We start from the raw sequence: 71431 nt of genomic DNA on the forward strand, positions 1-71431 counted from the left end.
ATTCACGTGCATACACCCACCATGTTACTTAGAGGCGCACACACAAAAATCACATAAAAACCCACATTTTAACACAGACACACATTCACATACACACATTGTCACATGGAGACACACACAGTTTAAGACAGACATACACACACAGTCACATACATGCAGGCACACAATGACCTGGGTGCGCCCACCCCCACTTTAAACTGTGCTTCCTGTAGAATACCACAATATACCCAGGGAGGGGTGGAATCTCCTTCCTTTGAGGTTTTTAAGGTCAGGCTTGACAAAGCCCTGGCTGGGATGATTTAACTGGGAATTGGTCCTGTTTTGAGCAGGGGGTTGGACTAGATGACCTCCTGAGGTCCCTTCCAACCCTGATTTTCTATGAATATAATACTCTATAAACCTTTATCCCTGCTGTCTTCCCTACTTTACTAATCTACATTATTACCTGTTACTGACAAAAATCAGCAAGCCTCAGCTCTAGCCACCAGCAGCAGAAAGCCTATTCACATCCCCTATGCAAAGGTTTGATCTCTTTCAGATGATTGCATTTTCAGTAGTATTTCCAGACCTATGCATTCTGTTCTGGCAATGTATAAAAGAGGTGACATTGAAACACGCCATTTTCTGGAGAGGAAGACCTCACAAGATCCTTGTTATTTTCATCTTCTGAGATGGAATCTGAGTCACACCATGATATTGCAAAATCACCACGGCATTTCTGTGACGGCCCCAAACCATGGTGTTTCTGGCCCGGCCCACAGCTCAGAGTACACGTGTATGAAGCGTTCATATCCTAACGGTAGTTTTATGGGGCACGGAATAGACGGTAAAAAATCAAGCATCTCCTGTGAATTTTGAGGGGGGCTAGATGGCAACCCAGAAAAAAGTCTTGCTCCTCTGGAGCCATTCAGACACTCAGGCTCCAGTCCTGGAGGATGGACGACGGCCCCTGCTTTGGTTTCAGTGGGGCTTCTGCCGGGAGTGACTGTCCCACTGAAATCAGTGTAACCCCAAACAGGTGCTTCGGTCCAAGAAGAAGCTGGAGGATGAGTGCCTACAGCTGTATTGATACCCGGCTTTTCCCACTCACATTTGCCACTGCTGAGGCCTCCAATACAGCTCCACCAGCAGCTGCTGCCATTTTATTCACCACGTCACGGAAACCTGTTCACCCAGATATGCAACATATACATAGTCTGGATCCTGAATAATTTTCTTTGCTCACCATGGACCAAATTCTGTCCTGCTCAACTCCAGGGGCATTGATGAGAGTGCATGGGAGGGAAGATTCTTTTGTCTTAAAAGGGGAACTGGTTTGCAACGGCTCTGATGTAAATACAGTAGATTAGGAAGTTAACTAGTTTCACAGCTGCTTCTATACTAAACTTTCTGCATCCTCCGCTGAGCTGCTGTTTTGTAATTTCCGACACGGGGAGACAGTTTATTGGATCAGATAACCCTGTTTCTTAGCATGACTGTACTCACACATGACTGGTTTCTTCTCTCTTTAGTGGTTAGAACAGCAGTTCTCAACCAGGGGTCCAAGGCTCCCTGGGGGGGCCACAAGCCGGTTTCAGGGGTCCACCAAGCAGGGCCGGCTTTAGACTCACTGGAGCCCAGGGCAGAAAGCAGAAGCCCCGCTACCCCAAGCCCCAACACCCGGGGGTGAAGCCGAAGCCTGAGCAATTTAGCTTCACGGGGTCCCCTGTGGTGTGGGGCCCCAGACAATTCCTTGCTTGCTACCCCCTAATTCCGGCCCTGGCTTTTATACAGGGGCACTGGAACAATTTGTATAATGGGGGCGCTGTGAACCATTGAACCAAACTGTAAACCCTGTATATGATAGAAACCATTTCAAGCCAATGGGTGTGGCTGCACCCCCAGCACCCCTAGTTTCAGCACCTATGCTTTTATATGCAGAAAACCAGTTGTTGTGGCACAGGTGGGCCCTGGAGTTTTTATAGCATGGGTGGGGGTCAGAAGAAAAAGGGCAAGAACACCTGGGTTAGAGTATTATCCCATGCTGGAGAGGAATAACCTAATATTCTAAGCACCAGGGGCATGATCCTGAGAGGTGCTCAGTGCCCTCATTGCCCACTGGAGTTGAGTGCTCAGCACTTCACTGAGTCAGGCCCACAGTTGGGAAGGCAAACATTTTTTTGCACCATAGGTTCAAATCCATTCAGCTTCCCAAGGGAGACAATAAACTGAGTTCCACTCAGTGCCCTGTGTGTGTCTTCATAATGAGTTCCTGTTTGATCTCTGGGTGGACAAGCAATGGGGCTATGCCCTGATGCCTTTAACTAACATTTTCCCTCCTGCTCTCTTGTTCAGCGTTCTGTAAGCTGGTCTCCTCCCCAGAAGTGGGCCCATGTACAGTTAATGATCCTTTTTGAGAAGGGAGATGTATTAATCCCAGGTGCTATTTGGTGACGTAAACTGTGCTGAATCCAGCATTTGTCTCCACACTGATGCCATGTCACACACAGGGCCATAGCATGCCCTCAATCCCTGGTTGTAACCCCCATTGACATCAGTGAAATTCCCCATGTGGCTCAAGAGCAGCACAGAGCTTGTAAAGTGTAGGCCTAAAAATGGACCTGAAACAAAATTCAGTACATGTTAACTCCTCATGCTTAAACAACGTGTTCCACCTTGCATTTAGTCGTGACACCCTGAGTACCTTTCTCAGACCTGAAGAAAAGCTCTGTGTAAGCTCAAAAGCTTGTCTCCCTCACCAACAGACGTTGGTCCAATAGAAGATATTACCTCTCCCACCGTTTCTCTCTAATATCCTGGGGCCAATGTGGCCACAACAGCACCACAAACAGAATTCAGTAGGTGTCTGTATTCTGACTGATAAACTCCCGTGTTTCAGTCTCCTAATTATTCACCCTTCTTACGCCCTCATTCCTGGCTGCTTGCAGGGATCCTGGCCACCCCCAGTCCCACTAGTTCAATGGTACTTCATGTGCATTCGGGTTGGATCACAAACACATCAGCATCTACGAGCCACTTGGGACTGTACAGCCACAGATTGTGCGACCAAGGAGGTATATCCGTAGGAGGAATAGAAAGAAATTGAGCAGGGGAAACTGAGGCTGAAAATTAGAAAAAAAAAAATCCTAAAAACACGATCTATTAGCTTGTTGGGAAAGTGGTGGAACCCCTGCGGCCTGAGTCATTGAGTTGCATGATTGCACAACGCAGACCACAGCATAGGGGCAGAGCTACAGAAGCAATGGTTGTGGACTAGGTAACCTAATTGGTCTTTTCCAGCTCTGATTTCTATGGTTCTATGGTGTTTTATTTATAACATACCTTCTCTTATAACTCTAATTACTGTTATGTATCACTGCCAAGGTGCTAAAATCAAGGCATTTAAAAATACAATGAAATAACCTTTTGCACAAGTTTAATCCCTGTTGTTCCCCCTCCCCACTTCCAGCCTAAATGCATCTTGGTTTGTTTATGAAGGGTTGCTCATGATGCCTAGCACAGTGGGGTCCTGGTCCATGACTAGGGCTCCTGGGCGCTACAGTAATACAAAAAAATTAATAATAATAGTAAGAGCACTGAAGTGTTTGTTCTGGGAGAGCGGAGGAGACATATATAAAGAATTATATGCAAAAATAGGAGGAAGAAAATATGGCCCCATTTTGAGCCTACCAACCTTGCAAACAACCCCCTGAAGGCTTCAGCCCATCTTTCTAAGCACGAATGTGTCTGGCTGGCTGGAAGCTGCCAGCATTCTGTGAATTAACAGTCACATGGCTTTAGCCTGCGAGATACAATTGAGTAAGAACTCAGAGCTGGTAGTGAAGGGGACCAGAGGAACAGATCTCCTCGACTGGTTGTCAGTAATATTATAACCGTGGCAATAATCCTGGCTAAATGGCAATTCATAGCCCATTGAAGTCAATGGAAAGACTTGAAAGAGCCGAAGGCTGGAAATGCCTGCTAGCAGCATGCAGGAGCAAGCAAGATCCTTGTGAGTTTCCCTTCGAGGATGTACAGTCTCTGGATGGAATTTACTTTTCCTTTCCTCGCAGCAGGGAGTCCAGCAGGGTGGCCAGGATGAGCTGGTGCCTATGCTTTATCCGCAGTGCGGGCACCAAAGGGCATATCTCCACAGCCCATAGCAGCGAGCCTCCCAGCCCAGGTTCTGGTTTGGGGGGTTACAGGCTCTGGTTTGGGGGGTTCACGCTAGCGCTCTAAAAATAGCTGTGTAGTCAGCACTTTGAAGGTGCGGTTTGGAAGGTGCAAAATCTATGTAGCTATTTTTAGCAACATAGCACAAGCCTTGTGCACCCAAGTCTGTCAAGCTGGGGTGGGAGGTTCACTGCTGTGGGCTGGGTAGACGGAACTGAAGGGCCAGAAAGGAATAACTGAACAACCCAGTAGTGTGGTTTAGTGGATAGAGCAGAGGACTGGAACTCAGGAGACCTGGCTTCTATTTCTGGCTAGGCTGTGGGCCTTCTGGGTGACTTTAGGTAAATCAGGTCATGTTGTGCCTCAGTTTCCCTATCTGTAAAATGGGCTTAATGTAAAGAGCGTTGAAACCTGATGAAAAACATTGTGTAAGGGTGATGTGTTATTATAGTCTACAACTTCCCAAATGGTAGCGCTTTGCAAATTAAGGAGTATCTGCTTAACTGACAGATTGAGGCCAGAATGAATCTGTAAAAAAAGTACCATAAACAGATCTACGGGAGAACATAGACTGGGCTTGGCCATCCTGCTAGAGGACCTGATTTGTAAAGCCTATATCAGGTTTGCCCTCTTGTATGGTTTGTGATATAGATTGCTTTTCCGCATTTATCTTAAAACAGGCCTGTGAATAGTCTTTGAGTAACCTTACCACAGCTCACTGCAATGCAGTCCTAATTGCTCTCCTGAGCCGGGGGCAGTCAGTTTGTTTTCATGCTAACTTCTGTTGATGCTGAAAAGTGAGATCTGTGGCAGTGTTTAGTACATTTAATTACCTGATTTCAGCTGAATGTCCCAGGTATGCTAACACAGCTGCCATGCTACTGAGTGCTTGATGATGACCTGCTCTGTTCATTCCCTCTGGGGCACCCGGCACTGGTCACTGTCGGAAGACAGGAGACTGGGCTAAATGGACGCTTGGTCTGACCTAGTAGGGCCATTCTTATGCTCTGGGTACAGCCCCATAGAACACACCAGCTCTGCTACAGGTACATATGGAGAGAGTGCACCCAGAATCCTGCTGAATATGCCAGTTTAAGCTGATAGAAAACCCCTGCTGTGATACTCAATGCTATAGGTATTTTCAAGAAGATCACACCTGCCCTGCCGACATATGTTCTTTAGGTAGAATGCACCTGTCATGATGCCGACTGTTCCAGGCACATCCAAGTAGAACGTATCAGCTACTCTGTCAAACACAATACAAAGATATACCAGGTAATGAATGGTCCAGAGAAGGCAGATCTGGCACTTTTATTCACCTTCCTCGGAAGCAGCTGGTGCTGTCCACTGTTGGAGACAGGATGCTGAATTAGGTGGACCTGATCAACTCCAGTCTGGCAATTCCTATGTTCCTAATTATGTGATATGATAACTCGTAATTCACACAACCATCTCTCAGCACACAGCAGTTGTAACATAAATGGTGTTGCTCTAAGGAGGTGAGACTATCTGAGGCAGGAACTGTCTTTCTTTTTGTGTCTTATTCAGTGGTGAGCACATTGTGACTACTAGACAGCAAATAACTATTGTTACTCTACAATTATTATTATGGCTTAAAGAATTACCCAGCCATGTTTCTGACATTTACTCTTTTTCCAGTGCTGAAAATAGCTCGTGGAAGTGGCCTGGGAAATCCCCCTCCCCCAACAGATTTCCCATGCCCGCTGGGAGCTGATCCTGGAGAGTGCTGTAGCTGAAGCAGGGGGCAGTTTTTGATACGACTTAAAGAAAGTCATGCTTTAAGTACATGCTTTAAGTAAGAAAATCATGCTTTAAACACAGATCAATGATTTTTACTCTTAAAGATAAGCCATTGATTTTGAGAATGAACCAAAAGAAAATAAAAATAGCTGCTTAAAACCTCAGAGGCTCCATATACAGAAGTGAATCCTGGCAGGGGATCCGCCTTCAGTGCATAGAGGTGAAAGGTGACGCATACCTTACGTACACACACTCTGTCATCTATGCTATTGAGAGTTTTGTTGATCCAGCCACTCCTCAGTTTCTGTTTGCCATGGTGGTGACATTTTTTTTTTATTGCTGTTTTATTCATTGTCCCAGACAACCTGGAAATAAAAAAGCAACAATCCCAACACATACACCCCACAGCAACATCTGGATGTAGCATGTCCACCCATGCATTAACAACAGGGTTTGAACCAGAACAGGCCAGGATATAGGATAGCATTGTAGTATGTACCCAAGATCACTGATGCTTCAAAAAACTCCCGCATCCCAATCTGGGTCTATGCTGGTTATGTACTATGTATGTATCTTGTGAACCTTGTGAGAGATACCTGTAATCTCTCATAACTCACGCCTGCCCCAGATGTACAGTACCTTCCTTCTTAACTTGTGTAAATTTGATTTTAAACATTAGCTTTAATAAAAATTTTAAATCTGTGCACTTCCTCAAGCATTTCAATACAGAAATACCGATAGTAGTCTCCTGATGGTGTTTTATTTTCTTCCCAGTCTGTAGAGGAAATAGCTAGAGACTAAGGCTTTGTCGTTCAGGTTCCAGTGTAGACAAAAGGTTTGTTGTTCAGAGGTGTGAATCCCCTGCCTCCCGAACATGAACGACAACAGTTTTACTGATGAAAAGCGCTGGTGTGAACAGCGCTGTCGGCAGGAGAACTCTCCTGCTGACAAAGCTACTGCCGCTCGTTGGGGGTGGAAGCATTTTGTCAGTGGGAGAGCTCTCTCCAGCAGGCAAACAGTGGCTACACTGAGTGTCTTTTAGCAGTATGGCTGTAGCGGCGTGGCTGTATAGGTGCATAGTGTAGACATAGCCTAAGAGGGAGAATGGATGTATTGTGTGTGTGATGCAAATATTGAGGGAAAGCAAAGTCAAAGATGCTTGAACTGGATGTAGGAATCACTGGGTGGAATTCCCTGGCCTGTGTTACATAGGACGTTGGCCTAGTTAGTCATAATGGACTCTTCTGGCTTTAAAATCTATTGAACAAGTTTTGCACAGTCAGATCTGTGATAATTCTTCTCTCTTGCAGGAGCGCGTTCCATAGTCTGAGTCCAGTTCATAGAATCATAGAATATCAGGGTTGGAAGAGACCTCAGGAGGTCATCTAGTCCAACCCCCTGCTCAAAGCAGGACCAATCCCCAATTTTTGCCCCAGATCCCTAAATGTCCCCCTCAAGGATTGAACTCACAAACCTGGGTTTAGCAGGCCAATGCTCAAACCACTGAGCTATCCCTCCCCCCTCCTGCGCTTCCTGCACTCATGAGCCACCCCCAACATCTGTGTACAGTTCTGTTGTGTACGTGGAACATGGCTACCATGAGAAGTTGCTCTGAGTATGGAAGATTCAGCAAAGACAACTGGCAATGAGGATGGGAGTGAACATGACCCAGAGTAGCTCTTTCCTTTTTGTCCAATTGACCTTTACTGTAGATGAAGAGAAGCCAATCAAACAAGAAAGAACACAGGTAAAGACCAAGATAGTGCTTGGTGTGGATGTGTCTCCTTCATAACAGGTTGCATCTGAACCCAGCGCAAAATGGCAGATGTCTCCAGGTCACTGCTATAAATTTAAAGGCACAGCACATAAAAAAAATAATAACAGTTATATGGCTATATACACTGAAGAAATAAACACACAATTAGGACTCAAAGAAGCTGTCCCACCATAGATCAGGATTGAGGCACATTGGATGCAGCTGCATAGGGGAAGCTTCCGCACCTGCTTCCTGCACTGTACCTGTGCTGTGGCTATGCTAATAACTTTGTTCTCCAGGGCTGGCAGGCAAGTACTTTTCAACCTCTCCACTGGCTCCCTTGCCTGTTTTGTTAACTGAAGTCAAATCGGCCAGCACTTTTCAACAGGGTGACATAGACTAATTCAAACCAAAAATGTTAGCAATCCTAGGAACGATGCATCAAATTCTTCTCTTGTTTATGCTAATCCACCTGCGCCCAGGGCTTTGCTTTTCTGTGTGTACAAGGCTTGCCGGATCTCTCTCTGGGAGCATTCTCAGAAGAATGAGGGGGGATTTGATAGCTGCTTTCAACTACCTGAAAGGGGGTTTCAAAGAGAATGGATCTAGACCAGTGTTTCCCAAGCTTGGGATGCCACTTGTTCAGGGAAAGCCCCTGGAGGGCCGGGCGGGTTTGTTTACCTGCCGTGTCAGCAGGTTCAGCCGATCGCAGCTCCCATTGGCCGCAGTTTGCCTCTGCAGGCCATTGGAGGCTGAGGGAAGTGGCGTGGGCCAAGGGATGTACCGTCCGCCACCCAGCCCGCCAGGGGCTTTCCCTGAACAAGCGGCATCCCAAGTTTGGGAAACACTGATCTAAACTGTTTTCAGAGGTAGCAGATGACAGAACAAGGAGTAATGGTCTCAAGTTGCAGTGGGGGAGGTTTAGGTTGGATATTAGGAACAACTTTTTCACTAGGAGGGTGGTGAAGCACTGGAATGCGTTACCTAGGGAGGTGGTGGAATCTTCCTTAGAGGTTTTTAAGTCAGGCTTGACAAAGCCCTGGCTGGGATGATTTAGTTGGGGATTGGTCCTGCTTTGAGCAGGGGGTTGGACTAGATGACCTCCTGAGGTCCCTTCCAACCCTGAGATTCTATGATTCTGTGACTGATTCTATTGCATGTCCAGAGATCATCTGTTTGAAAGCGGCCAGGTTCAGTGCTGTAAGTCAGATTCGCCTGCTGCATGGTGACCATTTGTCCCTTCTGTTCTGCACATACTTGGATGGACACATTTTTATTTCTCCGTGGAAACTCTTGGAGGCCCCTTTTATTGCTCTTTAAGCCTCCAAGTTGATTATTAACAGCTCTAGACTACAAACCACACACCATCAGCTTGTTGCAATACAGGTTCTGCTCACTGGAAGGCCACTGTTTATTTTCACTCAAGAGCTTACATTAGCCACCAAGGGTCAGCACTCCAGGGGTAGCAGCCGACCTGAGTCTGTAGAAACAAAGCCCCTTTTCCATGCTGTCCCAAGGGACGGAACACTTTCCCACAACCATTTTTCCAGGCTTGGCCAGACGCCTCCTTAAAACTCATTTCCGCTTCAATGCCTATGAGAAGTGAAAAAATGAAAACAAAAAGGGAAGGGTTCCTGACCTAACCAAAAAGAAAAGGAGTACTTGTGGCACCTTAGAGACTAACCAATTTATTTGAGCATAAGCTTTCGTGAGCTACAGCTCACTTCATCGGATGCATCCGATGAAGTGAGCTGTAGCTCACGAAAGCTTATGCTCAAATAAATTGGTTAGTCTCTAAGGGGCCACAAGTACTCCTTTTCTTTTTGCGAATACAGACTAACACGGCTGTTACTCTGAAACCTGACCTAACCAAGTCACTGCTGCATGACCTTATTGCTGCAGCCCCAGTCAACTCCCCTTCTCTTCCCATCTTCTTTGATCTTGCCCTCACTGGCTGGGTCGTGTCTAACTCCTAGAACACAAGGCCACAGTGGGTCAGACCAATGGTCCATCTAGCCCAGTAGCCTGTCTTCAGACAGTGGCTGGTACCAGGTTCTTCAGAGGGAATAAACAAAACAGGGCAATTTCAAATGATCCATCCCTTACTGTCCTGTCCCACCTTCTGGCAATCAGAGGTTTTGGGACACCCGAAGCATGGGGTTGTGTCCCTGACCAACTTGGCTATTAGCCATTGATGGATCTTGAACATATCTAATTCTTTTTTTAACCCTGTCATAAATATAAAGGGAAGGGTAAACCCCTTTGAAATCTCTCCTGGCCAGGGGAAAGCTCCTCTCACCTGTAAAGGGTTAAGAAGCTAAAGGTAACCTCGCTGGCACCTGACCAAAAGGACCAATGAGGAGACAAGATACTTTCAAAAGCTGGGAGGAGGGAGAGAAACAAAGGGTCTGTGTGTCTGTCTATATTCCGTCTTTGCCGGGGATAGACTAGGAATGGAGTCTTCGAACTTTTAGTAAGTAATCTAGCTAGGTACGTGTTAGATTATGATTTCTTTAAATGGCTGAGAAAAGAACTGTGCTGAATAGAATAACTATTTCTGTCTGTGTATCTTTTTTGTAACTTAAGGTTTTGCCTAGAGGGGTTTTCTATGCTTTGAATCTAATTACCCTATAAGGTATCTACCATCCTGATTTTACAGGGGGGATTTCTTTATTTCTATTTACTTCTATTTTTATTAAAAGTCTTCTTGTAAGAAAACAGAATGCTTTTTCATTGTTCTCAGATCCAAGGGTTTGGGTCTGTGGTCACCTAGGCAAATTGGTGAGGCTTTTTATCCAACATTTCCCAGGAAAGGCGGGGTGCAAGTGTTGGGAGGATTGTTCATTGTTCTTAAGATCCAAGGGTCTGGGTCTGTAGTCACCTAGGCAAATTGGTGAGGCTTTTTACCAAACCTTGTCCAGGAAGTGGGGTGCAAGGTTTTGGGAAGTATTTTGGGGGGAAAGACGCGTCCAAACAGCACTTCCCCAGTAACCAGTATTAGTTTGGTGGTGGTAGCGGCCAATCCAAGGACAAAGGGTGGAATATTTTGTACCTTGGGGAAGTTTTGACCTAAGCTGGTAAAGATAAGCTTAGGAGGTTTTTCATACAGGTCCCCACATCTGTACCCTAGAGTTCAGAGTGGGGGAGGAACCTTGACAAACCCAGTTATACTTTTGTCTGTCACAACATCCCCTCACAACAAGTTCCACAGGATGACTGTGAGCTGTGTGGAGTACTTCTTTATGTTTGTTTTAAACCTGCTGCATATTAATTTCATCAGGTGATCCTTAGTTCTTGTGTTATGTGAAGGGGCAAATAACACTTCCCTATTCACTTTCCCCACACTACTCATGATGTTATACACCTCTACCAAATTCCCTCTTACTTCCTCTTTTCTAAGCTGGAAACTACCAGTCTTTTTAACCTCTCCTCATACAGAAGCTGTTCCAAACTATTAATTTTTGTTGCCCTTCTCTGTACCTTTCCCAATTCTAATATATCTTTTTTGAGACAGGATGACCAGAACTGCATGCAATATTCAAGGTGTAGACATACCACAGATTTATATAATGGCATTATGATATTTTCTCTTATTATCTTTCTCTTTCCTAATGGCTCCTAACATTTTGTTAGCTTTTTTTGACAGCCACTGCACACTGAGCAGATGTGTTCAAAGAACTAGCTATGATGACTCCAAGATCTCTTTCTTGAGTGATAACAGCTAATTTGTACCCCATCATTTTGAATATCTAGTTGCGATTATGTTTTCTAACTTGCATTACTTTGCATTTATCAACATTGAATTTCACCTACCATTTTGTTCCCCAGTCACCCACTTTAGTGACATATCTTTGTAACTCTTTACAGTCGGCTTTGGACTTAACTATCTCGAGTAATTTTTTATCATTTGCAAATTTTGCCACCTGTTTACCCCCTTTTCCAGATATTTTATCATTTATAATCCTATACTGTACATCAAGATCAGCAACCTTTGGCATGCAGCCCATCAGGGAAATCTGCTGATGGGACGGGACGGTTTGTTTATCAGCAGCATCCGCAGGCTCAGCCGATTGCAGCTCCCACTGGCCGTGGTTCACCATTCCAGGCCAATGGGGGCTGCGGGAAGTGGTGCGGGCTGAGGGATATGCTGGCCACTGCTTTCCGCAGCCCCCATTGGCCTGGAACGGTGAACCATGGCCAGTGGGAGCTATGATCAGCAGAACCTGCGGACGCTACAGGTAAACAAACTGTCCTGGCCCACTAGCGGATTTCCCTGATGGGCCACGTGCCAAAGGTTGCCGATCCCTGTTGTAAGTACTTCAGGGCAGGACTACCTGTTTCTTCTGTGCAGTGCCTAGCACACGCTTGGGCATAGCACCAATCATTGTGCTCAGTCAGAAGGCCTGTTTCTGTTCCTACTTCTGACACAGACATTTTGTGCTTTTAGGTGAGCCAATTAATTTCACTGTGGGGCAGATTGTGCTGTTCTTACCATCTCCAACAATGGCCAAAAAGAGCTGAAGGTGCAAGGAACCCTGAAGGAAGTAGTTGTCAAATAACCTGTCCGCATGGAAAATTTCCTCCTGACTCCCAAAATTTAGAGATTGGCCTAAACCCTGAAGCGTAAGGGCTTATCTCCCCACCCAAACTCTTTATTTTTATTATTGACTATAACTCTGGGTTTTCTTGGTATCCATATAAATGTCCATTTTTAAAAATCCTGCTAAGCTCTTAGCCTCAAAACATCATGTGGCAGTGGGTTACACAGGCAAACTGTGCCACTCAGAGGGGGTTTGTGAAGCTTCATTATCCCGTGTAAAGTGCTCTGCGATCTATGGATGATCAATGCTATATAAAGGTAAAGCATTACTAATTATTAATTATTATTATTAGATTGGATAGTAGGTTAGTTTGTATGGTACCATGGTGATCTCTGAACCTGCTCTGGGATCGGAGCACAAAGTAATAGGAGTCAATTCCATTATCCCTGCTCTCTCTGTCTCTTTTCATTCCTAGGGACTGACTTGCTCAAATAAATTATTAATACAACTGCTGCCATGGGGCACTGTCATGAATAACAATGGGCTGCTATTTTTAGCCATCAACCTTGTTATTTTGAGGCTTGGAGCCATAGTCCTTTCTGACTTCTCAGGTGCTCTAGCTGTTGTGTGCTTAGGGTGAGGAAAGATGTTTGTATTTTTCTTAATGTCAGAACAAAATCATAGCCACTAAGGGATTTATAGGTTCCCCTTGCTTCACACCACAACCTTTACGAGGTTCACTGTGACAACAAGGATAGAACTCAGATCCTACTACTCAAAAGCACAGGACCCCACCATTTAAGCCAGAGGAGACTTTCCCTCAGCTAACAGCAGTATAGGGCTTATGATGCTCGATAGAGCAGTTCTGAGTCAACCCACTACGGGGCAGTGGTGCCTAATCAGAATGTATACTAAAAAATCAGTACCCTCCTCTCCCTCACATTGGTGGTAGCAGTTTACACTCTGCACAGATGTAAATAACTTCACATAAGGGCAAAGCAGTGTAGAGCGAAGCCCATAACCTCTCTGATGACATATGTTATAAATACAATACATGATGGCAATTTACGATGAGTCACTACTGTCTTTATTGGTGTTCATGGCTCGTTTTGTAAGCAGATCCACAGGTGCACTGAGAACTGGCTTCTACTGAAACAGATATGCAGTCAGACTCTTCCTGCTCCATCAAACGCTCATATCTTTTCTGTTTATAGTGAAAGAACTTTCCCATCAGTGACCATTTAAGGTAGGATACTCAGTCTATGCTGTCTATTACAGAGAGTGGAGAATACATACCATGCATTACAAAGAGGGGAAAGTTGCTCCAGAACTGATATTTAATGTCATGTCCTGATAACATATATCAACAGCTCCAGATGTCCTCCAGTGATTTGTTATGATAGCTGAATCTGCCCGCCAAATTGCAGATGTATGATTTGTCTGCTCCTGTCCCATTCTAGCCAATGCCTGTCACCTGTGTTTACTGCACACATCAGTTCATTCCAGGGGCTGGGGCTGTTATCTACACATGCATTAGCCAGCATATTCCTGGATATTTCCATCCTGCACCCAGCAAGCTCTTTTCAGGGTCTCCACTATAAAAATATAAGGCTTGATCCTAGTCTCATTCCTGTCGATAGCAAAATGCCTAATAGCTTCGGTGGGATCAGGAGTGGATCCTTAGTCCTTTCTTCTTCTGCTACTGCTGCTTTTCTTCCCCATGGTTACACGGGTGTGCATGGTGCTTTAATGAGAAAATAAAGACATGGGGACAAATCCACAGGTGAACCTGAGCCCTGATTGTTGCACCCCAGCAGGGAGCATAAGTGGCTTTTTACCACCTTTCCATCACCTCTGATTTTGAAGGCTGCCAAGAGCTAATTTTACCCCAAGCACGAATTGGAGCAGCCTCACCCTCAAAGGTGTTCTAACTGGCACCAGCTGGAATGGCCTTCTGGGGCTGTTCTGCTAACCCCAGATCCCTGGAGTGCATTGTGCTTTGGCCATACTTCCTTCTGCCTCCAACATGCTTCCTTGTCAGTGGAGCCAAGGGCAGGTGGTATAGAGTCATCTACAGCTGGGTTTATGCCCTTATCTGAGGGGAATCTCCAGCTTCATTAGGGATGCTTTCTAGCTACTTGACGCCATCGGAAAGACACAAAGGAGCCAGAGCAGGGACCAGAACCTGGTCAATAAGACCTAATTCTCCACTCCCCTGCATGCTGTGTAGCCATTTGCCATGAGTTACCATCCTGACCGGGTAGCATTTTATACCTACTTTGTGGAGTATCAGGTCCAGAGTCACGGCTCCAAACATCTTCCAACCTAGGTTAGACACAGCATGAAATGCTGGAGGGAGACATGACAGAGGGGGAAGCATGGGACATGCAATACGGTTATGTATTTGCGTATTACAAGGGTCATGTTACATTGCACTAGCTTAGAATTTACATTTAGATTTGCCTAGGATGCCAAAGGTTAGCTTGGAGGTGTGTGACATTGGGCCCAAATCCTCCCCTTCAGTTACACAGCCCCATTGAAGTCACTACAACTAAGAGGAGAATTGAGCTCACTCTAAGAGAGCCTGTGGAAAGAGGTACATTTGAAGGACCAGGAGGCTGCTGAGAACATGGGATCAGGCAGGCTATTGCAGGGGGACAGCACAGGAAATAGCGAAATGGTCATGAACAGAAGCAGAATTGGTGGAACTCAGCATCTGAGTGGAGGAATTGCAGGAGAGGCCTGATTCTCCACTCACACCAATTTTACACTAGTGAAGCTGTATTGACTTCAGCTGAGTTATTCCAAGAGTAAAAAAAGAATAGGAGGACTTGTGGCACCTTAGAGACTAACAAATTTATTTGAGCATAAGCTTTCGTGGGCTACAGCCCACTAAATCAGATGCATAGAATGGAACATAGAGTAAGAAGATATATATATACATACAGAGAATATGAAAAGGTGGCTAATTAATTAAGATGAGCTATTATCAGCAGGAGAAAAAAAAAACTTTTGTAGTGATAATCAAGATGGCCCATTTAGACAGTTGACAAGAAGGTGTGAGGATACTTAACGTGGGGAAATAGATTCAATATGTGTAATGACCTAGCCACTCCCAGTCTCTATTCAAACCCAAGTTAATGGGTTTGCATATTTTGCATATTAATTCAAGCTCAGCAGTTTCTCTTTGGAGTCTGTTTTTGAAGCTTTTCTGTTGCAAAATTGCCACCTTTAAATCTGTTACTGAGTGGCCAGAGAGGTTGAAGTGTTCTCCTACCGGTTTTTGAATGTTATGATTCCTGATGTCAGATTTGTGTCCATTTATTCTTTTGCGAAGAGACTGTCTGGTTTGGCCAATGTGCATGGCAGAGGGGCATTGCTGGCACATGATGGCATATATCACATGGTAGATGTGCAGGTGAACAAGCCCCTGATGGCGTGGCTAATGTGAGTAGGTCCTATGATGGTGTCACTTGAATAAATATGTGGACAGAGTTGGCATCGGGCTTTGTTGCAAGGATAGGTTCCTGGGTTAGTGCTTTTGTGGAATTCCTCAATGGCTTCTTTTCCATGGGTCCAGACGATGAAGATGTCATCAATGTAGCACAAGTAGAGTAGGGGCGTTAGGGGATGAGAGCTAAGGAAGCGTTGTTCTAAGTCAGCCATAAAAACAAATAAAAATAAATGGATACAAATCTGACATCAGGAATCATAACATTCAAAAACTGGTAGGAGAACACTTCAACCTCTCTGGCCACTCAGTAACAGATTTAAAGGTGGCAATTTTGCAACAGAAAAGCTTCAAAAACAGACTCCAAAGAGAAACTGCTGAGCTTGAATTAATATGCAAAATATGCAAACCCATTAACTTGGGTTTGAATAGAGACTGGGAGTGGCTAGGTCATTACACATATTGAATCTATTTCCCCATGTTAAGTATCCTCACACCTTCTTGTCAACTGTCTAAATGGGCCATCTTGATTATTACTACAAAAGTTTTTTTTCCTCCTGCTGATAATAGCTCTTCTTAATTAATTAGCTTCTTACTCCACCTTTTCATATTCTCCGTATGTATATATATATATCTTCTTACTCTATGCTCCATTCTATGCATCCCGTGAAGCGGGCTGTAGCTCATGAAAGCTTATGCTCAAATAAATTTATTAGTCTCTAAGGTGCCACAAGTACTCCTGTTCTTTTTGCGGATACAGACTAACACAGCTGCTACTCTGATTCCAAGAGGAGAGGAGAGAGGAATTGGACCCAAGAGATGAGAAGCAAGGAAGGGGCAGAGCTGTACAGTTTCAGTTGCGGAACCAGTAAAAAGGACTACAGGAGTGGGGTGATTATACTTGAGGATTGGGTATCATTCTAATTTAGTAACAATAGCTATTTAGCAGATTTCAGATGTCTAGGTGAAACTGATCCTGATACCTAACCCAGTAAAGAGGAAACAAGACACCTACTTGTTATATACTCTCATTTGGACACACAGACAACGGTTAGCTGTGTTCGATCTGAAGCTGCTTCCCCTAATGGGACTAGATAGGAATGAATGAAGATTTTGATGTAGCATTTTACAGAGCTGATAATATCCTGACTGTTAGCGAGACAAGGAGGATGAGCTAATATCTTTTATTGGACCAACTCCTGTGGTGGAAGTTACAAGCTTTCAAGCTAAGTAGACCTCTTCTTCAGGTCTGGGGAAGCAGAGTATCTGTGCTAAATATTGCAAATAACATGTTGCAATATTTGCAGTGTTGTTGTAGCCTTACTGGTCTCATGATATCAGAGAGACAAGATGAGTGAGTTAACAAGATATTAAAAATAATAAAAGGCATAACTTTACCCACCTTGTCTCTCCACTGTCGTAGATGGGCATTTATTATCATCACAGCTGCCACTACCATTTTGTATTATAGTGGTGCCTAGAAGCCCCAATGAAGTATTGGGGACCCTCTGTGCTCGGTGCAATACACACACAGTGGAAAGATAGTCTTTCTTTCTTTTTTTTTCTTTTGCATCTATTTTTAATTGCAGTGAAACAAGCCTGTTTTTAAAAAAGAGATTCCAATGGGCAGCTTATAAACATAAGTCAGGGAAATTCATTGGGGAAAAACTAGTGGCCTGCTGCTGACAGGTGCTGGGCCTCTGCAATTCCCACTGACATCAGTGCGTAGAATCTCTGAAAATCAGGGCCAAAGTCAGCAGCGTTGCCAACACTTGCTACTTTATTGTGAGCCTTGCTCGTGATAACTCGTGATTTTCTGAAAGCCCTAGCTCCCGGAGTCATGTGAATATGTAAGAATTTCTGTTTCCATTTTAATAATTCGTATGTTTCCATCCCTTGGGGGTTGGGTGGGGTGGAGAAAAGCATGAAAATGTGACCCCCCCAGTTCACACTAAAGGTGAGCAACCTGAAGGCAAATACCACAAACTTTGATTTGTGCTGGAAATGACCCACCTTGATTATCGTGCACATTGTGGGGAGAGTGGTCACTTTGGATAAGCTATTACCAGCAGGAGAGTGAGTTTGTGTGTGTAGTTTTTGAAAAAGGAGGGGGGGGGTTGAGAAAACCTGGATTTGGGCTGGAAATGGCCCAACTTGATTATCATACACATTGTAAGGAGAGTGATCACTTTAGATAAGCTATTACCAGCAGGAGCGTGGGGTGGGAGGAGGTATTGTTTCATGGTCTCTGTGTATATAAAGTCTTCTGCAGTTTCCACAGTATGCATCCGATGAAGTGAGCTGTAGCTCACGAAAGCTCATGCTCAAATAAATTGGTTAGTCTGTAAGGTGCCACAAGTCCTCCTTTTCTTTTTGCGAATACAGACTAACAGGGCTGTTCCTCTGAAACCTTTCCATTTATTATTATTACTAATCTCATGAGTTTGGGGGCCTCACTCCTGGCTTTTGAGTGACAGGGGCTGGGTTAGCAACGTTTCAGTGCCTGATTTGCTGGTTCAGAGAATCCGAACTGATCCAAAAACAGCCAACCCTGATGGACTACATATCCCAGCATGCCCCTGGCCGTAATACACCTCCCAGCATGCAATGTTCTCTCCGACTCAGAGCAGTTCGAAGAAAATACATATCCCAGCATGCCCTAGGGCGGACTAGCGCTCGCACAGCAGAGGCCTCTCACTCGCTCGGGAGAACTCCCCCTCCGGTATACCACGCCCCACAGTTCCACACGCCCTCCCCGGTGATTGGCTGGAGCTGGGATCCAGTCCCATCCTTCCGGTGGGGCTCCTCCCCTCACGCTCGACTATTGGCTGGCGGCGAGCCGGCGCCGTCAGAGGCTGGCCAATGGGAGAAGGCCAGGCTGGGAACCTTTTTGTGACCTTTTCCGTGGCGGGAAAAGGCATCGCGTTTTGGCGCCAGGGGCGGAGCCGGCGGGAGCGCGAGCGCGGCGGGCCCGGCCTGCGCCCCTCCACCCTCTGCTCCGCGGGTTCGCGCCCCTCCCCCCGGCCCCGAGCAGCCTCTGGTCCCGTCCCGCCGCCCCTCGCCCCCGCGCAGCCGGCCCCGAGCGCAGGGAGCCCCGGGCAGGGCGCGCTCCGCGCTCCCCCAGCGCAGGCAGCATGGCGGCCCCCCCGGCGGGGCTGGAGGACGCGGAGCTGCGGGAGGCGCAGCGCGACTACCTCGACTTCCTGGACGACGAGGTGAGGCGGCGGCGGCGGCGGCGGGGGGCCGAAATCCCCGAGCTCCCGGCCCTGCCGCAGAGGGGATGGGGGGGAGGCCGCAGAGGGGTGCTGGGGGGGCCGCAGAGGGGTGCTGGGGGGGAGGGGTGCTGGGGGGAGGGGGAGGCCGCAGAGGGGATGGGGGGGAGGGGTGCTGGGGGGAGGGGGAGGCCGCAGAGGGGTGCTGGGGGGGGAGGAGTGCGGGGGGGAGGCCGCAGAGGGGATGGGGGGGGAGGGGGAGGCCGCAGAGGGGATGGGGGGGAGGGGTGCGGGGGGGGAGGCTGCAGAGGGGATGGGGGGGAGGCCGCAGAGGGGGGATGGGGGGGAGGAGTGCGGGGGGGGGAGGGGGAGGCCGCAGAGGGGATGGGGGGGAGGGGTGCTGGGGGGAGGGGGAGGCCGCAGAGGGGTGCGGGGGGGGGAGGGGAGGGCTGTTCCTGGGTTTCCTGTTTCCTCCTCCAGCCCCACAGGGTGAGCTGTGGGTTCTCAGCTCTCCCCCACCCTGGCCTCTACTGGGTGGAGATCCCCCCCCACCCCCATTACAAACTGCTCCTGTGCTGCCATTCCCAGCTGGAGGAGACATTCTTGTGCTTGCTCTGATTGAGCTAATGTGCTCTAAATAGATTGTAACTCTGGCGGCAGGAGGGTACTAGCCACCTCACGTATGTGCCTGTGCTCTCAGACAGGTACATTCTTTGGGTGGTTAGCCCCTCCTGTGGCTCACACTGGTATGGCTATGCTCTGAGTTTAGTGAGCCAGCTCCATCAGAGCTGGTGTGGGTATGTCTCCACAAGTTGGGAACTGCACCTCCAACTCAAAGTGCAGACGTACCCCAGGGTGGGGAGGGGGATTGAGAGTGCCTCCCTCTATCTGGCCTTTCCCTGTGTCAAGGTTCCTTCCCCACTCTGAACTCTAGGGTACAGATGTGGGGACCTGCATGAAAAACCTCCTAAGCTTATCTTTACCAGCTTAGGTCAAAACTTCCCCAAGGTACAAAATATTCCACCCTTTGTCCTTGGATTGGCCACTACCACCACCAAACTAATACTGGTTACTGGGGAAGAGCTGTTTGGACGAGTCTTTCCCCCCCAAAATACTTCCCAAAACCTTGCACCCCACTTCCTGGACAAGGTTTGGTAAAAAGCCTCACCAATTTGCCTAGGTGACTACAGACCCAGACCCTTGGATATTAAGAACAATGAACAATCCTCCCAACACTTGCACCCCCCCTTTCCTGGGAAATGTTGGATAAAAAGCCTCACCAATTTGCATAGGTGACCACAGACCCAAACCCTTGGATTTGAGAACAATGAAAAAGCATTCAGTTTTCTTACAAGAAGACTTTTAATAAAAATAGAAGTAACTAGAAATAAAGAAATGCCCCCTGTAAAATCAGGATGGTAGATACCTTACAGGGTAATTAGATTCAAAAACATAGAGAACCCCTCTAGGCAAAACCTTAAGTTACAAAAAACATACACAGACAGAAATAGTTATTCTATTCTGCACAGTTCTTTTCTCAGCCATTTAAAGAAATCATAATCTAACACGTACCTAGCTAGATTACTTACTAAAAGTTCTAAGACTACATTCCTGGTCTATCCCAGACAAAGACAGACTATAGACAGACACACAGACCCTTTGTTTCTCTCCCTCCTCCCAGCTTTTGAAAGTATCTTGTCTCCTCATTGGTCATTTTGGTCAGGTGCCAGCGAGGTTACCTTTAGCTTCTTAACCCTTTACAGGTGAGAGGATTTTTCTTCTGGCCAGGAGGGATTTCAAAGGGGTTTACCCTTCCCTTTATATTTATGACATCTGTAAAATCAGGATGGTAAATACCTTACAGGGTAATTAGATTCAAAACATAGAGAATCCCTCTAGGCAAAACCTTAAGTTACAAAAAGACACAAAGACAGGAATATCCATTCCATTCAGCACAGCTATTTTATCAGCCATTTAAACAAAACCAAATCTAATGCATATCTAGCTAGATTAGTTACTAAGTTCTAAGACTCCATTCCTGTTCTGTTCCCGGCAAAAGCATCACACAGACAGACAGAGCCTTTGTTTCTCCCCCCTGCAGCTTTGAAAGTATCTTGTCTCCTCATTGGGCATTTTGGTCAGGTGCCAGCGAGGTTATCCTAGCTTCTTAACCCTTTACAAGTGACAGGGTTTTTCCTCTGGCCAGGAGGGATTTTAAAGGTGTTTACCCTACCCTTCCTATTTATGACACCTTGCAACAAAGAGATTCTGGCATCAATAACAGTTGGGGACTTTCTGAGCCACTAAAGACTCTGGAATCAGATCAAAAGGGCTGCATCTCACTGGCTTAACTTTGTAAAATGGAACCCTTCTCCCATGGCATGTTGCAGGAGGATCAGGGGATTTACCAGAGCAAAGTCCGGGATGTGATCAGTGACAATCAGTATCGTCTGATTGTCAGCATCAATGACCTGCGGAGGAAGAATGAGAAGAGAGCCAACCGGTAAGAGCGGCCTCTGAAGGGACTGGATAAGAGCGGTTAGCAAGATACTTTCCATTCGGCTACTGCATAGCACGCAAGCTTCTGAATGTCCTTAGGTTTTGTGACTGGCATGAGAGGAGAGCCATTACAGTTGTTGCCCTGTTGGCAAACTTTGTAGGCAGGCCAATGGGTTAAGCTATTACTTTCTCTCTTAAGCCCAGTATGCGCTAGAAAAGGTTTGCCTGTGTACTTATACCAGCAAACCATCCTAATGTAGATGCAGCTTACACTGACATCTAAAGTGTTTTTGCCACTATACCTTATAACGGGTCCCTGAGCAACAGAAGATATATCAGCCAAAGCACTTAACCATCTACCATAGGCCATATTAAAATGGTGCCGCCCCCGCCCCCCCCCCCCCAAAAAAAAATACCACGAACAGACTTGCAATACTGGCAAAAGTTTCTTGTGTGGACCTGACCTAAGGTTATGCCTTCACTGCCAAAAAGGGGTGCGTGTGTAGTGTGTTTTTGGTTTTGTTTTTTTTTACTGTGCATTAGCCATCTTGATGTAAAATCACAGGAGATGAGTCACAGGTAGCTTTTATCATGATGTAGTTAGATGATGTCAACGCTATGCTCCCCTCCTGGGTTTGACCTTGGCAAGCAGAAAGCGAATATAAGGGATGGGAACACTTTCAAAAGCACCCAGGTAATTTAGGAATCTAATGGGGTTTAGGGCCAGACTTACACAAATATTTCAGCACCTACAGATAGGCACCTAGTGAGACTTTCAAAACTGCCTCAGTCACTTTGGTTCCTAAATCCCATAGACTTGCGGTGGGGGTTAGGTGCGTAACCTGGTTAGGGACTTAATGTCCATAGCACACTCACTTCTTGACTGAAGTGAATTCTCATGTGAGTGGTGGGGAAATATCTGTTGGTGTTTGCCCAGCTCTGCTATTAACTTGTGAAGGCATTCGGAATTGCCACTGTGTGAAGGAAGGGTCTTCCTGCTGCGGATGTGCTGGCAAGATCCTCTCCTAGCAGCTGAACTGACCAGAGTCCTGCTGCCTTTTGCTACAGGCTCCTGAGCAATGCCTTCGAGGAGCTGGTCGCCTTTCAGCGTGCCTTGAAGGACTTTGTTGCATCCATCGATGCCACGTACGCTAAGCAGTATGAGGAGTTCTACATCGGGCTCGAGGGCAGCTTTGGTTCCAAACATGTGACGCCCCGGACGCTGACATCCTGTTTTCTGGGCTGCGTGGTCTGCGTGGAGGGCATTGTGACAAAATGTGAGTATGGTGTGCGGGGGCTGAGATGTTCCCTCTGAATGCACACGTGGGATTGATAGCTATCTGTAGACGCTAGAGCAGTGGGAACGTCAGGGATGCTCTAGGGTGTAACTAGGAGTCATGGAGTGAAAGGTAGCTGAGAAATTTAGGCTTGTTGTCAGGGAACATGCCCCGAGATCTGTTATTGTGGGATGATCTCCCAGTGGAACAGGTAGAAACCCCACTGCTGAAGCCATGGTGAACAGGAGTGGACTATAAGGTGGATAGAAAGCTGGCTAGATTGTCGGGATCAACGGGTAGTGATCAATGGCTCCATGTCTAGTTGGCAGCAGGTATCAAGCGGAGTTGGTCCTGGGGCTGGTTTTGTTCAAAATCTTCATTAATAATCTGGAGGATGGCATGGACTGCACCCTCAGCAAGTTTGCAGATAACACTAAACTGGGAGGAGTGGTAGATAAGGAGGCTTGGGATAGGATACAGAGGGACCTAGACAAATTAGAGGATTGGGCCAAAAGAAATCTGATGAGGTTCAACAAGGACAAGTGCAGAGTCCTGCACTTAGGGCGGAAGAATCCCATGCACCGCTACAGACTAGGGACCGAATGGTTAGGCAGCAGTTCTGCAGAGAAGGACCTAGGGGTGACAGTGGACGAGAAGCTGGATATGAGTCAACAGTGTACCCTTGTTGCCAAGAAGGCTAATGGCATTTTGGGATGTATAAGTAGGGGCATAGCGAGCAGATCGAGGGACGTGATCGTCCCCCTCTATTCGACATTGGTGAGGCCTCATCTGGAGCACCGTGTCCAGTTTTGGGCCCCACACTACAAGAAGGATGTGGAAAAATTGGAAAGCATCCAGCGGAGGGCAACAAAAATGATTAGGGGACTGGAACACATGAGTTATGAGGAGAGGCTGAGGGAACTGGGATTGTTTAGTCTGCAGAAGAGAAGAATGGGGCGGGGGGGGAGGCGCGGGATCTGATAGGTGCTTTCAACTACCTGAAAGGGGGTTCCAGAGAGGATGGATCTAGACTGTTCTCAGTGGTAGCAGATCTTCCCATCTAGAATTAAACGTACTATTGGGCTAACCAGCTTGCATTGGTTTGCATTGGATGATTTAGTTGGGGATTGGTCCTGCTTTGAGCAGGGGGTTGGACTAGATGACCTCCTGAGGTCCCTTCCAACCCTGATATTCTATGATTCTATGACAGAACAAGGAGTAGTGGTCTCAAGTTGCAGTGGGGGAGGTTTAGGTTGGATATTAGGAACAACTTTTTCACTAAGAGGGTGGTGAAACACTGGAATGCGTTACCTAGGGAGGTGGTAGAATCTCCTTCCTTAGAGGTTTTTAAGGTCAGGCTTGACAAAGCCCTGGCTGGGATGATTTAGTTGGGGATTGGTCCTGCTTTGAGCAGGGGGTTGGACTAGATGACCTCCTGAGGTCCCTTCCAACTGAGATTCTATGAGTGGGGAAGGTCTACAGGGTTTCTTCCCTCCTAACTTTTTCCTCCCACCAAACAAATCTGAATGCAGGCTCTCTGGTACGTCCGAAGATCGTCCGCAGCGTCCATTACTGCCCTGCTACCAAGAAGACCATTGAACGCCGATACACGGACATGACGACTCTCGAAGCTTTTCCATCCAGCTCTGTCTACCCCACTAAGGTGAGCAAACGGAGTCAGCGTCAAATATTTGCCAGAGACCTGGGGAAGGAAGTGACTTGCCCAAGGCCATACAGTAGGCCAGTGGTAGAGCTGGGTATAGATCCCAGGTCTCCTGAGTCCAGTGGACCTCACTGCAGTTGTCCCATATAGCTATTGGGAGCGAGTTACCTCCCTCTGGCTTCATCTGTGGGGCATGCATGTTGATTAAACAACAGTAATGTATCGGCTCTGCTGTAGCAGAGGTGCCGATGTATGTGGAGCCCCTCCTAGCGGCCAGTTGAATGCCCTCCCAAGAAACAGACATCTGCATCGGTTAACACCGTTTCAGTCCTGAAGGCAGCAGCGCAGAGGAGGCAGCTTATGAATTGTTTCGCAGTCTGTGCTGGATTTGATGGAGTTCAAACCTAGGCTCCTGGTGAGACAGAAGCATCTGTTAGTCAGACTGGATCAAACGGTCTGTTAGGCAGAGTGATCACTCGGTCTCTGGAGAACATAGTGGGTAATTGGGCTGCCAGTGACCAAATAACACTCTTCTCACCTGAAGGTCTTGCTTGTGTAACTGCTCTTGCACGGGTGATCTGTGACTGCCTGTCTGGTGTAGCCAGCAGAGCTCTCCATGACTGCTTAGTCTGTCCTAGTGCTTGGGTAGGCCCAAGGGGCTCACGCTAGGTAGTACAGGCTGTTAGTCTGGGAGCTGGAGAGCCTGGATGAACCACAAGGTCTCTGTGTCCAGCAGCCTCAATAAAGAAGCCCCTTGCAGCACAGTCCTGTCTCACTGCTACCACAAGGGACACTCCAGCCTCCCTTCCCTGTGTGGGTGACCCCATCTGATCCCAGAGACTCCTTTGCCATGCTCCTGTGAATGAGGCATCTCATTACTGTGTCGCTCATCCAGGATGAAGAGAACAATCCCCTGGAGACGGAATTTGGCCTCTCTGTCTACAAGGACCATCAAACCATCACCATCCAGGAGATGCCTGAGAAGGCCCCAGCTGGTCAGCTTCCTCGCTCTGTGGACGTTGTTCTGGATGATGACCTGGTGGACAGGGTGAAGCCTGGGGACCGAATCCAGGTTGTTGGAACTTACCGCTGTCTGCCGGGGAAGAAGGGGGGCTACACATCAGGGACATTCAGGTGAGGCACACAGTGTAATCACCTTCCCTTCATATTGCTGCTTTCATCGTGAAAGATCCCAGAATGCTCTACCTTTTATAGGAGGAGCACTTCACTTGCCACTGAGATGCAGCCAGCTCTGGGGTGGGATGTAATAGCTGTTGAACAGCAGCATGGCGTTGTAATTAGGCCAGAACACCGAGTCAAACACCCTGAATCTCTTGGAAGGTTCCATTAGCTCTCTAGTGACTGTGGATGGCCAGGACCAAACAAAGGATAGAGACGTAGTATTGCGGACACAGATGAAAAATGGTCTTATTGCTCAGTTAATTAAGCAGACATGAGGGCATCAGGATACATCGTTTTCTGAGCTTTCCAGAGTCTCCAAGACTCGGCTTGAGGAGTGGACCCTTATGGAAGGACGCTGTGGGTGATTGCTGTAATGGATGTAACCTTGGATGGTTGGGTCTGTCTGCAGGGTTTTTGTGTTCTAGACTTGACCAAGCTCCCTCTCCTTTCCAGAACCATTTTGATCGCCTGCCATGTGAAGCAGATGAGCAAAGAGGTTCGGCCTCTCTACTCTGCCTCTGATGTGGCCAAGATCAAGAGATTTAGCAAAAGTCGCTCAAAGGTATTAAGCTTTATTTTCAAACACACCTTGTAGAAAATTGTATATTAGAAATGGGAACATAAACACTGGTCAGCTAACCCATCCCCATGGCGCAAGGCAGGGTAGCTTGGAATGTTTTCTAGTACTTTGTCCAGCTTTAAATGGCTCTAAAGATATAGCTTCCCCCACTTATCCTGTGCAGGTGTATGGGGGCTCTTACTCAGTCGTCCCTGTATCATTTGCTTAGTTTCTTCTCATCGCTTCGGCCCAGCATAAACAATTTCTTTGCTTCATGTTGATGCTCTTCAGATACTAGCTCAGTGTCTATCTGATCAAACGTCTCTCTTGTGCATGCACTGATCACACTGGAATCCAGTCATGTCTGCTCTTCGCAGAAGTCTTAGGTTTTCTCACTCTCAGACCCTCCCCTTCTCCTTAGCTGATCAAAGTTTGAGCATTGACTCAAAGGATACAAGGTCATATCCTACACTTACCTATTAGAGAAACAAATCAACCCTAATCCATACCCCTCCTCTCTTACTGCAGTGCCTGCAGGTCTTTTCTTAACCAGAGAGTGCCCTCAGATTGACCTTCCCTTCAGAACCATGTCCTGGAGAGATTTCCCAGGCGACCTTGCTCTTAAAGGGGTTGCTGCTTTACCATGAGGGAGGGAACTTGAGCAATGGGCAGGAATGTTAAAGGAAGCTCAGAATCTTTCTTCTGTAAATAACATTGATGTAAGGTCTGGCCCAATGTAAAAAAAACAAAACAAAGAAAAGACCTCCCTTTTTTGCCTCTCAGAGGTGCACCCAGGTTAAAATCGCATTGTAAAAATTCTTCCCCTTAGGTCACTGCTGAAGGGATTTAAAACACCCATTTTTTCTCAGCTGGCTGAGATACAGTGGACTAGTTGAATCAGTGTCTCTCTTTCTAGTTCTCCTGACCTAGCCCCGTGTTGTCGGGGGCTCCTGTCCTGCAGGGGAACGTGCCTGATGTGTAACAGTTGCCAGTGAAAGCCCCTTCCTTTCCTGTTGATTTTAAGCCCACTCATTAGACTAGCAAAGCCTGAACTACCTGATCATGTCCCTTGAAAGGGAAGCCATTCTTGTTGGCTGGATTTTTTTATGTGGTACACTTCGTTTCCTCTGTCTTAGGATGTCTTTGACCAACTCTCGAGGTCTCTGGCCCCCAGTATCCACGGGCATGAGTATATCAAGAAAGCGATTCTCTGCATGCTGCTTGGAGGGGTGGAGAAGGTCCTGGAGAACGGGAGCCGCATCCGAGGAGACATCAACATCTTGCTGATAGGTAGGGTGGAGGGGAGTGGCATTGGGATGCTATGGTGACGGGAGGGCAAAGCCTGTGTGATGGGACACTTCATTATTGCTCGGACTTGTCCTTTCCAGGAGACCCTTCAGTCGCCAAGTCTCAGCTGCTGCGTTACGTGCTCTCCACAGCCCCCCGGGCCATCCCCACCACCGGTAGGGGCTCCTCCGGGGTTGGTTTGACTGCTGCCGTCACCACGGACCAAGAAACCGGTAAGGTTATCGTTGAAGCGCTCTGCTGGCAGAGGATGCTGTGAGGCAGGAAGTAAAGGGAATGGCTTGTAAGATGCGAGGCTGCTGTAACATCTGTCCGCCATCACAGAACCACTTGTTGCTCTTGCTGGAAGCTTTTACATGATGGGAACCTCTTCTCTGGTGCCAGAGCATTGTTGGCGGATGTCCGCTGGGGTGCAGCTTCTTACATCTTCTCAGGCTGCACGTCACTGAGTGGCGCCTGCCCGGGCAGCTAGGTAGATGGCTCTCAGCTCTCCCATATCCTGTGTGGGATCCCAATCGGCAGCAGGAGCTGGTAGCGCCATGTCCCTAAATCACCGCACAGAGCTGCTTGGCCTTCCTGCTGCTGGGAGTACCTGTGCGAGAACTTTGCTTCTTTGAATAGGGTCTGGTTACTTTTCACCCAAGGTGGTCCCATCCCACCCCCAGGTCCTCCCATGCCTCTCTGTCTTGAAGATTCATCTCCCTGACTTTCCCTGCGTTGCCCCCACCACTCTCCGCTGCGGAGAGCTAGGCAGAGCGGTCTCTGAAGCCAGAATTTCACGTACTCCTTGGGCACCAGAGTTTTGGGGATTTGAACCCCAGATGCCGGGGATCTGTCAGATCTCTGTGAATTTCAGAGCGAAGGGGAGGGCTTGGGGATGATGGCCCGTACATAACCCTGGATTACTCCCTGCTCCACCCCGCAGGTGAACGCCGCTTGGAAGCTGGAGCCATGGTCCTGGCTGACCGGGGCGTGGTCTGCATTGATGAGTTCGACAAGATGTCAGACATCGACCGCACGGCCATCCATGAGGTGATGGAGCAGGGCCGCGTGACCATTGCCAAGGCAGGCATCCATGCCAGGCTCAACGCCCGCTGCAGTGTGCTGGCTGCAGCCAATCCTGTCTACGGCAGGGTGAGTCAGGGCGAGTGCTGTCGGTGGGGCTCTCTCGGATCAGCTCTTCTCCTAGTAGTTAGAGAGACCGGACCCACCTTCCAGGAGAGGATCATCTGATCTCCTGAGGGGTGAGCAAGAGGCTCGGATAAAAATTCTAGATGGTAAAAACCCTTGATCAAAATAAAAGGGTCCTGGGTAGGTCTCCGTGCAGCTGTGGATGCCAAAAACATATCCTAATGTCCACACTGGGCCCAGACTCTGCCCTCACGTCCAGTGCACCCCATCTTGAAATGAATGAGCTGGAGACTGAACATGGCCTCTAGGCCATTTTCTGGAGCTCAGCTCAAGAGCTGTTAAACTGAGCAATTAAAGCAACATGAGGTTTTCAGCTCTGATCTGGAAAGTGCCTGGCTTGGTGTCGACTCTGGGGGAGGCAGAATGTAAAATGTACCAGTTCCCTTTGTAAATGGGGCAACAAGGCATGGTGAAGCGGAGCAATACTGCTGGGTTTATTTTCCAGGGGCAGCGTTCAGACCAGGATGGTGTGTTAGCACCTTCGTTCTTAAATCCTGTGACACCCAGTCCCTCGAAAAGCCACGATGTCCAAGTGCTTCTGATAGTTTCAGGGTCTCTTGTAACTCATCTCCCTGCTCTTTGCAGTACGATCAGTACAAAACTCCCATGGAGAACATTGGCCTTCAAGACTCCTTGCTGTCCCGATTCGATCTGCTCTTCATCGTCTTGGATCAGATGGACCCGGAGCACGACAGGGAGATCTCGGACCACGTCCTGCGAATGCACCGGTATCGAGGACCTGGCGAGCAGGATGGGGATGGTGAGTTGAGTCTTTTCTCTTTTTTCCCCCCTACCTGCTTTCATCTTGACTCCTTTGTGAAAACATCTGCTCAGTGTGCAGTGGCAGTCCAAGCTAACAATATTATGAATCATTAGGAAAGGGATAGATAATAAGACAGAAAATCATAACGCCACTATGTAAATCGATGGTACGCCCACACCTTGAATACTGTGTGCAGTTCTAGTCGCCCCAGCTCAAAAATGATATATTAGAATTGGAGAAGGTACAGAGACGGGCAGCAAAAATGATGAGGGGCATGGAACAGCTTCCATATGCAGAGAGGTTAAAAAGACTGGGATTTTTCAGCTTGGAAAAGAGACGACTAAGGGGTGATATGATAGAGGTGTATAAAATCATGACTGATGTGGGGAAAATGAATAAAGAAGTGTTGTTTATCCTTTCACATACCACAGGAACCAATGGTCACCCAATGAAAGTATTAGGCAGCAGGTTTAAAACAAAGATAAGGAAGTATTTTTTTCACACAACGCACAGTTAGCCTGCGGAACTCATTGCCAGAGGATGTTGTGAAGGTCAAAAGTATAACTGGGCTCAAAAAAGAGTTGGATATGTTCATGGAGGATAGGTGCATCTCTGGTTATTAGCCAAGAAGGTCAGGGACGTAACCTTATGCTGAGTGTCCCTAGTCCTCTGACTGCCAGAAGCTGGGACTTGACAACAGGGGATGAATCACTTGATAACTGCCCTGTTCTGTTCGTTCCCTCTGAAGCACCTGACACTGGCCGCTGTCGGAAGACAGGCTACTGGGCTTGATGGACCATTGGTCTGACCCAATCCAACTGACCGTGTTTCTTCTCCCTTGCCCAAGACTGTGGGATCCCTCCTACCCACCCCACCCCCAAATTTCTCTAGGCTTTATGTTGCACTCGCCATCTGGGGACCCGTAGTCGTTGGTCAGAAGTTTCTCTTTATTCCTGTGCCCTGAGGGGCTGGACTCTGATCTCCCCCATTGTAGTGCATTGACCGTTAAGCAGACTAGCTCTCGCCCGCCAGTAGCTTGCTGCATGCCTGGTTATCCGAACAGTCGTGGCAAAAGTGGTAGGTGAAAACCAGCAGCAGAATAAACAGCAGGTTGAGCTACTGGGAGTGGCTGAGGTATCTGACTCGGGCAGAGCCATACTAATCTCCAGTGCTCTCCTGCATTGTTCTGTGTCTTGGTTGATTTAGTGACCGGGTGAGCTCAGCTGAGTGATATGCAAAACTCCTGAGGGCTCAAAACCTGCAGCATAATTGGTCTCGAGCTTCTCCTTTCTTAGAGTCTTAAATAAGAGGAAAATCCTATTGGATCTAGTCCATCTCCGGGGTAGGGCCAGTGCAAGATTGTTGTCTGCAGCACGTTCTCCAGTGGCTTGTCCTGTCCAGTTGGGCGTTTCCTCCACTCCCCCTGGAAGGATACTCGGATCTCGCAGGAAATGAGCTTTCCCTGATGTCTAGTCTACAGTTTGCTTTGTTCAGTCGCATCCCATTTTACCTAGTTATACACGCCCTGTTACCACCCTAAACCTTGGCTCTCTCACCTCAGTGCTAGTCAGCTGTAGAGGTTTCTGGGTTGATATCTGTGGCTTAGCCAAGCTACGTATTAGCCTCTCAAGGGTTCGGGCCTGGATGATGCGTAAATCCTGCTCTCCTAATGTCTCCCCCAGCCATGCCCCTGGGCAGCGCAATAGAGATCCTGGCTACGGATGATCCTAATGTGGTGCAGGAGGAGGACCAGGAGCTACAAGTGTATGAAAAACACGACAACCTTCTGCATGGCCCCAAGAGGCACAAGTGAGTGTGTCCCTGTCTGCCCCATCCCTGTAGTGATTCAGTCATGGTTTTTATCTTTGAGGAGGTTCACGGTATGACTGGTTGTAAACTGCTGGGGCTTTGGCACCTAAGCTCCTTTGTGGGCTTGTCAAGGGAGTGGGAGAAATGTCGCCTGCAGCAGCAGTACCTTGCCTTTATATAGTGCCTTTTGTGTGGAAGGATCCCTAGAAGGATCACTAGCCCTCTATGGACAGGTGTCCAGCCCTGGGATGGAACACAGCAGCCGTTCTGCACCTGGCCCATACCACAAGTCTGTAAGAGGATCATGAAGAACATTGTATGTGGCTGAGCATTCCATGCATGTGTATGTTCCACGTACAGCCCGGAGTGTTCCTGTTCTTTGTGTGTTGCTCATGTTGCCAGGGGGACGACTTCCTTTTGGAAGGGAGCGGCACAGTAAAAATGGAGTCTCCTGGTTCCATTCCGTAACTTGTGTATATGTTTGTGTGTCTCTGCCAGAGAGAAGATAGTTAGCATGGAGTTCATGAGAAAATACATCCATGTGGCCAAGATCATCAAGCCGGTGTTGACCCAAGAGTCAGCGAATTACATAGCGGAGGAGTACTCCCGCCTCCGCAGCCAGGACCAGATAAGCTCCGACATTGCCAGGGTGAGCAAATCTTTCCGGGGTGTGGGAGGCAGGAGCAGACAAGGAAAGAGACCAGAATGGGTCAGCTCCATCCTTTTCCCATGGGCCAAGGAAACAGTCACACATCCGGCCCTGAGATGTTCTCTTGTGAGACGCCCACTTAGGGGCATGATGCTCCAGAGAGGTGAACTCCTCTCATTCTCCCAGGCTTTTGCTAATAATTCTCTGGGGGGGGGGGAATGTTGGTCTATTTCCCTTGCCCTAAAGTTGGCTTTCAAGCAGTTGAATTGCAGTTTGGAGCCTGCCAGTGCTTCTCGGAGCAGCACATTTCCAATGCCGATTCCCCGAGATGGGGAGGCGGGGGGTACAGAGGAGGAAATCGCATGCACTTAAGTTTCACATGGTCCTTTCTCCAAAGACACATGCTGAGCCTCAAGCGAAGGCTCACTCTGGCCTAGTACGCTGGGATGCTATGGATCACGTGAGGCTATAGCCCACAGCATATCATGTGCATACTATTCCTGTTCCATGACTGGCACTGTCCCTCAACTCTTTGAGGGGCGTCTTCCACAGGCTTCCTTTGCATCCTAAGACATATGTAGACTACAGCAGCACGTGACTAAGGCTTTCGGGGGTGTGGCCTTGCTCTATCTGTGCTGGGACTCTGCCTGCAGCTGTCCAGCATGGACCATAATGAACATGTGGGCATTGCCGCAACATGGAGCCATTGTCTGATCCCTCAGTTGCTGGACTGTCTTCTCCTCTCCCCTCCCAGACCTCCCCTGTCACGGCCCGTACGCTGGAGACGCTGATCAGGCTTTCCACGGCCCACGCAAAGGCCAGGATGAACAAAACGATCGACCTGCAGGACGCGGAAGCTGCCGTAGAGCTGGTGCAGTTCGCCTACTTCAAAAAGGTGAGAGTGTAGCCAGGGTGCCCGCAGGGCGTGGCAACCACCCAGGACTCCGGCTGCCAAAGGATTAAATTAAAGGGGCAAACCTCCTGTTGGAATTTCCAGGATCTGGCTTTTCTTTGTGTGGCTCTCAGCTGTGGTGCTGGCTGTTGCTGGAGTCCAGGCTGAGTGCTGGGGCTTGGCAGCTGTAGCGCGAGGTAGAAGACTCGCTGCTGCGAGCCACCTTCCAAGACCCCAGCTGCAATGGGCTCCTTGCTGCGTGGTCTAGGAAGCAAGCAATGGCAGTTGCTCTTGGCGGTCTTTAATCTGGGAAGGATTTGGAGTTTTGCTCTTTTTCGTGGCGAGTTGACTTAATCCTGGGTCATGGTGCTTGGAGACTGCAGCAAGAGGTACCATAGGAGTAAGCATTGTAGTAATTTTGGAATCCTGGGTGTCAGGACTCCTGGGTTCTATTTCTGGTTATGCTGCTAACTGTGGGCAGGTGACTCCACCTCTGTGCATGTTTCCCTGTATGAAATGGGCATGATAGGCTACATCTTGGGGTGTTGAGGCTTAATTACGATACCCAACACTCTGAGATCTCCACTGCTGAGTAAAATACTTTCCGTTCCCAGACCACGGCTGTGACTTCTCTGTTGGAGACTCAGCATGTATCAAATAGATTCATAGATATCAAGGTCAGAAGGGACCATTATGATCATCTAGTCTGACCTCCTGCACAATGCAGGCCACAATCTCACCCACCCGCTCCTGCGATAAACCTCTCACCTATGTCTGAGCTATTGAAGTCCTCAAATCATGGTTTAAAGACTTTAAGGAACGGAGAATCCTCCAGCAAGTGACCTGTGGCCCATGCTACAGAGGAAGGCGAAAAATCTCCAGGGCCTCTTCCAATCTGCCCTGGAAGAAAATTCCTTCCCGACACCAAATATGGCGATCAGCTGAACCCTGAGCATATGGGCAAGATTCACCAGACAGATACCCAGGAAAGAATTCTCTGTAGTAACTCAGATCCCATCCCATCATGGGCCGTTGGGCCTATTTACCATGAATATTTAAAAATCAATTAATTGCCAGAATCATATTATCCCATCATACCATCTGCTCCATAAACTTATCAAGTTTAATCTTAAAGCCAGATAGGTCTTTTGCCCCCACTGCTTCCCTTTGAAGGCTATTCCAAAACTTCAGTGCCTGAGGGGTTGACTCTCCTGTTAATCTGCTTGGGTTGGGTTGTTTGGCTCCCTTTTGCAGGTGCTGGAAAAGGAAAAGAAACGCAAGAAGCAGGCGGAGGATGATACAGAGACTGAAGAGGAAGAGGAACCAGAGGGTGGAGAGAGAAAGAAAAAGAGGTGTGTTGGGGGCTGGAGATGCATGTTGGGAGGGAGCACTAGCTGGGACTGGCGAACCCAACTGGATGGGAGAGACTGTGAACTTGACCAGCCGCATCTGTGTGCAGAAACAACTCCAGGAATCGATTTTCTTGGAGAGGTCAGACTGCATTTAACAAAGCTAAATCCCCCGAGGCTGTTGGCTAGAGGGTATTTCACCAACTGTCTGTAGGTTTGGAACCTCTGTCTGGGACTTGGAGGCAGAGGAGAAAGCTTTAGAAAATGTCATGATTTTTGAGGGGTGGAAATCTGAATCTTTTTATAAACTTCCAAATGCTTTGGCCAGCCTCAGGGCTGCTCCTCATTTGTTACCAGAACCAACCCGGGTGTCTTCCTTCAGTGTTTGAAGAGAAGCACTGAGTTCCCCAGCAATCTGCAGGTGGCCCGGCTGTATCCCCGCCCAGTGGTTAGAGGTGTGAAGTGCCTCCCCTGTGGAATTGGAGGTGTATTGCCTAGAGTGGTGAGGAGTGGCAGTAACCTTCTGTTGCCCTGCAGGAGGAAGAAGGCGCACCCTGGGGATCAGGAAGCGAAAGAGGGGGAGTCCTATGACCCCTATGACTTCAGTGACACAGAAGAGGAAATGCCAGAAGGTGAGTGGCTTTCTTTCCCTCTCTTCCTGGATCCTGTGTGCACAAGGGGCTGTAAGTTGCTGTCTCCTGCCTGATGCTGGACTTGAGCATGCTGTGGAAGAGTCCACTGGATGGCATGCTGTGTTTCAAGCTGCCTGCTGACACAGCTTTTGGGGCAACAGATGAACTGAGCTTCTCTCAGACACTGGAAAGTGGGAGCGAGACACCTTGGATGATCAGCTCCAACCCCTGGGGCCAGTGCAGGATTGTTCCCTATAGCCTCTGTCCAGTTGTAGAAAGTGGGCTTCCACCGCTTTGCTTGGGAGACTGGTCCAGGATATAGCAACCTTGCTGTTAGCAAAAGTTTACCGTGGTCATTACACATTGATGTTGCACTCTTGCGGTGCTTTACAAGGGCCCACTTTCAAGGGGCTGTTGTTTTTAGGCAACCAGAGATGAAGACCCTGCTCCCATCTCAAAGAGTGTGCATAGGGCAAGTCTTCCTGGGAGGGAGATGTCTTGGGCTGAGGAACAGTTTATTGGCCATGATGGGCACATGAGTGCTAAAGACCTCCTAAAATCCAAACTGAGTACCAGGATGGTATGCTATAGGTAGCAATGCTGTGTCATCGTCATGCTCCCATTTCCCCAGACATCTGAAAGTAACCACTACAGAAATCAGATACAGCTATGGAAATCACCAGGGTGTACCAGTGGCATTATTCCTTCCATGGCTTTGGTGAGAGAGTGGATATTAATTATTAATTAATTATTATGGTAGCATCCCAGAGTCCCATTGTGCTAGACACTGAATTAACAGTAAGACTAATTAGCCACTGTAAAACTACATGGAAGGAATACTATCCTTGCTCTGGAAAGAAGTTAGTGACAGCGCCATGCTGCAAGATACTGTACAGATACAGGGTAAAACATGGTACTAAACCCCTGGTTGCTGCAGCAGATGCTACTGTATCTTGTGTGCGCGCAGGCATTGGAGGGATGACGTGTAGCTCTTAGTTGCCAGATGTCTCATCTTCGCTTTCTGCTTCCAGTCCAGGCACATACCCCAAAGACCCCTGAACCTGCGGAGACTGGAGGGAGCAAAAAGACCGAGTTGGCTGACTCAAGGTGAGTGGTGGGCTAAAGAAGTTGTGGGGAGTTATGTCATTGGATCTCAAACGGGTCAGCTCTGTGGCTTAGCATCAAATAAACTCTTATCCAGAAACAAAGATGGAAATTCTGGGGGATTCACCACTCTTCCTTTTAAATAAAATACTGAGCCAGCTTGACAATCCTGGAGACTGACGTTCACAAAACAGGTTCAGCCTAATCGGGCAGTATGAGCTGACCCACTCTGTATGGCCTTTCTCCTTGCTTGGGGGAGAAGGAGGGGCAGTCCAGACCTTCCTCTTCCTGCTGAGTGTGTATAGAAAGGCTGCTTTTGATGCAGATACCTAACTAGCCCTGACTCACTTCAAATAGGCATCTGGATGGTAGCAACTCCTGGTCATTACTGGCTTGGGTGGATTTGAGCCAGACCCCATGTAGGTAATAGACTCTTTGCCCTGCTCGCAATATTGAATGTTAATTGGGGGGGTGGGTGGATGGGCTAGGGGCTTATATTGCAGACAGAATTTAGGATAATGTACGTGTCTTCATGGGATTTAACTCCAGCTGGGGGAGCAGACTGGGCGTTGGAAGACGTCCATTCCTTAGAGTAAAGAGAATAAGGAGACCAGCTGTGGCCTTGCAAGTCTCACCTGAGCCTGCGGTTCCAAGTGCCAGGGAAATGTGTGCACTCCACTGGTATCTTGTGCTCAGATATACCCAGAGCACCATGCTTTTTCTGGGCACTAAGTCTGCCTGAGGTGGAAGTTAATTACTATATTATGCATCCGTAGCCCCATCTTGGCTTAAATCCCCTTAGGCCTTATAAACTCAGCAGCGTCGAGCTAGAGCAGTATTTGAATGGAAAACCTCTGGTAAATACCCAGGAAGGGGTATGAGTGACCCATTTAGCATCTCTGATTAGGTACTGAGCCCTTGCCCCACATGGTGCTAAGGGGGGGGACTGTGTTGTTTGAGGTGCATGCTGCCACTTAGGATAGATGTAAGATATGGTCAGGGCTTCTGGTCACGGGAGATCACATGGCACTCTTTATGACAGTTAGGTGCCTGTACCCCTGTGTTCTCAGGTCTCCAGCCATCCTGTGTCTCTGAGCAGGGTCCCATGTCCCACTCCCTTCTAACTGGTGGTTGTAAGACAGCCCAGCTCCTTGCCTTGCACTGTGACAGCTCCAGCCAGCCAGTCTGCCTTAAGGCCAGCATCTGGGCTGTGCGTTGTCACCAAAGACTGTTACAGGTCACCACACAGCTTTGCTAAAGCAAAGTACTTTTATTCTTTGAGTAAAAGCGTTACATAGGAAACGTATCGAATGACAGGTCATACATGCTTACTAAACCTGTCAGAAATCACCCGTCTCCCACATAGGGAGTCTGATTGGCCAACGTGCTTTCCAACCCTTCCATGAGAGTTGTCGCTATCTGTTTGCTGAAGCCTTGGGTCTGCTTATGTATTCCATGTTCATTTTTTCTTGCTTGGGCTTTGGCAAACCCAGTCTGAGCCAAACCACCCCAGAAAATGGTCCTTCTCTGGGAAAGTTTTACAGTCTTAGTGACTTGCCTTAGTCCCCCCACTGTTTTTAGTTCTTGGTGGAGCTGTGGTGACCTTTCCCCCGTGGAGTAGAACACAATCCTGCACAAACCATTCATACATTTAATAGCAGTCACAAGAGTTAGGGGACTTTAACCCCTATGAGCTGACCAGATTCTGAAGTGGGTAAAATACCATCTGCAGTTCAGTTGGGGTATTATTTGCTTCTTGTCTTGAACAGCATTTCCAGGTCGGGTGCAGCAATTCTATCTAGTTTGTAAAGCACTTTGGAATCCTACTGCTTGGAAGGCACTCTGTCAGATAGCTGATACCATTGACCCTGACTCACGTGGTTGGCAGATAAGGCACTAAGGTACTAGTGGCACCTTAGAGACTAACCATTTTCACAGAATCACAGAATATTGATAAGGTGACCCCTTAAAAATTCCCAAGGTAGGTTGCAGGTGCTAGGGTCCTCAATCTTTGATCTCATGCTGGGAACTGTGACACTCTCTCTGGGGAAGAATTAATGGCTGTGAATGAAGAATGATTTGAGTCTAGCTTCTGGTTCTAATTACCTTTCCTCCTGCTTGGCTAGGCTGAAAGCTTTCAAGGCTGGTCTTCTGGAGGTGTTCAGAGCTGCCCATGCGCAGTCGGTGGGTCTGAAGAGCCTGATGGAGTCCATCAACCTGGATAACCCTGACCCCTTCTCGGCAGCTGAAGTCAAGGTGGCATTGGAGCGCATGCAAGACGATAACCAGATCATGATGTCTGATGACATTATCTTCTTAATCTGAGCTTCGGGGTGGGAGATGCCAGGTTCTCATGAATTGGAGTTGGAAACGCTTCTCCTATGAGTCCTTAGGCCCATCCTGAATGCATTACTTGGCAGAACTGAACTTTCTGCCATTTATAGCCCAAGCTGGAATTGGCAAACTCTGCAGCTGTAGCTCTGTACTGTCTCATGGAGTTTGAGAAGAAATAAAGAAGCTGGTTCTTGAAGGCCTGGGGATCCAAAGTCTGTTTTGATTAGTTTGATTCCAAAACCATTGGAGTGTTTTTGTTTTTATGAGTAGCAAAAAGCCCTTAAGTACAAATTACTTGTCTTCTAAATGTGCTTTAGGTGAGTCTCAGCTGTATGCAATCTCTAACGAGCTTCATTCAGGACACAATAGTTGAGGCTGATTTGAGATTTTTATCTCCATGTGGAGAGCTCAGGATACAAGTTTTTGCTGTACACTTTCACGTAGCATAGATTTCTCATTCCGAGGTGGTCCTTTTAAACCCCTCCTCCATTTTTTAAATGTCTGCCTAAAGTGTAATTTTTACTTTTTTTACAATGGCAATGCACAAATTCACCATTTGGTGGCGACAGTTTTATAAATTCTCATACTTTCAGGTTTTTAAATGGGATATTAATATGCACTTAGTCAGGAAAATGACTGTCAAAATGACATTGGGTTCCATAATCTCTAGTGATTCAAGACCTGAATCTGATTCATTTACAAGTCAAGATAATTTGTCCTTTTGCAGCTAAGTATTCAGGGAAACTCAACCTGAGCTGTGATATTCGGACCATTTTGAACAATGATTCTACAACTGGATTTTAATTGATGCTCCCAGGAGTAGGCAGGTTTGACTTGGCAGATGTGATTCAAAGGCTCTTCCTGCTGTGCAATGTTAGACTTGATGGTAGGTAAGAGAAGCCAAGGATGAGTGAATCTCACAGCCCTATCTGGAATTTCAAAACCAGATTGGTGACAGGGTTTGGAAAGGTTAGGAACTGTTGAGCTGGTAACCTGTTTCAATACCAGGGTTCTACATATCAAGGAATTTAAGGCTGCAGAGTTTCTAAGGGATACATGTGGTTCCAGATCTCTGTCCAGAGTTCTCATCCATGTTAATAAGTCTTCCTGTAGAATGAGTAGAACAAGATACATGATACATTGAAAGAACAATGTCTAATTGTTTTAGATGCTTTTGAGCCTAGGTCCCATTAATTTTCAAAGGGATTTAAGCACCAAGTCCCACTTAAAGTTAACAGGACTCAAGCACATATGAAAACTTTACCCAGCAACTCCATAAGTACTGTCAGCTGAATTAGTGCTCATTTCTATCAGTGTTCTCCAGGGGCAAGCAGAGAAGGATGCAAAGTGTTACTAACTCCCTTTTGCCCAGTGATTTGTAAGACTGAAGGTTTGGACTTCTGCATTATATGGTGTAATAGGTTTATACACAGAGAGATGATATTGATAGAAAGCTCTAAAACCATATGCCCAGAGTTGTGTCCGATGACTTGTGTATAATGGAACCTGTCCTGAGTAACTTTCTCATGGTGCCAATGCCTGCCTAGCAGCGTTGGTGCAAGGTCTATCAGAATTGTACTAGTAACTCTCTGTAAAGGGCTCTCAGCAGGAGTGGATGTTGAAAGTGGTCCTTACTGTTTCATTCTCTGTACAGCTAATACTGCTTTTTCCTTTGTGTAATTGGCATCTCAGTCTTGTGTTCAGTGATGGGGATGCTACAATACTTATTCAAATAATAAAATGTCAAGATCATCTGTCTCCAGTGCGGTGCCTTATGTTGCGGATGTTCTGTGGGATTGGACCAGCCCTGACCCAAGCAGAGGTACCATGAAGGTGTAATTTAGCTGTGAAGCAGTTGGGGGAAGGCGAATGTACTATAACACTTCTGCCAGGGGTGTTGGGAGTAACAAGGGCTGGGTCCTTCTTTCTAGGGGATTCTCTACCATTTGTTTACTATTAGCTGGAGCCCCCCGCAGTAATCTGGGAACCCATATCCACTCTGGCCACCTTTTGATAGGCAAAACTGGACCCACTCGCAAGCACATTCAACAGAGGTTTAAATGAGTTTTATTGGGGAAAGGAAAGGGTGAACTCGGACAAATTTTGCAGTTTCACTTTGTCACCTACTACCTCAGGGGGGCATGTGTCACAGCCACAAACAATTGGATCCTGAGTGGCTGATGCAATTTTTCCACCTCCCAATCCCCTATTTGCAGTTCATGGGTTCCCACTTTCCCCACTCTGTTTGTGGTCCCAAGAAAATCAGGGTCCCTGTTTCTTAAGCAGTTCTCAGGCTCTGCCACCTGTCCTGCTATAATGATTTTAGCAGCTAGGACAGGGAGGCCTCACTAGAGGGGACCAGTGAAACGGCCTGCAAACTCCTCTGCTCCCACCGTAGTCCACCCAATTGCTCTGTCTGCAGGATACTGTGGTTGGACCCACCTGCCACTTTGCTCTACCTACTGCTGGCCAGCTGACAAAAATGGCTGCTGAGCGCTGCCTCCTTCTTGTCAAACAGCAGGAGTCACAGCTGAGCTCTGCTCACAAAGGCAACTGCAGTTCTCAGCTCAGCTCTTTCAGTTACAAAAGGACCAGTAATTGAAAGAAGTGCATCTCAACCTCTTTGATACCAGGGACCAGCTTGCTGCTTTCCTAAAATGTCTCAGGGAAATCTCAGGGACCGGCCTGGAGGTTGCCATGGAACGCTGCTGATACATTGAGAAACACTGATCTAAAGAATCCAGCAGCGCCCATGCCACCAAAAAGACATTTCTAACAGCAACCCAGAACATAATCAGACTTCAAAGAAAGAGAGAGTAAGTCCCAGGCCTCTGTCCCCAGCCTCAGCAAACATTAGTCTCCCTCAGGGTGATCCCAACCCAGTCAGTATCCAGGCTTTGCCCGGGTGATTCCCAACAGGATAATCTCCAAAATATTGTCCCCAAGTACAAAATGTAGCCAAATGATACCCCAATGTCCCCAAAATAGCCAGTTAATATGTAAATAAGGTATTGCCTCTCTCAGTTGACTCCCCTTGCTCTCCAGCAGGTGACAGCAAAGAACACAGTTGGTATTTAAATCCGGTACAACCTCACTCAGTTGATTCCCCGTGCTCTGCAGCAGATGCCAGCAGAGAGCTCACTCAGTTACATCCCTTCTCTGATAGGCTTCATGTCACCAGTCCATCTTACTTTTTTTGTGCTGATTTTTTTGAGGAAGTGCTCAACTTTTGCAATGAAAATTCTTTCTTCCTCCGTTTTTCCAACCAGCTGAAATTTCTAAAAATTTAGTACTTTGTTTTTCAGCCCATTCGACGTGAAATTCTTTTCTAGATATAGCAAAAAGAAAAGGAGTACTTGTGGCACCTTAGAGACTAACCAATTTATTAGAGCATAAGCTTTCGTGAGCTACAGCTCACTTTATCGGATGCATACCATGGAAATGCCACAAGTACTCCTTTTCTTTTTTCTAGATATAGGAAAATGGGGAAGGAGAAAGGGGGTATGGTAGAACTAGCCTAACTCTTCACTTTTCCAGGCAGTTGGAGTAGGGTGAAAGAAATCTGTACTACAGCAACTTCTGAGTCCCAGGCTTTGTAAAAAGATTGGCTGTCCCTGACAGAAAACATTTTGACCTCAGCCTGCTATTTTTGGTGCAGACAAGGAGCAAATGTAACACCTCTTGCCTCGATCCCAGAGGTAAGCCTGTGTAATTATGGATTCCTTACACACCTCGATGAATTTACTCACACAAATAGACCTATTGGCTTCAGTGAGACATTGTGGGGTTGTGGATGTAACTAACTACTCAAGCACAATCTAGACCTAAATCTTTACTGTAGTCTCAGCAGTAGCACTAACTTGCATTTTCACCTTCCCTGGATTTCACTCTTGTTATTTAGGGCTGGACTGGACGTAGACATTCTACTGGTGTCACTGTATGGGGGAGGGATGTAATTTTTTACAACAGTTGTACTTGTAAAAACCCTAGTATAGACAATTACACCAAACCAGAATAAGCTATATTACCATAAGCACTTTTTATAGCAGTATAATTGCATCCATATTAGGTTCTCCCCCTCCGCATGCCCCTTTTATCTGTACCCACATAATTAGACTGTTACCTTGGTTGAAAATCCCCAAGCTCATTTTCATTCTGTTAGTTTTCAAAATAGAATGATTTGTTGTTTGATATTGTCTGCATAATTTTTATTGCATATTGTCACTGGGTACATACACCCGATTCAGGGGTATCCAGTCATGTACAGTTGGCAGGGGGCTTTACTCCCCAGCTGCTAGAGTCTCTCTGATGGCCTAAGCCACAAAAACAGGAGTGTGTGGCCTAGCAGTCAGTTCTTTGGGCTACCCTTTCTCTCAGGCAGTGTGACCTAGAGGTCAGAGTTCTTTGGGGCCATTACGCAGGGTCTCAGACCTTCAAGCCAGGTAGAGCACCCAACCAGTTCGGTCTTAGGATTTCAGATAGTGTAGAGCAACAAACATGCAGTCTGGGGTCCTCAGGCAGGGTGGAACAGCAAACAGCCTGTACTCCTAGCTCTGGCAGGCAGCAGACAAACACAGGCCTGATGCGAGGAGGCTGCCACCCCAGGGGTGAGGTTGGTAGCTGGTGGTAGGGGACCCACCCTACTCCACCGGATCTCAGCCCAGGCCCCGAACAGTGGCGGACGGTTCCGCTACTGGGTCAGCAGGGATCCCACCACAACACTATGGCTGGGCCAGTGTCTATTTTCCCTGGGCCACTTCCTATCCTGTCTTTCGGTGCAGCAGTCCGCAGGTCCTTTGGTCCCAGGGATCTCCACCTGGAGAGGTTTCTGACAGGTTCAGTTCCCTCGCAGGTCTCTGTAGGCAGTCCAGGGTCCGCCTGGGGTTTGGTGTGCCTGGTCAGTGTAGACTGGGGCTCCCGCAGCTCTCCAGAGGGAGCTTGCAATACACATCCTTCCTCCTTGGCGGTCCAGCCCAAATGAGCAGCATGGCTTCCCTTTATACTCTGTCTTCAGGCTGAGTATGTCCAGCAGGGAGGGAGGGGCATGGCTTCCTCAGTCTGCATTAACCCCTGCAGGTCCAGTGGAAGGTAGATACACCCTGTCACACACATTTTTCATTTTCAAAAATGATTTATTTTTTTTTAGTTTGAAATCACAGGTTTTCAAAAAGACACTTTGTTTGATTTTGGGAACCCCCGGTGGCTGAGCTGTCCAATCAAAATCAGCAATACAGCAAAAACAAACCAGCAGTGTCGATGCCTGAAGACGAAGAAGGCTTACTGACTGAACGCACGCAATCACACAAAAAAGAAGGGAGGTATAGTGAGAACTGCTAAACACAAAGGTTCAATGATGGCTGAACATAAGGATGTTAGAACACACAGCCCAAAGAAGACAACTGTGTGGGAAGACTAAATGTACAAGGAGAAGAAGATCAAAAACTAAAATGAAGATTGTGACTCTCTTTTTGTTTTGTGTTTGTATAGTGCCTAGCACAGTGGGTTCATGGTCCCTAGCTGGTGCCCCTAGGTGCTACTGTAGTGCAAATAATAATATTCATTAATAAATTAATTAATAATTGAAAAAATGAAGGACAAAAGCCCAACAGGCTAGCTTTAAAAAAAATATTTGTAGTTTCTATTAAAAACTTTTGAAAAGTTAAGCATTGCCAAAAGAAAACGAACTTACTGGCTTCACAAAATGTTTCATTTCTGAAAAGGTCATTTTTTTGCCTCCCCGATAAAAGACGATTTGTTTGCAAGATTCTACCCAGCTGTAATCACTCTGTATTTCCCCAGATGCAAATAATCATGGTAGCAAAAAATAGATGAGTGGAACGTACAGCCATATCTTAACATCACCATGTTTCCTGAGCGCTGGGATAGCATTCTTGCTATTCAATGAAAGACCACATTTGCTCTTTTCTTGGCATAGCTGCTATGAGATCTAGTTGGAGGCCTTGATTTCTAGGGCCTGTCATGGGGCGATTATCCATCTGACACCCAAGTCTGCCTAGACAGTCCCTCCTCCCCCCATTGACTTTCATGGCTAGAGGCCCCGAATTGGGCTTATTTACAGATAAAATCTGAAGCTCGGCTATGTAATATGCAAATACAGTACTATCAAGAAAACAGTTTAACCTAATTATGCTGACCAAACTTTCGATTCCCATCTCATGAAGCGAATGCACTTGGTCGAGTCAGCAACATTTTGATTGTTTGGGTCAAAGATCTGAGCCCAAGACTCTCGCAATTGAAGGCATTCTTCCCCCACAGCTGGGATCGAAGCATTCCTGCCCTACATTTAGGCTTAGACTCTGAGCTGCATCTCTGTGGTGGCTTTCTCTGTGTTGTTAGCGCAGACCCCATCCCTCTCCTTACTTGGATAAAAACGCAGATCACAATCAGGAACCGAGCTCACAAATGATGGACCAAAGGAAAATAATAACAGTTAGCAAATTAGATAGCACCAAAAGCAAGGGTTAGGTTGCTGATTCTCTGCTCAGACGGCCCACAATCCCACGGTAGCTGGTTGTTTCTGCTGAAGACAACAGTAATAAAATGGCTAACAATGTTGATATTTAATTTTTCATAAGGCTTCACAGTTAATTGTGCCCACTGAGATGACTGGGGCAGTTCCCATCTCTCTTATGATGAGATCTTGGGAACTTCTGAGTGCCCTCAATTCCCACGCACTTTAATCAGCACTAATTTAGCTCTTAGGTGCCTAAATGCAGTGGTAGGTGCTCAACTTAATTTAATCACCTAATTTCTAGGCCCAAAGTGAGCTTCATCTCCTCAGACAGAACCAGAGGATAAGGATGTGACACACTGAATACAGATTCACTTTCTATGGAGTCCTTTATACCAATGGTCTCCCACAGCCCCTTACCCAGTTCAAACTCGCGCACATTTCCCACACTCCGAGCATCAACCTCCCACAGCTGTGAGGGTCGGTACTGCCAAGAACAGACGGGGAAAGTAGGCCTCAGAGAGGAGACGCAAGCAACACTCACCCAGTTAGGGAGCTGAGACTGGAACCTTGATCGTCTAGCTCCCGTGCTATAGGCCTCAACCACCTGAGGTAAAGAAATTTGCCTTCACTTGGCACTAGTAATAGGGCCCTTATCCTCTCTGAGCCAGGCACCAAACACACAGCACTAGCGCCAGCTCACCAGAGCAAGGATTAGAGCATGGGTCAATTACGGGAGTGGGTGGGGAAAGTTCTGCAATGTTCTAGCTGGGATGGCCACCGCAGCAGGATTTGAACTGGGGACCCTTGGAGCTAAAGAGGCAGGTTCCTGAAGCAGTGTAATTGTGTTGGGATGTAATGCCAAAACGCTGTTACAAAACACCATTCCACCCGCACCTGAAGTTGTGGCAAGTAATGCCTACAAGTGATTTCAGTGCTGGGTACAGTTAGTAGCCCTGGAACTACTGGGACAGGTGAGAACTGTTTTCACAACGCTCCCAGCCCCTGATCATCTGGAAAGTGAGACACCGGGCCCAAGAATAAGATTTGTTTTTTTTGCATGGTGGCTTTGGATATTCATTACAAAGCTACAGGGCTAGCCTGGTTGTTTTGAAAGGACCATCACCAAGACTTTTGCCACAGCATCTTTTGTGTCCTCACTCTTGTCTACACGTGGCCCCTGGAATACAACGGTGATAGCAATATCTCCAGGAGCTTCTTTCTAAGTGACTCCCTGGTCCCACCTAACTTTCACCAGCCCAGGGTTCCCTTCTTGTAAGGACGTTTCTCGCTTGCCCCCCAGCATGGCTTTCTGGGACTTTTAAACTGAGCAGAGCCAGACAGCTGTAATCTTACAGCGGCCATTTTGTAATTAGCTGCTGTTTGTTGTATTTTCCACTCTTCCAGCTGGTTTGTTCCCTGCTTTGTTTTCCTGGTTCTTATTGCTGAGGAGCTGGGACATTCTCTCAGGCCTACACATACCCCAGTAATCGTGCAGTTCCAAATGTAGTGCACCAGGGGGCACTCTAGTATAGCTAGGGCTTTGGCTTTTTATCACCATACTGTCTAACAAGGTTAGATGACACCCTGTGTCTCTCAGACCCTCTCCCTGTCTTCCAGACCTCTGGTTAGAGCCTCTACAGTTGGTAAGGCCTTATCTACACTGGGGTTTAACCACCAGGTTAGCTGTGCTGCTGCAAACCCGCAGTGTGGACAGGCAAAGCAGCTGTAAGCGGTGATTTCCACTGTTGCAGTTTATTTCTGCTTTGAACCAGTGTAAGTTGCACTGGGGCATATAGCGGGTTTGCCTGTCTAAACTCGGGGATTGCGTTGATTCAGCTACACCACTGATTCGCTGCTGCTGGCAGACACGAGCAGACCCAAGAGCAGACCCCCATGATCTAAGGCCTGTGGAGGCATCTTTCACTTTTTTGCAATGGTTTTGCTCATCCCAGAAATATCAGAAAATCCAAAAGTGTTCTCCCCGTGCTACTGCCTCACTAATAATCTCTGTATTGTGTGGGGACGGGCGCTGAGAGCGCCAGATGTTGTGGGATGTTTGAAGAAACACACTGATGTCTTTGAAGAGCCAAGACTCGCTTCGATATTCATTGATATCGCTGCATAATTCCAGGCTCCCCTGCTGCTGCAAGAGGGGAAAAGAGGATCGGCTAGGTGATTGAGTTCCACAGTGCCACATGGCACAAAGGCCCTTGCCTGTAAGTAAATCAGCAAGTGCTAGTACCTAGACAGCAAAACCAAGCTGCATCCTTCGAGGAAGAGCAGCTCAATACAGACATGGACTTTCCCCAGAGTGTCTTTGATAATATGTTTCAGAGTAGCAGCCGTGTTAGTCTGTATTCGCAAAAAGAAAAGGAGTACTTGTGGCACCTTAGAGACGAACCAATTTATTTGAGCATAAGCTTTCGTGAGCTACAGCTCACGTCATCGGATGCATACTGTGGAAAGTGATAATATGATAATATGCTAACTAACTTTTTGATAATATGCTAACTAACAGCTATCTGAGTGGAAAGGAGTCAGGTGGCAATGATGACGGTGGCAATCAGACTGAGAAAAACTCCCTGCTGTGTGGGTTAGACTCTGCTAAGTGCTGCAAGGTGCTTACGCAACCTACACTTCCATTGAGATCGCTGGGAGTGGAGGAACGGTCAGCCCTGATCTGGAGCATGGACCTGGGCACTTAGTGAGCATAAGGATGACAATTAATAATAACACCTACCGCTTACATAGCACATTTCATTAGGAGATCTCAAAGCATTTTACTCACGAGGGCAGTATCATCACGCCCATTTTACTGATGGGAAAACTGAGGCATAAAAAGGTGATGTGACTTGCCCATGATTGCCCAGCAGCAGAGCTGGGAATAGACCCCAAATATCTGAGTCCCAGGCCAGCGGTCTGTCCACTAGGTGACACTGTCTCTATCAAGGAGCTGTTACTGAGGCTATGGTGAGTGAAATGTGCTTCTGTTTTTGACAAATGACCAAGTTAATTTAAAATGAAAATGTCTTGGTGTTGATTACCAGGAACCAGGCGCGACTGTCCTCTGCCCCAGAAGAGAATTTGCCAATGAGCACGGTGTCTTAACTGGTGGTTAGAGCATGGGGCTGGGAGTCAGGATTCCCAGATCTAGTCCAGGCACTGCCACTGATTATGAGACCACAGCTTAACCGCTCAATGCTTCGTTCTACCCACAGTGTGAATCTGAGAGCATAATTTTGTTCAGGGTGTGAAGGCACACTCAAGAAGTAATAAATGGTGAGGTTTGCATTGTAACCCTGGAGAGTGCTCTAGCCACACATCACAACAATCCCTCCTCATCTTTTAAGAAAGCTGGTTCTGACAATACAGAGGCAGAGCTGGCCGTGGCTGCTGTACCAGACAGGTGAATGTTTAAGAACCCAGGGAGAACATAAGAACATAAGAATGGCCATACTGGGTCAGATCTAGGGTCCATCTAGCCCAGTATCTTGTCTGTGGGCAATGCCAGGTGCCCCAGAGGGAATGAACAGAACAGGTCATCATCAAGTGATCCATCCCCTATCGCTCATTCCCAGCTTCTAGCAAACAGAAGCTAGGGACACCATTCCTTCCCATCCTGGCTAATAGCCATTGATGGACCTATCCTCCATGAATTTATCTAGTTCCCAATGATGGACCTATCCTCCATGAATTTATCTAGTTCCCAATGATGGACCTATCCTCCATGAATTTATCTAGTTCCCAATGATGGACCTATCCTCCATGAATTTATCTAGTTGTGCTGTGGACTTCAATGGGAGCTAGGAAAGACAAAATACTTAGGCAACCTCTTTGTCCGCCAGAATTTGTTCTTTGTTGATTGGTTCGCCGTTTGATTACATTGATTTTCCATGTTGTTCAGAACTGCAAGCAAGTCAAACAAGTGCAAATGTCTATGCACTAGGAGAGCTTGTAGGAAAACCAATAGGATGTTATTTTAGAGAGTCTCGGGTAGCGAAGGGAAAGAAGCGGCGCGTAGAGTTGTGCGGATGCAGTCATGGTCTGTGGGTGAGGTATATTACGGGCAGGAGGTAGCAGAGTCAAGGAAAACGAAATCACTCAGAATAAGTATTACTTATTTGTATTAAGGTTTTGCTACACACCGTACATACATGCACACAGTGAAAACCAGTGCCTATCCCAAAGAGCTTACAATCGAAATCGGTAAGATGGACAAAGAAAGTATTCCTGTCTCCATTTTACAGATGAGGGACTAATGCATGGAGAGATTAAATGTCAGTAAGGCATCGGTGGAAGAACTGGGCATTGAACCTAGGCCAAAATACCTTCCCTACAAAACCATCCTTATGGGGCAAGGATTGCTAAGGCCGGGTCTGCACTGGAAAGGTTTCCCAGGGCCAGTTTTACTGGCATATAGCAGTTGACATGACAATGTTGCTACAGCACACAGGCAGGCTGCCTTTACCGATCCCATACTTTATAGTGCCACTATTCGGTGACAAATAGAGTGCAGGCAGGTGATTAAAGACCATGAGTGATTTGCTTTATGGCAGAGGTGGGCAAACTACAAGCTCCGTCCGGCCCATGGGACTGTCGTGCCCGGCCCTTGAGCTCCCGGCTGGGGAAACTAGCCCCCGGCCCCTCCCCTGCTGTCCCCCTTCCCCTGCAGCCTCAGCTCGCCGGGCTGCCAGAGCTGTGGGCGGTGGGGCTGCAAGCTCCTGCCAGGCAGCGTGACTGCGAGCTCCTGCCGGGCAGCACGGCTGCGAGAGCTGCTGGCCTGCCCCGCTGCTCTAGACTGCGTGGCGGCCTGGCTGGCTCCGGCCGGGCATACGGTTGCCAGTCCTGGTGCTCTGAGTGGCATGGTAAGGGGGCGGGGAGTGGGGGGGGGGGGTTGGATAAGGGGCAAAGGGTCCCAGAGGGCAGTCAGGGGACAGGGAGCAGGGGGTAGTTGGATGAGGCAGAGGTTCTGGGGGGAGGTCAGGGGATAGGGAGTGGTTGGATAGGTGTGGGAGTCCTGGGGGGCAGTCAGGGGACAGGGAGCAGGGGGCGGTTGGATGGGGCGGAGGTTCTGGGGGGAGGTCAGGGGATAGGGAGTGGTTGGATAGGTGTGGGAGTCCTGGGGGGCAGTCAGGGGACAGGGAGCAGGGGGCAGTTGGATGGGGCGGAGGTTCTGGGAGGAGGTCAGGGGATAGGGAGTGGTTGGATAGGTGTGGGAGTCCTGGGGGGCAGTCAGGGGACAGGGAGCAGGGGGCAGTTGGATGGGGCGGAGGTTCTGGGAGGAGGTCAGGGGATAGGGAGTGGTTGGATAGGTGTGGGAGTCCTGGGGGGCAGTCAGGGGACAGGGAGCAGGGGGCAGTTGGATGGGGCGGAGGTTCTGGGGGGAGGTCAGGGGATAGGGAGTGGTTGGATAGGTGTGGGAGTCCTGGGGGGCAGTCAGGGGACAGGGAGCAGGGGGCAGTTGGATGGGGCGGAGGTTCTGGGAGGAGGTCAGGGGATAGGGAGTGGTTGGATAGGTGTGGGAGTCCTGGGGGCAGTCAGGGGACAGGGAGCAGGGGGCGGTTGGATGGGGCGGAGGTTCTGGGGGGAGGTCAGGGGATAGGGAGTGGTTGGATAGGTGTGGGAGTCCTGGGGGGCAGTCAGGGGACAGGGAGCAGGGGGCAGTTGGATGGGGCAGAGGTTCTGGGAGGAGGTCAGGGGATAGGGAGTGGTTGGATAGGTGTGGGAGTCCTGGGGGGCAGTCAGGGGACAGGGAGCAGGGGGCAGTTGGATGGGGCGGAGGTTCTGGGAGGAGGTCAGGGGATAGGGAGTGGTTGGATAGGTGTGGGAGTCCTGGGGGGCAGTCAGGGGACAGGGAGCAGGGGGCGGTTGGATGGGGCGGAGGTTCTGGGGGGAGGTCAGGGGATAGGGAGTGGTTGGATAGGTGTGGGAGTACCTGGCCCTCCATACAGTTTCAGAACCCTGATGTGGCCCTCAGACCAAAAAGTTTGCTCACCCCTTGATGGGCTTGAAATTCATTTTTTGAGTTAAATTTCCAAGGTGTTTTTATTTAAAGCAGACTGGAGAAACAAAGCAATTCCATCACATGCACCTGTGCTCAACAGCAGTAGACCTCCCGACTCCGGAAGGGGGATGTGATCTTAGAGGTGACATTTGGAAAAGGGCTGAGAACGGGGACTCCTGGGTCCTCCTTGGTTTTTTAATTGTGATTTGAGTTGCATAGTGCTCGTTCATCTAACCATGGGGGTCTCAACATACTTTGTGGCTCTGTAGAACTAGCTGACATGCCATAGCCCAGCACATACAGACTGCATAGTCCTTCTGAAAGGCAGGGCAAGTAAGTGGATGAAATTTGGGTCTGCCACATTGTACACCTACTTTCTATTCTCAGCACTGTCAGCAGCGCACTTGTGCACTGGGTGTTCTTAGCTACCCATCGGGGAATGATACCTGCCTTGCTCAGTAGGAAAGGTGATGAATTACAGAAAATTATTAATATCAGTAAGTGGAACAGATGAGTCTTTGACTCACAGTCCCCTGGCTCATAGGCCTTCCTCTGTGCCAAAAGGTATTTCAATAGCACCAGTGTCTATGTCCTGTTCAGAGCTGTCACTGCATACATTTGTCTCAAAGCGATGCAGGAGGCTCAGTGGGCTGGTAGGAAGAAGTTTTCAAAGGCATCTAAGGGAGTTCAGCATGCAAATTCAACTGATATTGTGTGAAGTATTTCTTCACACAACACATAGTCAACCTGTGGAACTCCTTGCCAGAGGATGTTGTGAAGGCCAAGACCGTAACACGGTTCAAAAAACAACTAGATAAATTAATGGAGGATAGGTCTGTCAATGGCTTTTAGCTAGGATGGGCAGGGATGGTGTCCCTAGCCTCTGTTTGCCAGAAGCTGGGAATGAGCGACAGGGGGTGGCTCACTTGATGATTACCTGTTCTGTTCATTCCCTCTGGGGCACCTGGTACTGGCCACTGTCAGAAGACAGGTTACTGGGCTGGATGGACCTTTGGTCTGACCCAGTAGGGCCGTTCTTATGTTCTTACAAAATTCAATGGCTGTTGATCACATAACTCCGTAAGGTGCCTTAGAAACTTCAGCCAAAGAGTGCAATGAATTCCACTGTGAAAATGGTGATATTCTTAATTGTAACTCAGTCAAATATGGGCAGATTCTCATGACACCAGTAAAAGGCACCCCTCTGACCTCTGCACTACATCCCTGCCAAATCTGGATTCCCTGCTCCTTTAGCCTGTGATGTGAAAATTGTTCAAACAGTGCCTGGAGATTTGTTTTATGTATCAAAAAATCACCTCTTTTGGATGGACCGCCTGGAAAATGAGTGCAACCTTCTTGATGAATGTGTCATTAAACTTCAACCCAAGGCAAGTGCCGAGCATGGAAAATTTCAGCTCGAGAAGTTAATATTTGCTGAAGTTACAAAGTTTGCTGAAGTTACGTAATCAAAAATAGGGGGCGATAATGGAAAGTGTTTGGAAACCTTAAAAAATGTCACCATTGCGCTGCCTGTACTTATTTCCATTTGATGAGATACCTGCAAAATCTAACCCAATATACAACGCAACGCTTTGCTCTGTTCCTTTACCTCGAACAGTCAATTAGGAAAAAGAAAAGACCAGAAAATAGGTCAATTGTTGACCTGTAAATGTGCAACGTTGGTAATTCTACTGTCACTCGGTCTCCTTCCACGTTCCATTTGTCGTCGTGTTCATCTGTGGATGTAGAGACTAATGACAGTCTGGGCCATTACTGGCAAACAGGAAGCAGTCAGAAGAGAAAATGTGTCATGAAAGTTGCTGTCATCCAAAGAGAGGAGCCAGCGGGATGGTGACTGTAGTGACCTGAAATATCAAAAGTTAATGTGACACGAGTGGCTGGTGTCAACATGATTCCTACCAGATAAGTGTCCGGGTCCAAAAATCAAGATTACAAGTGGCAATGACACTAAGGGTTGATGGGTATGGTTCTCGGGCAAGAGGCCATTGTGTTAGGCACTGTACAAACACAGAGCAAAAAGTCAGCCCCTCCAGATACTTAGAGCATACAAACTAAGTGTATGACAAGAAACAACAGATGGATACAGACAGACAGGGGAGCACAAGGAAACATTGATCAGCATGATGGGCAGTGGACTCTGCATGCCAGTGAAGAAGAGTTTTAAGGAGGAATTATAAGGCAAACAATGAAATACTCTGCAGGAGGTCAGACTAGTTGATCATAATGGGGCTTCTTGGTCTTAAAAATCTGACTCTATAATGGCTTTCTAGTCCCTATCTTTCTACAAAGGTAGTGTGGACTGGAGGAACGAACACAAAGTTGAGTTAGGAAGTCCTGTGTTTTAATGTACTGCCTTGGAATTTACCATGTGGCTGTGGGAAAGTTACTTCACCTTCTGTCTCCGGGCTTGTCTACAAGGAGGGAATTGACTGGAATAGCTATTCTGGAACTTCTCTGTGTGTGGACACTCTAGGCTGGAGTAAAAGTCACTATTGTTTCAGAATAATTACTCCGCTTCCACGGTGGGGTAACTATTCTGGAATCGAGTGACTTTTATTCTGGAATCGAGTGTCCACACAGGGAGCTATCTGCAACAGCTGTTATGGTCAGTTTCCTGTGTCTCCCTATGCCTAGTACTGCAGTACGCTCACCCATCCACCTCACAGTAATGTTGTCAGGATTCTAAAATAATCTGTACAGTGTTTATCTCTGAGTGACCCCTGCTTATCATGATAATCGTAATTGTCTCAGTGTTGCTCTGTGCTCCCCCAGTTATTTGTTGCATCTACCTCTTGTTTCTCATCTTATACTTAAATTGTAAGCTCTTCAAGGCAGGGATCACCTTTTGTCGTATGTTTGTATAGTGTCTAGCAAAGTGGGCTGGGAACCCTTGGTTGCTACCTCAGACCAAAGCAACAATAATGAAGTGCTTTGAACATGTGAAGTACTACATTCATGCTAGAACAATTCGATTATTCTACACTAGTTATTGTACAGGGCCCATCACCATAGTATCTGAACACCTAGAAATGGTCCCTCCATGTCCTGGCAAGGATGAATAAAGGTCAACAAGAACTCAGCATCACGTTCTATCAGTGGTGTATTTTCCCCTAATGGTGGGGGTGGAGAGAAACGACTGGCATCTAAGTTCTAATTATATGGAAAGTGTCTGTGCAATTCTTGATTCAACATTGAGGTTGGTGAAATGGAGCCTGGTCTTATTGTCTCAAAAAAAGCCATGCAAAGCAATAGCGAAAGGAGCGCTTGTTTTGGGCAGCTCTGCTAGGAAATTTTATGCACGGCCATGAGCGTGGTGGGCTCCCCCCAGGTCACAGCACAGAGACCACCATCACGCTTATCACCAATCTGCTTCCTGATGAGCGGCATGAGGAAGGATGGTTGAGTGCATAGGGTTGGGGTGTGCCCCCTAGGCCAGTGGTTTTCAAACTTTTTTTCTGGCGACCCAATTAAAGAAAACTGTTGATGCCCGCGACCCAGCGGAGCTGTGGATGAGGGTTTTGGGGTGTGGGAGGGGCTCAGGGCTGGGGCAGGGAGTTGGGGTGCCAGAGGAGGTCAGGACTCTGGGCTGGGGGTGCAGGCTCTGGGGTGGGGCCAGGGATGAGGGGTTTGGGTTCCAGGAAGGGGCTTCAGGTTTGGGGGGGCTCAGGGCTGGGGTAGGGGATTGGGGTACAGGTTTGGGGCACGGGCTTACCTCCGGTGACTCCTGGTTAGTGGCGCAGCTGGGGTGCAGAGGCAGGCGTGCTGCCTGTCCTGGCATCGCGGCCCATGCTGCGCTCCAGGTGGAAGTGTGCAAGTGGCTTTTCGCGGCTCTCGCTAACAGGCATCTCCCCCTCCTCCAGCTCCCATTGGCCATTGCTTGCGGCAGGGGCAGCACGTGGAGCCCCATGCCTCCCCCCTGCCTAGGAGCCGGACCTGCTGGCTGCTTCCGGGATGCAGCGCGATGTCGGAACAGGTAGGGACTATCCTGCCTTAGCTGGGCAGCATTGCCAATGGGACTTTTAATGGCTCAGTCAGCGATGCTGACCAGAGCGGCCATGACCCAGTGCCTTCCATTCCCAGAACTGGGTCGCGACCCATGGTTTGAAAACCACTATCGTAGGCAACTTGTTGTCAATTCCCCGCTCAGCCGCAGATTGCCTGGGTGGCCTTGGGTGAGTGACTTAACCTATGCTGTGCCTCAGTTCCCCAAATACTTCACGGGGCTGTTGTGAGGCCAAAATCCACAATAAGATGCATGGGTGATGGGGGCCATGTAAGTATCTAGACAGACAGAAAGCTTTAGAGGGGGTTCCTGGGCAACAGGGATGAGGTGCTTGTGAGGAGAGTTTTCAGGGCTCATGATACGTCAGTTCAGTGGTTAAAGAGAGGCCCCGATCTCCAGTGCAATTATTTGTCCACCAGTACCAAATTCACTAACCAAAGAAAAATACAATGCTAAGAAAATGAGCTGTCTAATGTAACTGTGATGGCTCCGGGATGAAACCCCGAGATAGGCAGCCTGGTGTCTGTTGCTGTTTCACGGCATGACAGTCTGTCACTTTCCCACTTCTTTTGAGGGGTTGGGGTTTTTTGAGCTTTCATTTCTAATCTGGGAAACCACCATAAATTCAAAACCAGTGATCCAAATCCAGGGTTCCTTGACCACATTTCTCTGAGTATTTTCAGTGCTGCCAGCCCATCGCATGTGGAGTTAATGGCAGGTACATAAGCATTGCTTTTTAGTACTTCACATACTGTGATCCTTTACACTGTGTTTAATAAAAGCATGTACAGCAATGCTAAGATGAGCTCTTGCAAAAAATGGGCCCAAGGGTCTCATCCTGTAATGAGCTCTGTCCAGGAGTGAATGAGGATCCATCTGGGAGAGCTCACAACACAATAAGTGTATGCTGAATGGAGTTGAATGGTTCTGTTTACTATAATGATCCAAGGATAATCTTATTTAGTGTGTTTGTTGATCTCAAAGCTCTTTACTAAGAAAGGGCAATCTTATTATCCCCATTTTCCAGATAGAGAAACTGAGGCAGAGAGTGAAATTATTTGCCCAACATAACCCAGCAAGCAGGGAGTAGAGCCAGGAACAGAACCCAAGTCTCATAAGTCCCAGGCCAGGGCTTTAACCATTATGCTCCATTGCCTGGCTGTTCCTCTCTGCCCTCTTTGCTCTTCATTGCTCCCCTCTAGTCCATCCAAAGTGCAGCTGCTAAAATTATTTCCCCCAGCCATTCACTTCACACCTCTATTCAGATACCTTCAGTGGCTCCATCTTGCCCACCAGAGTAAGCTCAACTCCCTTAGCCTACCTTCAAGTCCTGGCAAAAGTTGGCCCGAGCCCACAGCTTATATCTGACGTCTTAGCTCCAGGTGACACTTTGCCAAGGATGGCAGTCTTGAGGGCTTCTTTACTAGGATCCTCCATGCTGCCCTCTATGCATGGCATGACCTTCCAATGCAGGGGCCCCAGGCCCATTCAGAACCCTTGCCCAGACACACTAACCCAGGGCAAATGCCCTCTCAAGCACAATGTATGCATAAAGGGAAATTTACAAGGCTTTCTTGGTCATCCCCCTGACCATCCCCAGCCTCTGAGGGATCGTATACCCCATCATAGAGTCAAAGAGGGTGCACATGCTTTATTCTAACAAATTTTCAAGTATGTGTTTTGGATTTTTTGCAATATTCATGCATCTCCTAAATATGAATTAGAAGCAAAACCCTCCTGAGATCAACAACAACAACATTATTTAAGGTTGCCAAATCAAGCACTCAGAAAGAAGGAAATACAAAAGTTATGGTTGCTTGTACAAACTCAGTATGGTCCCCTTGTGCATGTACATTATGAAAAAGATTTTAATTATGTGATCACATACTATTTTGCCCCACAGACTCCTGCCTCATTCAGTGTGAGGATAGATGAGTCATTCAATATTTCGATTTCTCCTCATTGTTCAGTGTGAACCCTGCCCAGAAGACTGAATCACTGAGTGCCTCCCGCGCTTCTCTGATCATCACAATAGTATCGGAGTGCTCACACAAACATCAATTCATATGTTTTTACAATCCCCGCTCTGAGATGAAGGGCTGGTATTATCCCCATTTGATAGAGGGGGAACTGAAGCACAGGGAGCTTAAGGTCAAAAGCAGCCATACATTTTGAGTGCCCAGTTTGAAAGGTGCTTAGGGAACCTCATTTTTCAGGGTACTTATCATTGTATAGCCCTCTACATGGTCAAAACACAGGTCCCATTGCAGCTATGCGTGCTCAGTACTTCTGCAAATCAGACTGCAGGGTCTCAAGGCAGGTACCCAGACACACGCAGTTAGTAACCACCTGTGAAAAGTTTGGTTTAAGTGACTTGCCCAGCACCACACAGGAACTCTGGCAGAGGAAGGGATAGACTCCAGTTCTCCAGGACAGCATTTAACTGCCTTAATCGTGAGACCATCCTTTCTCTTCCTGCAGTCCCCTGCCTTATTCACTGCACACCTTCCAGCTTCTGCAACAAAGGAGGATGGGGCCCTGCAGAGATGTCTCCTTCACTGCACAGTCCTGATTCATCCCCAGAGCAGGTCCATCCTGAGCACTGAATGAGGCAGAGGTCCTGGGAAAAAGAATACTATGTGACCATGTAACTAAAAACTATATCATAATATGTATGCACAAGGGGGTGAATTAAGGTTGTACACGTTCCTTGCCCAGCAAGTTCCAGTCTTTCCCCCATCCAGTCTCCTTGCCAAACCATTCCCCGTTCCCACGACACACTCCTGGCTCCTTGCCCTGCCAGTCCCAGTTCTCTGCCCTCCCAATCCATCTTTCTCCCCCTTGGCCTCCAGTCACCACCCACCCATGTTCCCCATCAGCTCCCAGTCTCCCTACCCAGGCTTCTTGTCCAATCGTGGTGTTTCCACCTCCCCTGGTGTCTTGTCCCAGTCTCTTTGCCCAGCCAGTCCCAGTTCTCCCTTTGCACTCTGGCTCCTTGTCAGATCTGTCTCTCCTCTCCCACCTCTTTCTCTGCACCCCACTGGTTCCCAGTTCCAGACTCTACAAAGGCACCTCCTCCAATTTCAGTGTCCCCCCCCACTAGCTCCCAGTATCCCGCATTTCCATCCCCAGCTTCCAGTCCCAGTCTCCTTGCCCAGTCAATCCCACTCTCCTCCCAACACCCAATCCCACTTTCCTTCTCTCCCTCACACTAGCCACCAATCCCAGTCTTCCTCCACCCCAGCTTCTTGTCCCAATCTCCTTCTCACACCTTCCCCTCCTAGGTCCAGCTCTTGTCCCCTCTGCATTTGAACCCAGTGACTTCCTCTTCCACACTGCCTGGTTGCCAACAGAGAAGTCACGGAGAACATAGGAGAGGCAGGGTCCCTGCTCTCGGTTCTGGTGCCCGGCCCCACCTTGGTCCTGAGCAGCCATTACAGGGAAAGTCCAGCTTGTCCCATGTAGCCCTGAACTGGAAGGACCATACTTAATCACTTTGTGGGGATGCGCAGTCTGGTCAACGGTACTAGGACCTGAGAGAGGCTCCAACATGCACAGTGAGGTCAGAATCTTCAGGGATTTTAACGGCTCAGCGCTGAGAAGTCTCTACTGAGCATGTGGGAATTGGGGTTTTTCAAAGGCTTATAATTTGGCCAAATTTGGGAGAATTTTCATGGGAACACCGAAAGGCATACCCCTTGACAAGTTTCAAGTCCTTGCCCCAAAATATAGGGGTCCAAGAGCTTTCCAAAGGAATTTTTTTATCATGGGCAAAACAAAATACTTTCTTCTCGTCTCAGAAATGAGTCAGGAATATAGCCTAGTCCCCAGTGCCTTTAACCACAAGGGAACATCCTTTCTTGTCTTGTAGCCTGCTGCCCCATGCACTGTCCAGCCTGGGCACAGAATGAGGCAGGGGACCGGTAGAGGAACTAGCAGGTGATCATGTAGTTAAAGACTGTACTGTCATGCTCAGGTACATGGGCACTTAATTAAAGTGGCACCAGCAATCTAACTTTTGAGTGCTTGACTTTGTGATCTTAATGTTCTTGTACGTAGATTTTTGTAGGCAGTATTTAGGTCTGTCTACATAGGTGTGTGTGTCTGTGGCAGACGCATGGAGAGAGAACTGACTAATATGAAGAAAGAAAAAAATGCTGACAACACAAGTGCAAAAACGGATGGCACCAGTCTACATCTCTTTCGGGCTATTTTATCTCTTATTTATCACTTTATCTGCATCTGATCATTTGGTCTGGGATTCTGATATCTGGGTAGTCGGTTCATCACGTGTATTTTCCTTTCTGCCTCCCCCCTGTAACAGCTTGAGGATGTGGCATAGAAAACGTCAAATGTCAGCTCCTCCTGACCCAGAACCGCAAGGAAGGGTGGAGAAGCCACATCTTCGCTGCAATGGAAATGATGGGAGTGATTGAAAACCCTTATAAAAAGGAGCTGTAGCTGGCTGATCGATATATTCGCAGTGAAAGACCTCCTGCAGAAGGATACTCACCTACTGCTTCAGACAGTCCAGCTCTGCAGCGGAAGAGAGATCGCCATGGCTTTTGCAAGACACCCCTCACTGGTGAGTACTTTTATTTAACCCAGGTGGCCACAAATCTCACTCCTTTGGACACCAAGGGCGAGGGTGAGCATCCGTCCCATATTTAAAGGGACAGTCCCGTTTTTGGGGACTTTTTCTTATATAGGCGCCTATTGCCCCCAGCCCCCTGTCCCGTTTTTCACAGTTGCTATCTGGTAACCCTACCAAGGGACCACTTATGCCAGAGGTGCATATGAGTGACTCCTCTTGCCTGCAGTGGGAGCTACTCACAGGCAGCATGATTAAGCCCTCGGGCAGTGGGACGAGTTTGGGATTTTCTTTAAAGCTTTCTCAAGTGGATTTAGGGCTGGTGAGAAGTGCTGGGTTGATAGCCCTGGGGACTTACCTCTGCCATTTCTCCACTGGCGGTGCAAGCTGCCCTTCGCTGTTTCAATAACCTACCCCAAGCCTGTTTTGAAAGGAGCCCTTCCGAGGGGGACAGGACTGTGCGTTATTGTTATTTAGTTGTAATGACAGTGCCACTTACTGGTCCGGATTGGGAGTGGCACTGTATAAGTTCATCGACAGAGACAGTATTGGGACACTAGATGGGAAGGGCTCTGAGTGACTACAGAGAATTCTTTCCCAGGTGTCTGGCTGATGGATCTTGCCCGCATGCTCGGGATCAAATTAACCCCCGTATTTGGGGTCAGGAAGGAATTTTCTCCTGGGTCAGATTGGAGGAGACCCCCAGTTATTTTCACCTTTCTCTGCAACATGGGGCCTGGGTCACTTGCAAGTTTAAGCTAGTGTAAATGGTGGATTCTCTGTAACTTGAAATCTTTAAACCATGATTTGAGGATTTCAGTAACTCAGCCAGAGGTTAGGGGTCTATTCCAGGAGTGGGTGGATGAGGTTCCGTGGCCTGCAATGTGCAGCAGGTCAGACTTAGATGATCATGGTGGTCTCTACTGGCCTTAAAGTCTATGAGCCCCTGCCTCGACCAGCTTACAATCTAAGCAGACAAAGGTTGGGTGGGGAAAGAGAAGCTGACAGGAAGGCGATTTGCCTAAGGACACAGAGCAGGTCAGTGTCAGAGCTGAGAACTGAACCCTGACTTTCAGCTCATTGCCCTTATCCACTGATTTTTCAAAAGGGCTGCATACCCAGGGGAGTCAATGCGAGCCTGATGGAGCTACGCAAAGCTTCAGCGAGGCAGGCACCTCTTCCCACAGTGCCGCCAAAGCCGCTCAGCTGTGACTGTCCCCCGTTGGGTTGCCGGGCACGTTTAGTCCTTGGCACCTGCCCGGATGCTGGGTTGCCCCGCCACCCGGCTGTAACCTTTGACGAATGTGGGTTTGAATCCTGTCTTCAACAGGAATGTGTCTGGGTTTTCCCCTTCCACAGCCCGGGATGGCAGCAACACTCTTGCAATGTTCCCTGTTTTGGTGCGTCAGCGTCTCAGCTTTTACTCCAAAGACAAAGGGAGTGTCTAGCACCGCAAAGCTTGAGCACATGACACGAGTGCACCCCAACCGCCCCCCAAACCAGAAGCCAAATCAAAAGCAGCCAATAATAATCATTATTATTTTTAAAAAAATCTCATGATTGTCGGGGCCTGACCCGTGATTGCCGAGTGCTTTGGGATGGCAGGGCTGTCTTTGTGTGTGCCACAAAACCGCAGGACCCAGCTGGCACGATTGCCAACTCTGCCAAAGGCAGGCTGGGGGCTGGAAAAGAAGGGGGTAATTCCTCCAGCTCCGGGCTGAGTTTCTTTGGCAGAGCGGTGCAGGAGGCCTCAGGGCTTGCAGGGGCTGTTTGAGGGCGGAGGGACTTTGGCAGAGTAGCACCGTGGCCAAGGATGTAGCCTAGCAGGGATGATTGCAGGTCAGGAATCCGGCAGGCTGGGGCAGGGCTGTAGGGAGACCTGGGCTTGACAGAGCTGGGGATGCTACTTGCCAGTTAGAGCTGATGTGCTGGGGCAGAGAGGTGTAGAGGATACTTCGGCCTCTCTGAAGCTTAGCTTAACTTTGAGCATCTAAATTAGGCCCTCCCTGATTGCTGGGACACTTTGGAGAACCAGGTCCCACAGTGTGGATTTGAAAGCTTAGCATTGTACTCCCCTTTTTGAAAGCTTCAGCCAAGAGAGAACGCGCAGCATTCCTCAGGTGCCCGCGTGTGATATAACCTTTCCAGGAGCGATTCGATCGCCTGAATCTTCAGCCTCGAATCTCATCCAAACCTGTTCACCCAGCGCTCACTTCATGTCCTGGGCCATGTGTAGACATGGATCTGCAGAAAATCCCCCTGATCTGAACACCCCTGGACTTTGGGAAACGATCGGATAGGAACGATCCAGTCCTGGATCCAAATCCAACCGCTGTGGAGCTGGCTTTCTCTGATCCTACTTTTCTGCTTAACAGGGACAGAGATTTTCTTTGGCTGGTCTGTCTCTCATTGGCTTGGATTTGCTCCTTTGCCTTTACCCTGCTTAGAGCACCACTATCTGATTCTGTTGTTTGTCCTTAGCTTTGCTCCTTGTGATGGTGTCTGCCTCCCCCCTTGCTGGATTTCACTGTGCCCTCCTCCCCAGCATTTCCAATGTTTGGTTATGTCCCTGGAGCCCCCTGCATGCACAGAGAGACCAGGGAAAATGGACTGGACTTTGCATTGAAAAGTACTCTACCAGATGCAGTAAAAGGGAGTAGGGGAAAGGGAGAAGTGTAAAAGAGACTGGGACAATGCAAGTGGGCAGCTGTGGCCTTCTGGATCAAGCTAGGGAGTCAAGCATCCTGGGTTCTGTTTCTGCCAGCGCTGGCTTTGGGCAAGTCACTGTAGCCAAAATGTTCAAATGTGGGTGTCTAAAGTTAGGCACCTAAATCCATATTTAGGCTCCTAAGTGGCTCGATTTTGCAGAGGTGCGGACCATCTAGCTGCTTCTCTTCCATATCCAGCCTTGTGCATCCTAGCTTGATAATAATCAACCCCCAAGAGCAGGACCTGTCATAGTTCTTAGAAGAGGCATCTCTACTGAGTGCAACTATTTATTTTAAAGACAAAGATAACCATAAACAAAGATTTTCTTGAAAACTCTGGGCTCTGTCCACCTTTGAATTGTCTTCCATTGGAAGCAGCATAAGCCTCTGCTGCTGTGCTGGCCAGTATGTTATACCCAGCTGACCTAGAGCTGCGGGTGAATGGTAACCATAATCCAGCGCTGATTCCCCGGGATGGATGAATTGGCCTTCACTCTAAATCACTGTTCACCGTGCTTCGCTTGTGCTTTGCTCTTCCTTCACAAGAGATTCCCGAGTGAGGTGTCACTGGAGTTGTTTGATGCCCTTGTCAATTCCAAACTCTGATCTGAATAGAATCAAGAAAGATGTTTCTCTCTTTCAGTTCAGGACACTGCTGCTGATCCTGGTGCTCTCGGCTAAACCAGCCCATGGGAGGGTTGTACGGACTGTACCCAACAAGGAAGGAGGCACTAATGAGAAAATGAGCGACGACTGCCAGACCCAAAAGAATTCCAGATTCCCTCTAAGTGTGAAAGTCAACATACACATCAGCAGCCCCAGTCATGCTATCAGAATGGCTCATGATGTCAGGAACCGGTCTATATCTCCTTGGGATTACAGGTAACAGGCACATCCCATTGCCTGGAAATGCACTGGCCACGCTGCACTGCACAATTATCCGCATGTTCCCATTGTGAACAAGAAGGTCGTTGTGTGCTTCCAGCATTTGCAAAGGGTATTGGGTGAATTTGCCATGGAACTCCACTAGGTGTCCTCAGCCAGAGCACTGCTACATTTATCTGATACAGAGGAATTAAAAACACTCTCCTAAATTTTCAGCCATTTCTAGGAAATCACTCTAAACTAAATAACACAGGGGGATTCCTTTTACTGTGTCTCCTAATGCAGATCAGTAGGCATGTAAGGGGGAAAAAGGATAAAAATATAAAATGAATAGAAGGAAGTACCTTTGCACAGTGCATAATGAACCTAGGAAACTCACTGCTACAGGATATTCTAGCCTCTGTCGGGGATAGGATCATGGGCTAGATGGACCATTGGTCTGATCTTGTGTGGTCACTCCAATATTCCTATTCTCTGGGCAAATTTACAGTAAACATAGCCATGTCCAGACTAAGAATAGCATCTATTTATTAAGTAGAATAAAATTACAAGGCCTATCAATCTGTTTGCTTCAGGCTAAAAATTGATCACAAGCTTAGGCTCATGAATTAGCCCCAAGATTGTATACTGCGTGGTTCCTAAGTGCATCATCTCTATGCTTCTCCAGAAACATCCTTCACGGACCTCATTTGGAAATAGGGTGACCAGTTGTCCCAATTGTATAGGGACAGTCCCGATAGTTGAGGCTTTGCCTTACATAGGGGCCTAATGCCCCCCACCCTCACCCTGATTTTTCACACTTGCTGTCTGGTCACCCCATTTGGAAATAGGTTATTGGGTGAGAATAAACACTGATCTGTTGAGTGATTCATGGAGGAGACTCAGACCCTGCCACTCTGCATTGTCCTCCGAGGAATAGCAATTTCACAGAATTCATTCTCTTTGTGTCTTGATTCACAGCATGACCAAGGATCCCAACCGGTTCCCCGAAGTGATCGCCGAGGCCAAGTGCCGCCATTACAGCTGCGTGAACGCCTTGGGGCAGGAGGACTACAGCATGAACTCCGTCCCCATCCAGCAGGAGATCCTTGTTCTCCGACGGGAGCAGAGAGGCTGCCAGCACACCTACCGGCTGGAGAAGCAGCTCATCACCGTAGGCTGTACCTGTGCTGTGCCTCTTCTCCATCATCAGTCCTAAGAGGGTCAGGACAAGGAAGACACATGGACAGCTAGCCAATGTAACAAATGACATGTGTAACAAATTCGTGATTACTCTGATCTGCCAGATCCTCATGAAATTTAACCTGAATTTCAATACAGAATTGGGGGTGGGGGTGGGGATTTTTTCCAGTGCTGATTATCAGTGTTATGAATTAATATTTACATTATGGTAGGGCCTCCAGGCTCTGATCATGGACCCCTTTGTGCTAGGTGCTGTACTGACATAAAAGTAGAAATGGACCATGCCCTGAAGAGCTTGAAGTCTAAGAAGACAAGCAACAAACAAAAGGAAGGGAAGCAGGAGATGTAAATTCTGATTTGTGAGAGAGCACAGCTATGTTCCCAAATCATTTTGTGTGTGTACATGTCTGTATCTGACATAGAAGACTGAAAATCAATGTAAGACTAGCTCTACACTAGGAAGAGTTTGCCAGGACACCCTCTGAGTGCTTTTGCCAGTATGGCTTATACTGGTTCAGCAAGGGAAATAAACTATACTGGCAAATGCATCTTTATGCTGATATAACTGCATCTATACTAGGGCTTTTTCTTATAGAAATATTGACACCCCCCCCCAAAAAAAAATCCCACCTCTAATTGACTTTGCTATTCCAGCAACTGTTTCTAGTGTAGCTCTGACTAAGAGACTTTGGGCCTGATTCTGATCTCATTTACACTGGTTTTATCCTGTTGTAACTCCTGTGATTAAGTGAGAGAAGTGGACCCACTGGCTTCTGCTGGAGTTTAGCAATAAATATGACATAAATGAAAAACTCCGGGAGAAATGGCAAAGAACTGTTACATGTTTATATTTCTATTTATATGATCTATTTATATGACTGTATTTATGGCCCTGTAAGTGCTCAGAGTATAAGGACATTGTATCTGTTTATTTGTATTTATTCAATAAAGACAAGGACAGGCTCCTGTTTGCTACTGTTTTCTTTCTTTTAAAAAATGTTATTTTCCTGGCAGGGAAAGAAATCAGGCAATTAAAAGTTGTTAGTATTCCAGTAGGGACCTACAGATCCCAACTAAAACCAGGGCCCCGTGGTGATAGATGTTGTACATACACATAGTAAGAGACAATCCCTGCCCTGAAATTACGGTCTAAATAGGTAATGCATGAAAATGATGGGATGGAAAAGAGAGGCCCAGAGACTTGCCCAAGGTCACACAGGAGGTCAGTGGCAGAGCTGGGAGTAGGTCTTGTGAATCCAGTTCAGTGCCCTCGCACTCCGAACGACACTGCCTCTCACCTTGTCAGAAGCTGTGTTCAGTATTACACTGATGTGAGGAGAATGTGAAGTAAATAGGGTAGAGACTAAACAATAATAATTTGGCTTTTGGCCTTGCTTTTAGTTTCAACAGGCTAAACAAGCAAGCATTTTCCGAAGCCCTTCACACCAGTCAGGCTATCCCTATACGCCAAAATGATTCCTCCCCTCTTCCCCAACTACTGTTCTGATCGAAACCCCTTCTTCTCCTAACCCCTATCTCCACATGCCGATGGAGTTCCCTCTTTCGCCCCCCTCTTCTTGTCAAATTTAATTATACTTGTAGTGCCCCTCCCTCCTCCGATATCACCGTATTAGCCCCTTATTTTCAAGGCTACCAGCTTGCGACTTAGGTGTCCTGGCAGCTGCTTACCAGCCATGTCAAAGTGTGCAGCATGCTTGCCTTATAAGAGTACAGGCAAGTATGCCGGCTTGGGGTGTACTATGAGAGAAAGAGAGAGAGAGAGAAACTCCCATTGTGCCCTCTTCAACACAAGACCCACCAAACTCACTGCTACAGGATATTCTAGCCTCTGTCGGAGACAGGATCATAGGTAGATGGACCATTGGTCTGATCTTGTGTGGTCACTCCAATATTCCTATTCTCTAGGCAAATTTACAGTTTAAGCGTCTTTATTTTTTCATCTCCTCTTGCCAGGGCCATGGCTGAGTAGAAATAGGATAAATTGACCCTCTGCACGACGCCCTTTGATTTTTAAAAGCCACAATCCGAAAGGTCGAAGGCCTTGATCCAAAGCCCCTTGAGGTCAGTGAAATGACTCCTGCTGACTACAATGGTGGCTTTGGCTCAGGACTGACATGAGATAAACTGGATGGTTTGAGGTGTAAGGGTACGTCCACGCTGCAACTGGGAGGTGTGACTGCAGCAGGTGAGGACATACCCCCGCTAGCTTTGATCTCACTAGCTCGCTAAAGATAGCAGTGAAGTCACAGTGGCATGCACTAGCCGCCCCGCTATGATCCTTCCTGGAGCCCTGGGCATGTACTTGTGAGGCTAGCCTGAGCCGCAGCTTGTCCTGGAGCTACCATGGTTACCCTGCGGTTTTTAGTGTTGTAGCTGTGTTGGTCCCAGGATATGAGAAAGAGAAGGTAGGGGAGGTCCCTGCAGCATCTGAACCCCTTATGCTTAACCATCTAACCCTTTATTGCCCACTTCAGTTTAAGTAGTCTCCGACAGCCTTTGTGAACCTCTTTATGCTTAACAGTCTGTCCCACCTTGTAGTTAGTTCAGACACTGGTTACCTTCCCCAGACCTGAGGAAGAGCTCTGTGTAGCTTGGAAGCTTGTCCCTTCCACCAACAGCGGTTAGTCCAATAAAAACGACCTCACTCACTTTTTCAGTCTGCTATGTTTAGCAAGCTACTGTGCCTTCAGATGCTTCCGTCACACCTTTGTGCTGCGAGACTCACAGCCATTCACGCCTGCAATTGTTACTTATTACATGAATTGCAGTAATGTTATGAATAAAGATGCACATTTTATGCACCTTGTCCAAAAAATATGCTAAACCTTCCTCCTTAAGGTTTTGGAATAAATTGATATATTAAACAGTAATAAGTCACAGGTCCCGGCGGTACTCACCCAGCATGTCTGAGGGAATTCAAATATGAAACTGCAGAACTACTGACTGTGGTATGTAACATATTGCTTAAATCAGCCTCTGTACCAGATGATGGAGGATAGCTAATATGATGCCAAATTTTAAAAAAGGCTCCAGAGGTGATCCCGGCAACTACAGGCTGGTAAGCCTGACTTCAGCACTGGGCAAATTGGTTGAAACTACAGTAATGAAGAGAATTATCAGACTTATAGATGAACATGATTTGTTGGGGAAGAGTCAACACGGGAAATCAGACCTCACCAATCTATTATAATTCTTGGAGGGGGTCAACAAACATGGAGGGGGTCAACAAACATGTGGACAAAGGTGATCTGATGGATATAGTGTACTTGCACTTTTAGAAAGCCTTTCACAAGGTCCCTCACCAAAGGCTGTTAAGCAAAGTAAGCAGTCATGGGATAATGGGGAAGGTTCTGTCATGGATCAGCAATTGGTTAAAAGACAGGAAACAAAGGGTAGGAATAAATGGTCAGTTCTCAGAATGGAGAGAGGTAAATAGCGGTGACCCCCAGGGATCTGTTCTGGGAACAGCGCCGTTCAACATATTCATAAATGATCTGGAAAAATGGGTAAATGGTGAGGTTTCAAAGTTAGCAGATGATATAAAATTATTTAAGACAGATAAGTCCAAAGCAGACTGTGAAGAGTTACAAAGGGATCTCACAAAACTGGGTGACTGGGGAATTGTAGTGGGGTGGTCACCCTGCTCCAGCCCTGAAGGGGTTAAAACCACCCTGGGAGATGGCTGCCTGGGGGAGCCAGTAGTAAAAGCAGCCCTGGAGAGGGCTGAGGCTGGGAACAGCTAGGCTGATTGGGGGAAGCAGCCACAGCTGCGGCCATACCGCAATCAGGCCACACCTGGCCCTTATAAGAGGGTTGTGGGCCAGAAGGTGGAGGAGTCTCATGCTAGCCCTGGCGTGGGAAGGGCTAGCTGCCTGGGGGCAAGGTACCTCAGGTGGAGCCATGGCGAGCGAGCGAGCTAGCTAGCTCTAGCCTGGTTAAAATCCCAGGCTGCAGGCCTTGGTGAAGGCCTACAAAGGTACTGGGGCTGCAGAGGGCTAGCCCAGAGGTAGGCAAAGGCAGCAGGTCCTACCCTTTGCCAGTGATGAGTGGCTATTACACTGCAGTCTGCCCCAGTGAGTGGGGGCTAGATGATGACTGGCAGTAGCCACTGAGGCAAGGGGGGTTTAGAGGGTTGGGGGTCCCCTGGGAGGGGAGACACAGAGCAAGGGGGTACTGCTGGGGCAGAACCCCAAGGTAAGGGGCACTGGGGTCCAGGAGGGACACAGGGGCCAGCGGCAGGTGAGGATCCTGCAGAGGGCGCTCCCTACACTAGAGAGCTAATTCCCAGGCCGATCAGTAGGAGGCGCCCCGCTGGTGAGTTGGCGCTTCGCTACAGGAACAAAAGGGCAGATGAAATTCAATGTGTATAAATGCAAATTAGAAAACATAATCCCAGCAGTACATACAAAATGATGGGGTCTAAATTAGCTACTGCCACTCAAGAAAGGGATCTTGGAGTCATTGTGGATAGTTCTCTGAAAATGTCCACTCAATATTCAACAGCAGTCAAACAAGCTACCCAAATGTTAGGAACCATTAGGAAAGGGATAGATAATAAGATGGCAAATATCATAATGCCCCGATATAAATCCACAATAGGCCCACAGCTTGAATACTGCATGCAGTTCTGGTTATCCCATCTCAAAAAATATGTATACGAGAATTGGAAAAGGTACCGCGAAGGTCAACAAAAATGATTAGGGTCAGTGCTTAATTTGTAAACAGAGAGGTACTGGGCCTCAAGCAATTTTTTTTTTACTTTCATAACTGATGCAGCAAGCCCAGAGGTGCCAGGGCTATGTACTGCCAAGCCTAGAGGTGCTGGGGTTCAGGCCTGCCATGCCCTGGCAAAAATTAAACATTGATTCGGGGTATGGAACAGCTTCTGTATGAGGAGAGATTAAAAAGACTGGGCCTCTTCAACTTGGAAAAGCGACGACTAGGGGGAGAGATGACAGAGGGCTATAAAATCATGAGTGGGGTGAGGAAAGTGAATAAGGAAATCTTATTTACTCCTTCACATAACGCAAGAGCCAGGAGTCACCTAATGAAATTAATAGGCAGCAGGTTTAAAACAAACAAAATGAAGAATGTCTTCACGCAATTCACAATCAACCTGTGGAACTCATTGCCAGAGGATGTTGTGAAGGCCGATAGTAGAACTGGGCTAAAAAAAGTATTAGATAAGTTCTTGTCGGGTAGGTCCATTAATGGCTATTAGCTAAGATGATCAGGGATACAACCCCATGGTGTGGGTGTCCTAAACCGCTAATTGCTAGAAACAGATGATCACTGTATGATTGCCCTGTTCTGTTCATTCCCGCTGAGGCACTTGGCATTGGCCACTGTCAGAAGACAGGATACTGGGCTAGATGGACCTTTGGTCTGACCCAGTATATCTGCTCTTATGTTCTCCCTAAACCTTTGCGTTTTCGGAGTATTTCCTTTGTGTTATGCTTATTTCAGCACATGGCCCTGGGTGTGAAGCTGCCAGTTACAATCGTGGGTCCTGATCCTGCAGTCAGACCCAAATTGGTTTAAGGGTCACGTTGAACCGATTGCAAGCTTGGGGCTATCATATGTATCACTATATGTCCTACAGAAATTTGCAGGGGATCCCCCTGAATCTTCTGTGGGGCAGGAGCATATCCTACTCTTCACTGACTCATTTTCCTTTACTCCTTTACATTTTTACTCCGATTTGTAGTCTGGAAATAATCTGGTAATTAAGACTTGCTATTTATTGTTAATTATTATTAATTATTATTATTTGATTAGATTGTTGAGGGTTTCTATTTTAAAGTGTTATTCTTTTTTCTAGACATAGTGGGAGCTAGAGTCTTCCCTGGTGTAAATTTGCGTAGCTGTAACTTCAGTTTACGCCAGCTGTTTCCTTGTTTACATGGGGAAAGTTGCACCGGTTTTAAATGAAATCAGTTTTTAAACTGGTGTAAATCCCTGTGCTAATACTCTATCTTTGGTTTAGGAATAGTTAAATTAAAATTCTTCCCAATTGATTTAAGTTAAGCCAAAAAGAAAGAGAGAGAGAGAAGCCACTCTTAAACCAAAAGAGTGCCCATACAAGACTGTAAGAAAATCAGTTTCAATTCAGACTGGTGAAACTTTTTCATGCAGATAAGCCCTGTCTTTTTCCCAGCTTATTACAAATCTGTGACCCAAACTTCTGGTTTGGAGCCCTTGTATTCTTCCGAACTGGAGGTGAGGTAGGTCTGGACGACTAACCTAGCCCTTGTCTAGTTTGCAGTGTGTTTCTCCTCCCTGGGGGTGGGGGTGTGTGAGTGGGGTCTAGCCACACCAGTAAAACACACTACTTTGATGTGACTAGAGGGGAAGCATTTCTCATTCAGTTACAAAGCAAAGCGAACTCTGGTTGGCTGTGACAACAGAGCAGTTTCTTTATGACTGCCAAGCCCTTCATGTGGCGAGCACGTAAACCCACCAAGGCGCTCTGGCAGCTCCCCACGTGATATGAGTTCCCTTGTTACAGTAACCCTCTGAGAGGGAAGCGAGCAGCATGCTGTGTACCAGTTATTGTTACTTAAGGTGACCTAAATTCTCTGCCTCCTGATAAGCCCTTTCTTGGTTGCCACCCCTGCTAATTTGCTGCGCTGGAATAAACAGCCCAAGGCTTTGTCTTAACATAGAGTTAAACTGGCTTTTAAATAATTTTAGATAAATTGGTGCAAGGGGCTGTGTGGACACTCTTAATTCAATTTAACCTCTCAATTTAGCTCGAGCCAGCAACTTATTAACTTTAGCTAAATTGATATAAACCAGGTAACTAAGAGCATCCACACAGGGTTTTGGACTTGTCTAACTATACTGATTCAAAAGCACACCTTTAGTTAAACTAGAGTAAACCTGTGTGTAGACTGGGCCTGAACAGAACCAGTATCAAGGTTTATTTCATTCTAAAGAGACCATTTCCCTGGAGAGAGTTGGCTGAGCAATAGGACCATTTATCTGTGAAAGATGATTTGATTTTAAAGCAAATGCCAAAATTTTCAATGACCTATCTGACTGGCTTTCGTTGCCAGGAATCTAACTAACCAAATGGCAGACAAACCTGTCCTTGACTCCCTGTCAAGAGCATAATTTCATCACCACCAGCATCAAATGAGTCCAATTCAAAATAGCTCTGCTTTTTTTTCAAATTGCATCCACCTCAGCGGATCTTACAAAGCTAAGCCAGTGCTCCAGTGGGGCAAAGCAGCCCTTAAGCCAGTGGATCCAGGCCTCAGATGATCCCATGTCCTGTGGCACAGAGCTGCGGATGTGCAGAGACCACAGCCTGTCACGCTGATCAATATTGTCACTTTTCTTCCTTGTACTCCTCTGTCTGTCTGCATCCATCTGTTGTCTCTTATCTTACACTTAGACTGGAAGCTCTTTGGGACAGGGGCCATCTTTTTGTTCTGTGTTTGTACAGCACGTAGCAC

General features: G+C 47.6%; 2 protein-coding genes across 2 annotated transcripts; both read left to right on the forward strand.

Annotated features, from left to right (window-relative positions):
- Positions 1–18597: 18597 nt before the first annotated feature.
- Positions 18598–39833, forward strand: MCM3 (minichromosome maintenance complex component 3). The gene is made up of 17 exons (XM_084624663.1): positions 18598–18876; positions 21264–21376; positions 22441–22649; positions 24182–24312; positions 25208–25446; positions 25948–26056; positions 27190–27343; positions 27442–27573; positions 28284–28492; positions 29135–29309; positions 30995–31121; positions 31620–31770; positions 32525–32665; positions 33917–34014; positions 34549–34643; positions 35675–35750; positions 37874–39833. The coding sequence occupies exons 1-17, from the start codon at positions 18796–18798 to the stop codon at positions 38070–38072; spliced, it is 2439 nt and encodes an 812-aa protein (XP_084480789.1). The 5' UTR covers positions 18598–18795; the 3' UTR covers positions 38073–39833.
- Positions 39834–54542: 14709 nt separating this feature from the next.
- On the forward strand, positions 54543–63966 carry LOC311518338 (interleukin-17F-like; the record flags this gene model as incomplete). Its single annotated transcript, XM_084624060.1, has 3 exons — positions 54543–54554; positions 62527–62765; positions 63729–63966. The coding sequence occupies 3 exons, from the start codon at positions 54543–54545 to the stop codon at positions 63964–63966; spliced, it is 489 nt and encodes a 162-aa protein (XP_084480186.1).
- Positions 63967–71431: the final 7465 nt, after the last annotated feature.

The sequence above is a fragment of the Lepidochelys olivacea genome, assembly GCF_965140295.1.
Source record: "Lepidochelys olivacea isolate rLepOli2 genome assembly, chromosome: 3".
NCBI classification, from domain to species: domain Eukaryota; kingdom Metazoa; phylum Chordata; order Testudines; family Cheloniidae; genus Lepidochelys; species Lepidochelys olivacea.

What these genes read in the sequence shown, in the direction of transcription:
- MCM3 (XM_084624663.1), top strand. Translation starts at nt 18,796, where the DNA reads ATGGCGGCCCCCCCGGCGGGGCTGGAGGACGCGGAGCTGCGGGAGGCG. An exon ending in CCAATCCTGTCTACGGCAGG is followed by an intron (nt 28,493 to 29,134) that starts GTGAGTCAGGGC and finishes TGCTCTTTGCAG; the next exon opens with TACGATCAGTACAAAACTCC. An exon ending in CATGGCCCCAAGAGGCACAA is followed by an intron (nt 31,122 to 31,619) that starts GTGAGTGTGTCC and finishes TGTCTCTGCCAG; the next exon opens with AGAGAAGATAGTTAGCATGG.